General features: G+C 39.0%; 2 protein-coding genes and 1 pseudogene across 2 annotated transcripts; 2 read left to right on the top strand and 1 right to left on the bottom strand.

Annotated features, from left to right (window-relative positions):
* The first annotated feature begins 26,497 nt into the window (after positions 1-26,497).
* On the top strand, positions 26,498-27,314 carry LOC114897878 (annotated as a pseudogene).
* A 9,446-nt stretch (positions 27,315-36,760) lies between these two features.
* Positions 36,761-41,040, top strand: LOC114898835 (T-cell surface glycoprotein CD1b-2-like). The gene is made up of 6 exons (XM_029228953.1): positions 36,761-36,908; positions 37,123-37,389; positions 38,068-38,346; positions 38,564-38,842; positions 39,323-39,416; positions 40,319-41,040. Exons 1-6 carry the CDS (start codon positions 36,848-36,850, stop codon positions 40,338-40,340), a joined length of 1,002 nt encoding a protein of 333 aa, XP_029084786.1. The 5' UTR covers positions 36,761-36,847; the 3' UTR covers positions 40,341-41,040.
* Positions 41,041-64,952: 23,912 nt separating this feature from the next.
* LOC114897877 (olfactory receptor 10T2-like) lies at positions 64,953-65,892 on the bottom strand. Its single transcript, XM_029226937.1, is given in 2 exon segments — positions 64,953-65,361; positions 65,363-65,892. Coding segments are annotated over 2 exon segments (939 nt in total).
* Between the last annotated feature and the right edge of the window lie 6,197 nt (positions 65,893-72,089).

The raw sequence follows: 72,089 nt of genomic DNA, 5'->3' as shown, positions 1-72,089 counted from the left end.
AGTCTATTCTAAATTGTCTTATTGAAGGCAATGCAATAGGGGGTGGTGGTGGATAGATTTCCAAATAATAGATAATCTAATAACCAAGCTTATTTAAAGAATGCTCTCCACAGCTACTGAAGCCTGTGCACCCTAGAGCCCGTGTGCCACAACTACTGAGCCCATGCTCCGCAACTACTGAAGCCCATGTGCTCTAGGGCCCACGTGCTGCAACTACTGAAGCCCGTGTGCTCTAGGGCCTGTGTGCCGCAACTACAGGGCTCTCATGCCACAACTACTGAGCTCGCATGCAGCAACTATGAGCCTGCACGCCTAGAGCCCATGCTGTGCAACAGGAGAAGCCACAGCAATGAGAAGCCTGTGCACTGCAAAGAAGAGTAGCCCCTGCTCGTTGCAACTAAAGAAAGCCTGCCCACAGCAATGAAGACCCAATGCAGCCACAAAAAGAAAAAAAAAAAAAAAAAGAATGCTTTGCAATGCCTTTGGACAGTAGATTTACCTCTAGGATTGTTTATGACTAATACTATTTCATTTGCATTCCTTGAGAATGGGACGCACCATAAAGAAGTGAAATTTCATCTTCTATTATGCTTAAAATAATTCCCCTCTAAGTCCCTCCATCATCTGATCCCCAGTTACCTCTCTAATCTCACTTCCTACCCTCTTCCTTATGGTCACTCTACTCTAGCTACCCTGGCTTTATTGCTGTTTCATAAACATGCCATGCATACTCCCTCTGCCTGGAATACTCTTTTTCAGGTAACTTGTTCAGGGCTTTACTCAAATATTCATTTCATCAGAGAGGCCTTCTCTGATTACCTTATCTATAATAAAATAGAGCCTTTATTACTCTATCCCTGTGTTAAGTAGTATCACTTCTTGAAAATATTATATATTTGTTTACTTGCTTATTGTCTGTTTCCCAGACTAGAAAATAAGCTCCATGAGAGTATGGTCCTAATCTGTTTCCTTTGTCCCTAGAACATGGTGTATAGAAAGCACTCAATTGTAGGATGAAAGGATTTAAAAAAAAACATTTACAGAGCACTTATTATGTGTAAGCCACTGTGTGTATAATGAATAGTGTGGGATCTACAGAGACGAATAAGATAATAGTCCTTAACTTTGAACAATCTGCAGTCTAGAAAAACTATAGAATAATCTTAGGATCTTTCCTTAAATTGTAGCTAAGCCAAAGGTCATAAGTCTCAGGAGCCAAGGTCACCTGTGGTGTATTTGGAATGTAGTATCATTTGTCCCATTTGGCATACTTCTGAACTGGCCTCTGTGCTGCTCTGTTATTTCTGTGACCACTTCCCACCATGTCCTTGTGTAGAAGGATGAGCCCGCCTAGTCAAAGAGCACACAAAAGTTGTTATTGCTTTACTTCTGTCTGGCCTCCTGGCTGCCAATCTCACTCCCCTTCTAGGGCATCCAGTTCACCACCACCAGAGTGACTGTCACCAACCACAGGTCTTACCACATCTCCCATTTTAAGCCCTTCAGTTGGCAACTCCTTACTTGGCATTCCAGGCACACCCTTCTCCCCTCCCCTAATCTGACTCCTGTTTACCTCAACAGCTTTATCTTCCTCTGTGCTCTTCCTGACTTGATGATTCAGAAATATGAAATTTGCAGTTCCCTGACTATGTTACTATTTTGTTTTTCTCTGTGTTGTTCCCTTTGCCTAGAATGCCCTTTCCCTTAATCCTTGCCTTACTACAGTGGTCTTTCACAACTCAGCTAGAGGAACACATCTTCCAAGAAGCTTTAACAGTTCTCCTCTCCTGCCCAGGATGGATGAGTTTCCTTTCCTATGTCCCTCTCCTTTTCTCAGAACAAAACAACATGGCAGTACTCATTAATCTCTTTCTACTTACTAGATTGTAGGTCCTTTGAAGGTGGTCATGTGAAGGGCTTACTGCATGGTATTTAAGAGTACAGACCTTGGAGTCAGTCAGACCCAGGTTTGAATTCCAGCTCTGCTTGTTGGCCGTATGTCTTTGGGCCAGTCCCGTGATTCTTTGAGCCTGTTTCCTCTTCAGTACAATGATCTAATTGTACTCACCTTTGTATCCCCAGCTTCTGGTACCATGCTCAATGAATTCAACTTGGTTGTCTCTTTGTAGATTTCTTTTTTTTTTAATTTATCTTTTATCCAATAGCGATTTATTTATTTAAATTATTTATTTATTTTATTTTTGACTGTGTTGGGTCTTAGTTGCAGCATGCAGGATCTTTCTTTGCGGCATGCAAGCTTCTTGCTAGTTGTGGCGGTCGATTTTCTTTCTCTAGTTGTGGCGCACAGGCTCCAGGGCACCGGGCTCCATAGTTGTAGCATGCAGATTCCAGAGCACATGGGCTCTGTAGTTTGCAGCATGCAATGAAATTGAGAAATGAAATTGAGTTATTTGTAGTGAGGTGGATGGACCTAGAGTGTCATACAGAGTAAAGTAAGTCCGAAAGAGAAAAATAAATACACATGTATATGGAACCTCAACCAGGCTTCCTGGTTGAGGTGTGCGAGTTCAGTAGTTGTGGCACGTGGGCTTAGTTGCCCCATGGCATGTGGGATCTTAGTTCCCTGGCCAGGGATCAAACCCATGTCCCCTGTATTGTATGGCGGATTCTTTACCACTGGACCACCAGGGAAATCCCTGTAGATTTCTTTCTTTTTAAAAAAAATATAAATTTATTTTATTTATTTTTGTTTTTGGCTGTGTTGGGTCTTCATTGCTGTGCGTGGGCTTTCTCTAGTTGTGGTAAGCGGGGGCTACTCTTCGTTGCAGTGCGTGGGCTTCTCATTGTGGTGGCTTCTCTTGTTGTGGAGCACGGGCTCTAGGTACAGGGGCTTCAGTAGTTGTAGCACGCAGGCTCAGTAGTTGTGGCTTGCGGGCTCTAGAGCGCAGGCTCAGTCGTTGTGATGCACAGGCTTAGTTGCTCTGCGGCATGTGGAATCTTCCCAGACCAGGGCTCAAACCCGTGTCCCCTGCATTGGCAGGTGTATTCTTAACCACTGTGCCACCAGGGAGGCCCCCCTGTAGATTTCTTTATGTTCTCCCTCTCTTGTTCATACAGGTTCAAGATGGCTGACTCTTGGTTATAAGAGCAGTAGGCCTGACCTGAGCGAGTGATGGGTGATTGTGTGTATCTGAGAGAGAGAGAGAGAGAGAGAGAGAGGGAGAGAGAGAGGGTGGGAGGGAGGGAGGGAGGGAGGGAGAGGGAGAGAGAGAGGGAGAGAGAGAATATTAATGTATCAGTAGGTTATATTGCACTCAATCTTGCTCCATTTGAGAGTTAAAAGTGGAGAGTATGTGTCTAATTAGGGTCAGATGGTGGCAGTAGGAATGATGGGTAGGTTTGGTCAAGCAAAATAAGACTGGGAAAGATTAAGCTTTCAAACCATTTACCTGCTTTTATACACTTCCAGTTTAAAACCCACAAAAACAACCAAATTTGAATGTGGTTAATTAAATTGACATCTTAAACTTTAAGGTAGTTTTTATTTTGATTCATGGTATGGAAACTTTAACTTAGTCATTACTTTTGTTTCACAAAACCATGAGAGGAGGAGATTTCAGGTCTAAAAGTTGTCATTTGGTTGATGCTCTGGTAGATCCACTTTAGAGAATGGGTAATTGCATATTAAAGTCTCATTTCAGCCTAGCTTTTAAAAAACTTTTGGTTGTAGAACTTCCAGAATCTTCTTTTTATGTCCTTCAAAGCATGACATATGCAATAAAGCAAGTATTGTGCTTCTCTTAAAAGAATGTGGTTAATAAGAGTCGACAATAAAGGGAGTTGGGTCTCACGGCCCCAACGATTCCTCCAAGGTAATGCAAACACATTACATCACTGTTCTACTCCCTTATGATGCTTGAAAACTTACTGTACACATTCTTCTTAAAGATAATTCAGTGCAATTTAAAATGGTGCCTAATTTCCTCAGAAGAAAACTGCTCACTTAAAACAATTAACCACTCTAAAAGGCCCACCTCAGTTGATCTTTCTTCCTACCTGAATAAATTCTTTAAAAAAAAAATAGAAAAAAAGAGTTGGAACTTAACAGTTGAGAGTGGACCAAACATCATTTTGATTTTCTTCCTTTGTTTTGAATTCTTCAGAAGAAAAATGTTGGATTCTCCTAATAACTAATATAAGGCCTGTTATTCTTTATTTTTTTCTCAGGTCTAGATGCAGAATATTTCCAGGGTATCTGAGCATACTGAAACATTACAAGAAAGGTCAATAAGTGTTGCACAGCATCCAAACTGGAAAAAGTTCAGCAACAGGAAGGCAGTGAAAGATAAAGAAGGTACCACCAAGAAAAATGTGTCAGTGATTTCCCCTAAGATGTTCTTGTCGCAAAGAAGCAGTCCCAGGGGAATGGATTTGTATACACGTGAGTTTGGGAAGAGCTTCAGTTGGCATGCCATCCTTAGAGAATATACTTGAGGAGAAATCCATATATATATATATGTGTGTGTGTGTGTGTGTGTGTGTCCAGTGTGGCAAAGCTTCCTTTAGAGCTTTCATTTCATACAGCACTAGAGTTCTCATTAGTGAAAAAGCCTATAAATATACTGAGTTTCACAAAAAGTTCGGCCACATTCCACTCTCATTGAGCACTGGAGAAACCTCTACGTGTAATAACAGGGACTGCTTTCATTTGAGTCTCAGATCTCATTGTGTGTCAGAGGACACCTATTTTGTTTTTTAACAACTTTATTGGAGTATAATTGCTTTACATTGTTGTGTTAGTTGTTGTTGTATAACAAAGTGAATCAGCTATATGAATACATATATCCCCATATCCCCACCCTCTTGCATCTCCCTCCCACCCTCCCTATCCCACCCCTCTAGGTGGTCACAAAGCACCGAGCTGATCTCCCTGTGCTATGCGGCTGCTTCCCACTAGCTATCTATTTTACATTTGGTAGTGTATATATGTCCATGCCACTCTCTCACTTCATCCCAGCTTACCCTTCCCCCTCCCCGTGTCCTCAAGTCCATTCTCTACGTCTGCGTCTTTATTCCTGTCCTGCCCCTAGGTTCTTCAGAACCATTTTTTTTTTTTTTAGATTCCATATATATATGTGTATTTATTTTTCTCTTTCTGACTTACTTTACTCTGTATGACAGACTCTAGGTCCATCCACCTCACTACAAATAACTCAATTTCATTTCTTTCTATGGTTGGGTAATATTCCATTGTATATATGTGCCACATCTTTTTTATCCATTCATCTGTCGATGGACACTTAGGTTGCTTCCATGTCCTGGCTACTGTAAATAGTGCTGCAATGAACACTGTGGTACATGACTCTTTTTTATTTAAAATTAATTAATTTATTTTTATTTTTGGCTGCGTTGGGTCTTCGCTGCCGTGTGCAGGCTTCTCATTGCGGTGGCTTCTCTTGTTGCGGAGCACAGGCTCTAGGCGGATCAAAAAAGATCTTGCTGTGATTTATGTCAAAGAGTGTTCTTCCTATGTTTTCCTCTGAGAGTTTTATAGTGTCCAGTCTTACACTTAGGTCTCTAATCCATGTTGAGTTTATTTTTGTGTATGGTGTTAGGAAGTGTTCTAATTTCATTCTTTTACATGTAGCTGTCCAGTTTTCCCAGCATCACTTATTGAAGAGACTGTCTTTTCTCCATTGTATATCCATGCCCCCTTTGTCATAGATTAGTTGGCTGTAGGTGCGTGGGTTTATCTCTAGGCTTTCTATCCTGTTCCATTGATCTATATTTGGGTTTTTGTGCCAGTACTATATTGTCGTGATTACTGTAGGCTTGCAGTATAGTCTGAAGTCAGCAAGTCTGATTCCTCCATCTCTGTTTTTTTCCCTCAAGATTGCTTTGGCTATTCGGGGTCTTTTGTGTCTCTGTACAAATCTTAACATTTTTTTTCTAGTTCTGTGAAAAATGCCATTCTAATTTGATACGGATTGCATTGAATCTGTAGATTGCTTTGGGTAGCATAGTCATTTTCACAATATTAATTCTTCCAAGCCGAGAACATGGTATATCTCTCCATCTGTTTGTGTCATCTTTGATTTCTTTCATCAGTGTCTTATAGTTTTCTGAGTACAGGTCTTTTACCACCTTAGGTAGGTTTATTCCTAGGTATTTTGTTCTTTTTGTTGCAGTGGTGATTGGGATTGTTTCCTTAATTTCTCTTTCTGATCTTTCATTGTTAGTGTATAGGAATACAAGAGATTTCTGTGCATTAATTTTGTATCCTACAACTTTACCAAATTCATTGATTAGCTCTAGTAGTTTTCTGGTGGCATCTTTAGGATTCTCTATGTATAGTATCAGGTCATCTGCAAACAGTGACGGTTTTACTTCTTCTTTTCCAATTTGTATTCCTTTCTTTCTTTTTCTTCTCTGATTGCCGTGGCTAGGACTTCCAAAACTATGTTGAATAATAGTGGTGAGAGTGGACATCCTTGTCTTGTTCCTGATCTTAGAGGAAATGCTTTCAGTTTTTCACCACTGAGAATGATGTTTGCTGTGGGTTTGTCGTATATGGCCTTTATTATGTTGAGGTAGGTTCTCTCTATGCCCACTTTCTGGAGAGTTTTTATCATAAATCGATGTTGAATTTTGTCAGAAGCTTTTTCTGCATCTATTGAGATGATCATATGGTTTTTTTCCTTCAATTTGTTAATATGGTGTATCAGATTGATTGATTTGCATATATTGAAGAACCCCTGCATCCCTGGGATAAATCCCACTTGATTATGGTGTATAATCCTTTTAATGTGTTGTTGGATTCTGTTTACTAGTGTTTTGTTGAGGATTTTTGCATCTATATTCATCAATGATGTTGGTCTGTAATTTTCTTTTTTTGTAGTATCTTTATCTGGTTTTGGTATCAGGGTGATGGTGGCCTCATAGAATGAGCTTGGGAGTGTTCCTTCCTCTGCAGTTTTTTGGAAGAGTTTGAGAAGGATGGGTGTTAGCGCTTCTCTAAATGTTTGATAGAACTCACCTGTGAAGCCATCTGGCCCTGGACTTTTGTTTATTGGAAGATTTTTAATCACAGTTTCAATTTCACTACTTGTGATTGGTCTGTTCATGTTTTCTATTTCTTGTTCAGTCTTGGAAGGTTATACCTTTGTAAGAATTTGTCCATTTCTTCCAGGTTGTCCATTTTATTAGCATAGAGTTGCTTGTAGTAGTCTCTTAGGATGCTTTGTATTTCTGTGGTGTACGTTGTAACTTCTCCTTTTTCATTTCTAATTTTATTGATATGAGTCCTCTCCCTCTTTTCCTTGTTGAGTCTGGCTAATGGTTTATCAATTTTGTTTATCTTCTCAAAGAACCAGCTTTTAGTTTTATTGATCTTTGCTATTGTTTTCTTTGGTTTTATTTCATTTATTTCTTCTCTGATCTTTATGATTTCTTTCCTTCTACTAACTTTGGGTGTTATTTGTTCTTCTCTATTTCTTTTAGGTGTAAGGTTAGATTATTTATTTGCGATTTTTCTTGTTTCTTGAGGTAGGATTGTATTACTATAAACTTCCCTCTTAGCACTGATTTTGCTGCATCCCATAGGTTTTGGATCATTGTGATTTTGTTGTCATTTGTTTCTACGTATTTTTTTATTTCCTCTTTGATTTCTTCAGTGATCTCTTGGTTATTTAGTAACGTACTGTTTAGCCTCCATGTGTTTGTGTTTTTTACATTTTTTTCCCTGTAATTGATTTCTAATCTCATAGCGTTGTGGTCGGAAAAGATGCTTGATATGATTTCAATTTTCTTAAAATTACTGAGGCTTTATTTGTGACCCAAGATGTGATCTATCCTGGAGAATGTTCCGTGTGCACTTGAGAAGAAAGTGTAATCTGCTCTTTTTGGATGGAATGTCCTATAAATATCTATTAAATCTATCCCATCTATTGTGTCATTTAAAGCTTGTGTTTCCTTATTAATTTTCTGTCTGGATGATCTGTCCACTGGTGTAAGTGAGGTGTTAAATTCCCCCACTATTATTGTGTTACTGTTGATTTCCTCTTTTATAGCTGTTAGCACTTGCCTTATGTATTGAGGTGCTCCTGTGTTGGGTGCATATATATTTATAATTGTTATATCGTTTTCTTGGATTGATCCCTTGATCATTATGTAGTGTCCTTCCTTGTCTCTTGTAACATTCTTTATTTTAAAGTCTACTTTACCTGATATGAGTATAGCTACTCCAGCTTTCTTCTGATTTCCATTTGCATGGAATATCTTTTTCCATCCCCTCACTTTTAGTCTGTATGTGTCCCTAGGTCTGAAATGGGTCTCTTGTAGGCAGCATATATATTGTTCTTGTTTTCATATCCATTCAGCGAGGCTTTGTCTTTTGGTTGGAGCTTTGGTTGGAATATTCACATTTAAGGTAATTATCGATATGTATATTCATATTACCATTTTTTAATTGTTATGGGTTTGTTTTTGTAGGTCCTTTTCTTCTCTTGTGTTTCCCACTTAGAGAAGTTCCTTTAGTATTTGTTATAGAGCTGGTTTTGTGGTACTGAATTATCTTAGCTTTTGCTTGTCTGTAAAGGTTTTGATTTCTCTGTCGAATCTGAATGAGATCCTTGCCGGGTAGAGTAATCTTGGTTGCAGGTTCTCCCCTTTCATCACTTTAAATGTATCATGCCACTCCCCTCTTGCTTGTAAAGTGTCTGCTGAGAAATCAGCTGTTAACCTTATGGGAGTTCCCTTGTATGTTATTTGTTGTTTTTCCCTTGTTGCTTTCAATAATTTTTCTTTGCCTTCAATTTTTGTCAGTCTAATTACTATGTGTCTCAGCATGTTTCTCCTTGGGTTTATCCTGCCTGGGACTCTCTGTTCTTCCTGGACTTGGGTGGCTATTTCCTTTCCCATGTTAGGGAAATTTTCAACTGTAATCTCTCTAAATATTTTCTTGGGTCCTTTCTCTCTCTCTTCTCCTTCTGGGACCCCTATAATGCAAATTTTGTTGCGTTTAATACTGAGACCTATTAGGCTGTCTTCATTTCTTTTCATTCTTTTTTCTTAATGTGTTCTGTGGCAGTGAATTCCACCATTCTGTCTTCCAGATCACTTATCCGTTTTTCTGCCTCAGTTATTCTGCTATTGATTCCTTCTAGTGTAGTTTTCATTTCAGTTATTGTATTGTTCATCTCTGTTTGTTCTTTAATTCTTCTAAATGTTTGCTCTGTAATTATTCTAGGTCTTTGTTAAACATTTCTTGTATCTTCTGAATCTTTGTCTCTGTTCTTTTTCTGAAGTCATGGATCATCTTTACTATCATTATTCTGTATTTTTTTTGGAAGGTTTCCTATCTCCACTTCATTTAATTGTTTTTCTGGGATTTTCTCTTGTTCCTTCATCTGGCACATAGCCCTCTGCCTTTTCGTCTTGTCTATCTTTCTGTGAATGTGGATTTTGTTCCACAGGCTGCAGAATTGTAGTACTTTGTGCTTCTGCTGTCCGCCCTCTGGTGGCCGAGGCTATCTAAGAGGCTTGTGTAAGCTTCCTGATGGGAGGGACTGGTGGTGGGTAGAGCTGGGTGTTGCTCTGGTGGGCAGAGCTCAGTAAAACTTTAATCCGCTTGTCTGCTGATGGGTCAGGCTGGGTTCCCTCCCTGTTGGTTGTTTGGCCTGAGGCAGCCCAGCACTGGAGCCTACCTGGCTCTTTGGTTGGGCTAATGGTGGACTCTGGGAGAGCTCGTGCCAAGGAGTACTTCCCAGAACTTCTGCTGCCAGTGTCCTTGTCCCCACAATGAGCCACAGCCACCCCCCCACCCCCTCCACAGGAGACCCTCCAACACTAGCAGGTAGGTCTGGTTCAGTCTCCTATGGGGTCACTGCTCCTTCCCCCAGGTCCTAATGTGCACACTGCTTTGCCTGTGCCCTCCAAGAGTCGAATCTCTGTTTCCCCGAGTCCTGTCAAAGTCCTGCATTCAAATCCCGCTAGCCTTCAACGTCTGATTCTCTGGGAATTCCTCCTCCTTTTGCTAGCACCCCAGGTTGGGAAGCCTGACATGGGGCTCAGAACCTTCACTCCAGTGGGTGGACTTCTGTGGTATAAGTGTTCTCCAGTCTGTGAGTCACCCACCCAGCAGTTATGGGATTTGATTTTGTTGTGATTGCACCCCTCCTACCATCTCATTGCAGACTCTCCTTTGTCTTTGGGTGTGGGGTATCTTTTTTGGTGAGTTCCAGTGTCTGCCTGTGAATGATTTTTCAGCCGTTAGTTGTGAATCCAGTGCTCTCGCAAGAGGGAGTGAGTGCACATCCTTCTACTCCATCATCTTGAACCTAGTGGAGTTAGATATATCTTAACTTTTGTGAATTGTAACCCCAGAGAATATGTCCCATCTGTGTTCTATTTTTACAGTTGGAGCTCCTAGGCTCATGATAGAAAAATGCAGTCTTAGAGCCTACACTGACTTTTAACATAACTACATCCTTTTCTTCTTTCTTTTCCTTTTACCCAGCAGGAAATAACTGTGGGGAAAAACCAGATCAGTTATAGACAAAATAAAGAAACTCTAATTTTCTTTGCAATTTGGCTACAATTTAAACACAATAAGCAATTTTCTGGCTAGGATATGAAAGGATGTAGAAAATCTTTGTTCCCATGGTAACACCAAAAATTTAGATACTATAAAACTTGTAGTTATGTATGAAACTATTGAAGAGAAGTGGTTGTAAGAAAATCCCAGATGGACTGACTTTCAGAGACAGGACCTCTTTATACATGACTATCAAAAATGGCAGTGTCTGGAGGCAACGTTGGAGAAGAAAGCCTGCCAAGATTGAGATAGATGAAAGATTAACAATGGTGGGAACAGGTTTGAGAGACTGGAGTCTAGAAGACTCTCAAATGCAGTAATATTTACTTGGACTAACAATTTTCCCTGGCTTACCACTCCTGTTTTGCTGAGTAAAGGGCAGTGATTGTGGACCTAGTCTAGAGAATACATGAGACTAGATGATATACTCTAGTCTCATGTATTTGCAAGGTGCCTAGTAAAAAGGGCTCTTCTACCATGGGTTCAAAAGATGAAACTGAGTTCCAACTCCCATCGGATCCCAGGATTAAACATTGATAAGATCAAAGAAATTGGACGTAGACAGGAACAGCTGTGGCACTGGGAGGAAGGCTAACCAGAGGTGAAGTCAATATTAAAAATTGTTGCCTTAGGCCAAGATTAACTTGATACATGGTGATATCTGACTAAACACATTTTCACTTTAGTAGCCACATATTGGAATGAGATTGCACATTCTTAGAAATAAATATAAAGCAAAAGAGTTGTATAATTAAATCTCCACTGCTATCTATAAACAATGTCCAATATATCATAAAGCACTGTGAAATATGTGATGAAAATGGAACACATAAAAAGAGACCAAAGAAACATATCCACAGAAATGCAGATACTGGAATTAGCAGAAAAAAAAGCTTAAAACTAGTAATATAAATATATTTGGCTTGTGTCACTGGCTTGGGCTAGCTCTGTCCCTCAAGTAAAGATCACTGCTCCTCTCAAACTGACTGACTCTGTATGGCTCTTTCTCATTCTAGGTTCCAGTAACAACCCCCTCTCCTTGGTCATTAATGCATTTTGGTAGAAATAATGGCTACCAAAAAAAAAAAAAAAACCCTCACAAAAGCAAAACCTTTACAGGTAAATATTTTTAAAATTTATTTTATTTAATTTATTTTTGGCTGCATTGGGTCTTCGTTGTTGTGCACAGGCTTTCTCTAGTTGCGGCGAGTGGGGGCTACACTTCATTGCGGTGTGCGGGCTTCTCATTGCAGTGGCTTCTCTTGTTGTGGAGCAGGGGCTCTAGGCATGCGGGCTTCAGTAGTTGTGGCATGCAGGCTCAGTAGTTGTGGCTCGTGGGCTCTACAGCTCAGGCTCAGTAGTTGTGGCTCATGAGCTTAGTTGCTCCGCAGCACGTGGGATCTTCCCGAACAAGGGCTTGAACCCGTGTCCCCTGCATTGGCAGGCGTATTCTTAACCACTGCACCACAAGGGAAGCCCCCTTTACAGGTAAATTTTAACAACTGACTTCTCAATTAGTTTTTACCACATATAATTTTTTCATATGCAAAAGAATTGATCCCAATGAGTATACTTTTAATAAAAATATAAAGTTGGGAAAAAATAATTTATTTAATTGTGGTTTTAGAATAATGAAATTAAATTGGCTTAATGGAATTTACTTGGTATACTTTCTCATAGATATTTTAATTTGAAGATTTAAGTAGAGCAACTCTCAAAAGCTGGAGGAAATAGGATTTTTAGACTACAAATGCAATGTAGAGATCTCATTTAAGGCTGACTGTAACTATGGGAAAAAATATGGAGGAAGTAACTCAGAGTCAGATAAAATCCTACACTTACAGCAGTCTTATTACAAAGTTCCCCACGTTAATGTAGTTTACTTACAAGGTACCAAATTGAGTTTGCCTGCTCTTCTTAAAGTGGTGGGTTAAGATGTGTCCCAACAGATGAACAGCTCTTACTGCAGGTGACTGTCCACATCAGGCACTGGGTTTTTGATTCAGAATGGAGGGAAGCTTAGCTACATAGAATTTTCAGAAGAATTTCATTTTAGACACCTGAGAAGCTGTAACTTGATGCTTGTGAATGTCTATATTTCACCACTAGATGTCACCGGGAGATAAGCAGTTACTGACCAGACTGTAGCTTATTGGAAGTTTTCTTATGAAAAAAATTGATCGATTTTGTGAATATATTTTTTGTTTGTTTGCTCATAAAAACCTGGTAGTATCAGACACCTCTTATGACCTGCATCACATCTTCTAGCCCTCTATTTTTTCCCCAGCCATTGCTAAGGCAACTGGTTAGAGAGCCTAACTTGATCTGCACTGGGTATCTTGCATTTTTGCGCTAAGGCTTTTCTCATGGTGTGGTTGGAACACCTGTGAGCAGCTGCTTATCACGTTTGGATGCTCAAAACTGTAAGTGTGTGGGAATTAACACTCCTCGGGGCAATCCTTGACGCTTAGGGGACAGGGGTCATGGATATGTGCTCCCCTCATCTGCCTCAGGCTGATAACACTGAGCCACAGTCTGCAGGATTCATCAGAGGGTTCCAGTGGGATCAGATCCTAGTTTTCCATAGTGGTGGCCAATCTGATAACACACCATTTTACTGGCTTTCTATCCTTTCCTGTTTTACTGAGTGTCCCACTCCTAATACCTGGCATCATGCCCCTAAATAAAGTCTTACCTATAAAGCTCCCTTTGTCATTGCAGTGTACTTTGACTTTCTCTCCTTTCCTATTTTAGATCTGCTTTCCTGAAGGGACATAAGCACAATCTACTACCCTGATAAAGAATATTTTCAGCCCCCAGAAATCTCCCTCTTGGTTCCACTTCCCAGATAACATCTTTCAAGGACAACAAATACTCTGATCTCCATGTCCAGAGTTTAGTTTTGATTCTGTTTTTGAACTTCATGTTACTAGAATCATACAGTAAGACTTATTTTGTGTCTGCCTTCTCTCACTCAACATTATTTTTGTGATTTTATTCATGTTGTGACATGCAGCAGTAATTTATTATTTTTCATTGCTGTGTAGTATACCATTGTGTGAATATACCAAAATTTATTCATTCTACTCTGGATAGAAATTCAAATTATTTCCAGATTTTAGGTGTGTTGGGCAATGCAGTTTTGAACATTTTTGTACATGTTTTTTGTGAACATAAACACTCATTTCTCTTGGAATATACATGTAAATGAAATCCTGGGTCACAGGTTATATGTAATTTTTACATTCAATAAATAATGACAAACAGGTTTTCATAGTGTTTATACCAATCTACCTTCTATCTTATCCACATCCTAATTCATATTTGATATATTAACCCTTTTAACTTTAACCCTTCTGGCATGGGTGTAGAGCATCCAATTGTTATTTTGGTTCATGTTTCCCTGTTGACTAATTGTACTTAACATATTTTCATATGCCTTTGAGCTATTTATATACACTCTTTTGTGAAGTACCAGTTTAAGGTTTTAGCTATTTGTGTGTGTGTGTGTGTGTGTGTGTGTGTGTGTGTGTGTGTCTGTGGTGGGAAGGGGATTCAGTCTTAATTGTTGAATTGAAGTTCTTTATAATTTCTGTATACAAATCCTTTGTTGGATATGCATTGTGATATTTTCTACAAGTCTTGGTTTACTCTTCACTCTCTTAAAGTTGTATTTTGATGAAAAGGATTTCTTGTTAATGGGATACAATTTATTGACATTTTTCTTTATGACTTTTATTTTACTCTTGTAATTTATTTACCCCTACCCCAAGGTCATGAGATATTCTCCTTAATCTATGGTTCTCAAACTCGAGTGGACATCAGAATCATCTGGAAGGCTTTTTAAAGTGTATCTTGTTGGGACCCACCTCCAGAGTTTCTAATTCTTTAGGTCAGGGAAGAGGCCCAAGAATCTGCATTTCTTATGACTTCCAAATGATGCAGATTCTTCTGGTCTGAGGATCCCACTTTGCAAGCCTCTGTACAATTTTATCTTTGAGAAGCTTAACTACTTTACTTCTTACATTTATATCTATAATATACCTGGATTTGATTTTTGTGTGCAGTGTGAAATAGGGGTAAAATTGTATTTTTTCAATGTTAGTTAATTGCTTAGTAACGCTGATACGCAGTACCAGTTGTGTTGTAATTTCAGTGTCCATAGGTAAGTATATGGGTCTGTTTCTGGACTCATTCTGATCCTTTCTTATATAAGTCTATCCTTGCACCAATGCAATGTAGTAAAGTAATCTTATTTACTCTAGGTTTATACTAAATCTTGATACTAGAGTGACTCTTCCTACTTTTCTCTTCTTCTTTAAGCGCATCTTGTGAAAGGAGAGGAAAAATATAATGTTGATTTTTGGACTTAATAAAGAAAAGTTAGACTTATTTCTACATGTTAAAAAACAGAGATGTCTATTTAAGTGTAAACACTGGGGCAACAATTATTAATAAGAAAACAGTACAGAATTATAGACTTTTTGGAAGTTAGGGGTTACTTTCATAAGCCATAGCAACAGTCTCTGAAGTCTAGACATCTATAGGGCACCTCTGTTAAAAAAACAAATTTGAAACTCAGTAAGACTTTGAAAAGTGAAGGAGGTAAAGTGAATATTTTGAAAGTGAATATATCCTGTGTTATGGGCTGAATTGTGTCTCCCTAAAATTCATATGTTGGAGCCCTAATGCCCGGCATCTCAGAATGCAGCTGTATTTGGAGAGAGGGCCTTTGGAAAGGTAATTAAGTTAAGATGAGGCTGCTAGGGTGGCCCCTAATCTAATGTGAGTAGTATCCTTATAAGAAGAGGAAATTCATACACACAAAGAGTCAAGAGGATGTGCATGCACAGAGGAAATATGGTCTGAGGACATTGATGTGAGAAGATGGCCATCTACAAGCTGAAGAGAGAGACCTCAGGAGAAACCAAATCTGCTGACACCTTGATCTTGGACTTCTGGCCTCTAGAACACTGAGAAATACATTTTTGTTGTTTGAGTCACCCAGTCTGTGGTAGTTGTTATGGCAACACTAGCCAACTAATACATCCGGTGTTGGCAAAATTTCTTTTAGGTGATTAGCCATTAAGCAAGGTAGACAAGCATATAACAACCATAGCAGGATAATAATTAAACTTTTAGGCAGCATTTTCAGAACATATGAGGGAAAATCAAAGTCTTCTTAAAATAGTTTTCATAGAGGATGCTATTAAGGAGAATTCTTGAGTAAACATATAGCAAAGAATGGTTTCACCTACTTTCTATCTGATTATGTGTCCCTAAAAAATAAACTGGGAAAAAACGATATTAAATGTAATTGGCACGAGAAGAGGCACCTAATAGGTGTGTTGACTATTATCCTTCTTATGTAGTGATTCTGAAACAGGTAAGAACCATTAAGCAGCATGGCCAAGAAAATGTTCTCTGACTGTCCAAGATTCTCATCAGCTTCTTATGGAAGAGTTAAAGTTGATATCTAACACACAAGGTGTTATATGGGTGCTTATTATGTAGGTTCAACCTTCTTGATATCTTCATCAATTTCTGAATTAAAAATCACTTGAAATATTCTCATGGGTATATAGTCTCACTGCCTCAGTCCTATATGATTATTGAAGCCAATATTTGGGGCTCTGAGTGAGCAAGGCCACGTAAGCAGTACAAATATAGATAAAGTGGATTTAATGAGGCTCATTCCACCCCTGTACTTTCTCTCACAGTAGAATCATCAACCTGGTTCACAACACTCTAGATTTATGGTTGGTTTACATGTTTCTTTTTCTAGAGTGTGAGCTTCTGTCTTCTACACTTTCTCATCTTAGTGTTCAGCATGTCCCTTGGTATTTATTAAATATTGATTAAATTATTAAGAAAAAACTGAAATCTAAGAGAAAAGAACTTTGCTTTAAATTGATTTATATTCTAAGTTACCTACATCTTTGAGCTGCTTTCTTCACTATAAAAAATTAAGATTATTTTTCAAATCATTAATTTGTTTGGAGCTTTTGTTTTTAATGAATCTAAAGATTTATGCCTTTTATTAATTCTGGAAAATTCCCAGCCATTACTTCTTCAAATATTTCCTCTTCTCATTATGTGTTTTGTCTCCTAATGAAATTTCTATTGGGCTTATACTGGATTTCATGTTAGTCTTCATATCTCTTAACTTCTTTTTTTCATATTCAAGTCTTTAGTGCTTTAGTGCTGTATTTCATTGTAGGAAATTCTTCAGATATCCCAATCTAGATATATTTAAAAAGTGCTTTCTCTCTCTCTCTCTCTTTTTTTTTTTTTGACTGTGTTGGGTCTTTGTTGCTGTGCGTGGGCTTTCTCTAGTTGCGGCAAGCGGGGCCTACTCTTCGTTGTGGTGCGCGGGCTTCTCATTGCAGTGGCTTCTCTTGTTGCGGAACCCGGGCTCTAGGCGTGCGGGCTTCAGTAGTTGTGGCTCATGGGCTCTACAGCGCAGGCTTAGTAGTTGTGGTGCATGGGATTAGTTGCTCTGCAGCATGTGGAATCTTCCCAGACCAGGGATCGGACCTGTGTCCTCTGCATTGGTAGGCAGATCCTTAACCACTGCGCAACATGGGAAGTCCAAAATTGCTTTCTCTTTTTGTTGCTTAATCCATGCATTGAGTTTTTAATTGAAGTGTTCAGAATATTTATTTCTGGAGGCTTAATCTGCCTGGTAGTTGTTGATAATGTCTCTTTCTCTTCTGGTATTATTCCTTTTATATCTTTAAGCTTTTAAAATAGAATTTCCTCTATGTGTGATTTCTTCAGGGATTTAACCTGTTCTTTGTTTGTTTGCCTACTATCCTTCATGATGGAATATTTCTTTCTGTGTTCTCTAATTTTGAATTGTGGCCTCATGTTAGGAAAGGCTTTATGTGTGGGAATCCTTTGCAGCTTGTGTTGAAGGTGCTTCTCTCGAGATCAACTTTTCTTTGAATTTCACCAAGTGTTGCAGAAATATTACAAACTTAAAATCACCTTTTATTTTAATTTTGTTGGATTTTGTATTCTAGGATCACACAAGCAGAATATTTTTGAGCTCCTATCTCAGATTTGTGATCAGTAATTCTCAGAATGAGAAACAAACAAACAAGCCAATATTCAGTAAACACACAGGTAAGCTTTCTTCCCTGTATATTTAGGTGTAAACCTTTTCACTGAGATGAGAGCACAGGAGGAAACTCGGCTGCAAATTTCACTTTGTTTGCCTGGTCTCAAGGCCTTGTCTCCTGATCCAAGTAACCACAATAGCCAAACCCCTATGGAACCCACACGATGTCTTGTATGCCCAAGTATCATTTCCTGTTTGCACCTCTGGGTTTCCATTTTTTCTATTTTTTCTTCCCTTGTTTTATCATGAATGCAGCTGTGTATTCAAAAAAGAATTAAAAGGCATTTTTTATCTTGAATTTCTGGGTCTTTTCAAGTTGTAATGTGACATTTTGCCAAAAATAGAATCCATAACTGTGTATTCTGTATTTATACACAGGAATTCAAGAATTGTATGGTAAAACAAGGCTTTAGATTTGAAATTGAGGCAGAAAGAAAAGACTGAGATTAGATTGAATAGGTAGGGACTATGAGAAGATGGAGAGGAGATCCTGGGAGCTGAGATAAAGGCTTAGTGGAGAATGGCTGGGAAGACACGGAAGAGGGAGAAAGAAGGGGGGAGAAGCAAAGCGGGGAAGGAGGAGAAAACACAGGTGGGAAGGAACAGGAGCACAGTAAGGCACAAAAATGTTAGAGCCATTTCCAACATTTAGAAATTCTAATATGAATTTCTAATTCATATTAGAAAATACTCAGTTCTTTCCACTCAGTCATTTTACAGAGAAGGAAACTAAGGCCAGAATGCTGATATGATTTCTCCAATTCACTGTATCCAGCAGTTGTCCATCCAGGAGTTCATTTTGACTCTCAGACCAAAGATCCTTTTACTGGAAAAGATTTGCTGTGAGGGGCGAGAAGCACACAGACCGGATTCCTGAAGCCAGAAAGGCAAGCAAAAAACTTGAAGCAGAGAGGGAGAGAAAATGAGGCCAGTAAAAGGCAAATGGTTATAAGAGGCAGTGGATTTCTCTAGCAGGGAAGTTGAAGTTTCTGTTGGTGGGGAGGGGAATGTAAGAAATCTGTGTGAGACCATGTGGGGAGGGGAGCTCACATCTGTCTCCTGAGGAAGCAGGAATTCAAGAGCTGTGATGGTGTTTGGAGGAGCACAAAGTAAGAGCTGTTAGAAAGAACGTGAGAATGCTAGTGGCCTAAGCACCAATGAGTCAAGGCTTGACCAATGAGTCAAGAAGGATCCCTGGGCTGTCTGGTGACCCAGGGAAGAATGCTGGACTCCCCTAGGATAGCTAGGGTACCCTGCCATCTTGAATTCTTTTTTTTTTTTTTATTAGTTTTTATTGGAGTATAGTTGCTTTACAATGTTGTGTTAGTTTCTGCTGTACAGCAAAGTGAATCAGCTATATGTATACATATATCCATCTTAGTGTACTTTTTTTGTTTGTTTGTTTTAATTGGCTAGTGTCACTGTCTCTTGGGCAAAAGAATTCATAGGGCAAGTGCAGACCCTCTTAGGCACCTGGGGGCTTCCCTCTCCTTGCTTTTTTTTGTGTGTTTTTAGTAACTTTTCATCCAAATACAGACATCTTGTGTACAACAATAGACACTGAGGTAAAGAGTGTTTTTATCTTATTTTCTTGGCCTCAAAATGAACTTGTCTTTTTTTTTTTTTTTTTTTTTTTTGCTAAGCATCAAGTGTGTCGATTTCAGTCAATGAGTTAGGAGTTAACTGGGTTTGTGTGTTTTGTTGTTGTTTCAACAGCCTTCAGATTCCTCTGACATTACTTTGTTTGTACAGTAGGACTATTTGCTAAAGATTTTTTCTTAATGTCTGCCTCACTCTCAGGCTTCAATATTTCTTTGTGAGGTGCCTCAAGATTTATGGTCATACTGCTGCCTCTCCTGCAGCAGTAGAATGTTCCTATTACTCTATGCTTGCTCACCTGCTTGGGACGGAGAGTAGGAGCATTATCTTTATTCTGACTCAGTCTCATTATTAAGCATTGTCTTTCTGTTTTAGGGCTTGGGCATCCTAAGTGTTCCTGCCTTCCTCTCAGCAGTATGGAACCTCTAATAGTTGAGGACAGGATGTTTTAGTGTCCCTTCCCCACTTTTTCCTCTTTCTCCAATTGCTGTGTGTCTTCACCTGTGCCCTGAAGACAGTAGAGCTTTTTGCCCTCCCCCACTGACCTCCCCTCCCTCACCAGGTTAAGGTTTTTTTCTGTGTGGGAGATAGTGGAGAAAGGTCTGGTTGGGACTTCCTGCCTTTCTCAGATCTCAGGCCTGTGCCGCGAGGAAGGATTTCTCTGGCCTATATCCTTGATTCCAATCTTTCAGGAGCCCCTGGGGAGGTCCATGGAAAAATCCTAGCGATATAAGTGAATTTCCCTTATCTGTGACTCTTAGGGGTTCTATATAGTTATGCTAGACTTTAGGAATTTATTAACAATTTTAGCTGAATTATTCTTCCTGGCTTATGTAGCATCTGGCATCTGTCCCAAGTAAGCAATGTATCTCCTATTTCCTTGGAGGAATCGTTCCTTAAATTCCGGGTTAATTGGTTGCCCTGATACTTCAGTGCTGTGATGGTTTCAAGAAAAGTTGTGATTTTGGTTATCCAGCTTTTAAAATTACAAGTATTCAAGTGAAACTCTTTCCAGCTTTCTATGTTCTAATTTTAACTTTGCAAAAAATGTTTTTCCTTGAATTAGCCTGAGATAATTTTTGTTTACTTATGCACCAATAAATAACAAAATAAATAGCCTAAATACATTTATATGGGCGATAAATAGAATAAAAAAATATTTAAGAGACTTTAAACAGTTATAAACACCGTGAAAGAGGAAGGTCAGCGTGTCCAGCAGAGGCCAGTGTATGATAAGGCAGGCATGGAACGTTCAAGCAGGACCAATGAGAAGAGAATCTTGGATAAATAACCCCAGAATACTCTATTAACTTCACTTCCCACATATTCTCACTGCTTTCTTATTATAAATGTTGACCTAAAACAAATAGACGACCAGATATTTCTCCAGCAAAATTGGGTTTATTCAGGATGAGCAGAGAATTGCAGTTTGGCATCTGCAATCATGGCGAGCCACGTAAAAGCTTGAGAGCCCCCACCTGGGGCCTCTGACACTATTTAATTGAGGGTTTTATTTATTAACTTCTTACATTAGTAAGAGTACATTTACAGCAGGACCCTTTGTAAACTTCATGCTTATTAGCATATATTTTAATTCTAAGTAAAACTCTGAAGTTTCTCATTTCATCAAGTAAGGTCACAAGTAATGGTTTCTGATTTTTTAAATCAACTTTATTGGAGTAGAATTGCTTTACAATGGTGTGTTAGTTTCTGCTTTATAACAAAGTGAATCAGTTATACATATACACAAATCCCCATATCTCTTCCCTCTTGCGTCTCCCTCCCTCCCACCCTCCCTATCCCACCCCTCTAGGTGGTCACAAAGCACTGAGCTGATCTCCCTGTGCTATGCGGCTGCTTCCCACTAGCTATCGGTTTTACAATTGGTAGTGTATACATGTCCATGCCACTCTCTCACTTTGTCCCAGCTTACCCTTCACCCTCCCCGTAACCTCACATCCATTCTCTAGTAGGTCTGTGTCTTTATTCCTGTCTTACCCCTAGGTTCTTCATGACTTTTTTTTTTTTTTTAGATTCCATATATATGTGTTAGCATACGGTATTTGTTTTTGTTTTTCTGACTTACTTCACTCTGTATGAGAGACTCTAGGTCCATCCACCTCACTACAAATAACTCAATTTTGTTTCTTTTTATGGTTGAGTAATATTCCATTGTATATATGTGCCACATCTTCTTTATCCATTCGTCTGTTTATGGACACTTAGGTTGCTTCCATGTCCTGGCTATTGTAAATAGAGCTGCAATAACATTGTGGTACATGACTCTTTTTGGATTATTGTTTTCTCAGGGTATATGCCCAGTAGTGGGATTGCTGGGTCGGATGGTAGTTCTATTTTTAGTTTTTTAAGGAACCTCCATACTGTTCTCCATAGTGGCTGTACCAATTCACATTCCCACCAGCAGTGCAAGAGTGTTCCCTTTTCTCCACACCCTCTCCAGCATTTATTGTTTGTAGATTTTTTGATGATGGCCATTCTGACTGGTGTGAGTTGATACCTCATTGTAGTTTTGATTTGCATTTCTCTAATGATTAGTGATGTTGAGCATCCTTTCATGTGTTTGTTGGCAATCCCAACTAATTTTAGGAGGCACTATTTTCATTACACCAAACCAGCAAGAATTTTTCCAGGAAAAAACACAAACCAAATATTAAAATAGTAACCATTAGCTAATCTCATTTATGTATATTTACTCAGAAATTATCTATAACTGACTCAAATAAAATACTTGCAAATATAAACAAACACCACATAAAGTGGGATTTATCCAGAGAATGCAAGGTTTGTCTACCAATAAAAATCACTTGATAGAATCCCTTACTTTAACAGATTAAGGAAATAAAACCATAAAATCATCTCTAGAATTATAGAAAAAGCATTTGATATATTTAAATATCCATTCTGATAAAACATTACTAACTCAGAACAAAAGGAAACTTCCACTGTATGGTCAAATGTAACTACACACAGCCTGCTTGAGATAAATTTAATTGTGAATGTTTAAAAACATTCCAGTGAAAATCAAATACAAGTTGTCTGCCTACTATAATCTTCACCATTCAATAGAATACTGAGTCCTAGTTAATCTAGTAAAAGGCAAGAAATATAAGGAGGGATTAAAAGAGAAATGAAAGAAAAGATATTATTTGAAGGTCATGTGATTGTATATAAGAAAAAAATAAGTAAAATGTTGGGAATAAAAAGAGAGCTCAGGAATTATCTAGATAAAAATTAACATAAATAAAAACTGAAAGGATTTCAAGAGAATAGGTATTCTTTCAGATGGTATGATTTCTACCTATAAAACTAATAGAATAAAAAGGGAACCATTAGAACTAACATGAAAGTTTAGCAACTAATGCAGACACAAAATAAATATTAAAAAATCAACAAACTTTTTTTGCTAACAAACTAAGATACCATTTATAATAGCATCAAAAACTATAAAATAGCTAAAAATTAGCGCAAGAGAGAATATACAAGTATTCTGCAGGGAGATTTTAATAACTATTAAGATCATGAAAGTATTTCTGATTAATAGGAGTTGTATGGAAGAAATTATTATACGAAATTACTGTTCTCTTTATTCTATAACTTCAGTAAATTCCTAGTTAAAATTCTAGCTGAATTCTTCTAGGTACTTATTAAACCTTTTTTTTTATATTGTATGGAAGAATAAATGACTACATAGATCTAAACTATTTTTGAAAGAGAAGAGTAAAGGCTTATTCACAATGGAATAAAGTCTTAAATGCAAAAAGCAATACTAGAAAGTTAGCAGCATATATTATGGAAGAATATTGTTATGATCTATTAGTGCAGATAATTATTTCTTAAATTAAATTTCCAAACTGGAAAATCTAGAGCCTTGGGAGAATTGGCCTATGGTGGGTTGTCCCACCCCCGCCTCCCCATCCCATGTATACATGCACAGTTCCAGTTAACCAGTGGGCCCTCGAGGGGGCCTAAATGCTGATGTCTTTCCCTCCTAGCCTTAACCCCTAAGGGCTTAGTCTCTCCCAGAGCCTGTAACTAAGTTAAGTCCTGCTGGGCAGGGGTCCTGGGTTCTCCACCTCTTGGGGGACAGGAATGAGCATGCCCAGTTTGGGTGGGGAGAGCATAGATGTTCCACTGTTTTGCATATTGTTACTTCTGTATCACAAGCTGTGTAAAATTGATGTTTTTTTGAAAAAAAAAGATTAATTTAAATGTAAAAACTGTTGAATTTTACTTTCTAAAATTAAGGCTTTCTCTTCAATAAAGTATACACCCAGCAAAATTTGTGGGTGAAAAACTGAAGGAAGTATTTGAAATTTTTAAAACAAAATGTTTACATGTATTTTGTACATATATACAAAGAGTAATATGGGAAGCTCTTTAAAAGAGTGCTGAGTGAACTACATTAACAAATAAAGAACACATATAATACTATTTGTTGAAATTAAAGTTACACTTAAACTCATTGATAGAGAAATGAAAATTAAAACAAGATCTCATTTTATACCACTAAATTTACAAAATTAAAAAGCTGCAGGAGCCCGGTGTTTGCAGGGTTGTGAAATAGATGGAAATCCCCATACATTGATGGTGATGATATAATTCTGAAGAGTTTGCGGTAGCAACTTGTCTAATGACGTACATATTGACCCTGCAACCCCACTTCTGAATATGTGTAATGGGAAATGTTTACCCAGCTCCAAGAGAGAACATATGTAGAGATGGTTATCACAGAGTTTTTATGGTAGTGAGGGGTTGGAAGCATGCTCGATGTTCATCTCTATGGAAACACCTAAGAAAAGTGCAGTATATCCACACTATGAGATTTTATGTAACAGGTATTGATAGAAACAAAAACTTGACACAGAATAACAGGGGAAGGTCTTTAAAAGAGTGCTGAATGAAATAATATTAATAGTATAGTATAATACCATCTGTGGAAATTAAAGCTGTAGACATCAAACAATACCACATTTTATAAGAACACCTAGCAGGATAATATATTTATACTTTAGAATGTGGGGAAGAGAAGGATATGGGGATAAGTAAATAAATATTTCACAAAGGAAGTCTGCTTGAACAAATGGTGTCCACGAGCCATAATGGAGGAGAATGATTAAGTCAACAATCTGCGCTTAAGATTCCAAAGGCAAAACACAGCATAACAAAATAAAAATTGGAAAATGTTTAATGAGTGAATTGGGATGATGGGTTGCACCGTGAGTAGTTCCTTCTCAGGGAAAAAATATAAAAAATGTAATATCATATAAAATACTTGTTTGTCTAAGAACAGAATAAAAATATCTGCAACATTAAAACACTGAAAACGTTGAGTTTTTGTAATCATCAAAGGCTACAGGATTGGGATAAGTTTCTATACTTTACCACTGGGTGGCAGTAGAGATTAAAACAGCATCTTTTCAGCATCTTCATTATTATTCAAAAATTAGAAGTGTTATGGCCCCCAAATCATCAAACAGCTTACAAATCCATGCTTAAATTCACAATAACATGTTATCTCTAAAACTAATTGAAAACCACTTACAAAAACATGCATGTAATATTAAAGATATATCAATGAAAATTTAGGAATTGAATCCAAAGGAAGATATGGCCAGTAAGTAAGATGAAATCAAGAATGGAGTAAATTAAAAAACAAAGTGTCACGACACCCTATACACCCTATACATGTGGGTCATGAATTATTGGAGGACTTATAAAGTGATTAAGACAGGATCAATTACACATTCACAGTGTCTAGAAGAAACAGACAAATAAGTTGTTCAGGGAAAGTATCACTCTTCCTGGTCCTGAGGCCACAAGGAAAATTCTCCCATCAGTTCTTATAAACTATTTGGTGCAGTAAAAAATGTTCTCAAGAAGTATTCTTTCAGTAAATTTTATGAGGTTCACAGGCCCATTTTAAGTCTCTTAAAGTAAGGTGATCATGCCAGCCTAAAACAAAAAGTGGGGAAAGTAACCCTACGCAACACGCAGCATCTGGTCCACCTGTGCAGCTCTCTGATGTTCTGGCAAACTCAATGGCAGATCTTATATAATCTACAGGAGTGAGTAGACTCTAAGTCTCCCATAAATATTGTTTATGTTGAACTAACTTGAGTTTTTTTTAGCAGCAGAGACTTTCAGGTTATGTACATACACCGTATATATGACAGTTTTATATTATCTGTTAAATGCAGAGCAGTAACTTTAATAATCAGTGGAGTTGTAGGTGGAATTTGCAATTGCAAATTTCTTGTGGCTTTTGGAGACCTACTCATGGACTGTTGTTTGAATCTTAGGTTTGCTCCCAGGAGGCTGATAATATCTGCAGTGAGGACCAAGATTCTTCCTGAGATATAATTTGGTTCTGCTCTAATACAGAGGCGCTTGTTGGCCTACCTACAACTCCATCCATCCTCAATGCACAACCTATTCTACTTCAGAGAGAATGCCAGATATAACTTTAGAAGGGAAATATTTAAAATGATTATGAGCCCTAATTTGGGTATAAAGTGTCAGAGAAACACTCATGGGCTTTGAACAATGTTATTTCCAGGAGACCTATTCAAGTTACCAACTATACATTTATGTACCTAAATAGACAGATGAGTTACCAAATGGGGTTATATAGCACAGACAACTGGTTGTCTCCCAGAATCTATTTTGCACTTCCTCTAGAATATATTAACAACCAATTATTAGCTAGGCAGAATAAAACTACATCTCTTAGGGACCCTCTTAGCTGGTTGTGGTTATGTGACTGAGGTCTGATCAATGCAGTGTACAGCTCCTGCAAAGTGGATCTGAGCGGTGTGGGGTGGGGGTGAGTATGTTTGGCTTATTCCCTTTTCCTTACTGTCGGCTAAAAGGTGGATTTGATGGAAGGACCTCTTGCAACCAACTCAGAGAACAGGATGACCTTTGGAATGAGGACCAAGCATGGCAAAGACCAAAAGAAAACAAAAAAAGCAAAGACAAAACCCCCCAAACAAAAGAGGAAACTGGAACCAAATCCCGGACACAGTGAGATGCCATAACAACCCTGAATTAGCTACTTCTGTCTTTTCACAAGAGAGAGAAATATAACTACATGTTTTTAAAGATATTGTTCGTTTGAATTTTCTGTCACTTGCAGCCACATTTGATCCTAACTAATCCAGGATGTTAGTTGAATATCAATTGATAACTTTGGCTTTCCTTTTGCCACTGTGGCCGTGAGTACGCTCAGGCTTCAGAAGAGGCTTGCTTCCAGTGTCCTCTGCGGCAGCAAAAGGAAGGTCTGGTTGGACGCCGTTGAGACTACTGAAATCTTCAATGCCAACTCCCGTCAGCAGATCTGGAAGCTGATCAAAGATGGGCTGATTGGGCTTCCCTGGTGGCGCAGTGGTTGAGAGTCCGCCTGCCGATGCAGGGGACACGGGTTCGTGCCCCGGTCCGGGAAGATCCCACATGCCGCGGAGCAGCTGGGCCCGTGAGCCATGGCCGCCGGGCCTGCACGTCCGGAGCCTGTACTCCGCAGCGGGAGAGGCCACAACAGTGACAGGCCCGTGTACCGCAAAAAAAAAAAAAAAAAAATATATATATATATATATGGGCTGATCATCCAGAAGCCTATGACTGTCCATTCCCAGGCTTGAAGCCGGAAAAATACCTCGGCCTGCTTATGGACATAGGTAAGTGAAAGTGTACTGCCAATGCTCGAATGCCCAAGAAGGTAACCTAGATGAGGAGAAGGATAAGAATTCCACGCCGGTTGCTCAGAAGATACTGTGAATCTAAGAAGATTGACCACCACATGTATCACAGCCTGTACCTGAAAGTGAAGGGTAATGTGTTCAAAAACAAGCAGGTTCTCACGGAACATATCCACAAGCTTGCAAGAAGCTTCAGACCGACTAGGCTGAGGCCCGCAGGTCTAAGACCAGGGAAGCACGAGAGCAACGTGAAGACGGGTTCCAAGCCAAGAAGGGGGAAATCATAAAGGCTTTGTCCAAGGAGGAAGAGACCAAGAAATAGGTTCTCCCCCTCTTGTCTGTACATAGTGGCCTCAGCAATTACATAGATCACTCATTCAATAAAATGAGACTTTATCTACCTAAAGATGTGTTGATAGCTTTGGTTCATTTATTTTCTGCTAAGGCTAAATCAAAAATTTCACAGTAACACCCATGTTATCTGTATCTAGTTTTATTTAGTTATTTATTTATCTATTTATTTATTTATTTTTGCGGTACGCGGGCTTCTCACTGCTGTGGCCTCTCCCGTTGCCGAGCACAGGCTCTGGACGTGCAGGCTCAGCAGCCATGGCTCACGGGCCCAGCCGCTCCGCGGCATGTGGAATCTTCCCAGACCGGGGCACGAACCCACGTCCCTTGCATCGGCAGGCAGACTCCCAACCACTGCGCCACCAGGGAAGCCCCTCTAGTTTTATTTTTATCTGTATATTTTCTAAGGGAAAGGAGAAAATGCAACCAGTCATTCCAAAATTTATACAAAAAGAAACATGTTAAAAATCAGAGTGAACTTCTGGGGAAATAGTAAAGGGAAATATTTCATAATTCATCTCATTGAAATAAACCCAAAATAGAAAAAGGAACTTCCTCTGTACTGAGCCTAGAGAAGAGCTGTAACTTAAAACAAAACCAAGGAAAGTCTATAACTTATAAACAAGGTTGGAATAAATTTTTAGCATACATTTTCACTCATTTTAAATAAAATGGAAGGTCGATGGATGTCCGTAGTTTAGGATAATAAGTTTAATTCATAAGAGAATTAATAAAGGCTGCTGGGGCCTTTGTTAGAATACAGGTTTGGAGGGGAAAAATGTTATGGAAATGGAGAACAAATTAATCTGTGAGAAACCTTTGTCTTTAGAAATTAGGGAATGCCCACATGAGTCTCTGGCCTCGTGAGTGTGTAGTGACCCATATGGTTCAACATGGAGCTTTTTTAAAAATTTTTAATTAAAAATTTTTTTTATTGGAGTATAGTTGATTTACAATGTTGTGTTAGTTTCAGGTGTACAGCAAGGCGACTCCGTTTTATATATATTATATATATATATATACACTCTTTTTTAGATTCTTTTGCCATATAGATCATTAAAGAGTATTGAATATAGTTCCCTATGCTATACAGTAGGTCCTTATTAGTTATCTATTTTATATATAGCAGTGTGTCTATGTCAGTTTCAATCTCCCAATTTATCCCCCTCACCCTTACTGCCTGGTAACCATAAGTTTGTTTTCTACATTTGTGACTCTATTTCCATCCTGTAAATAAGTTCATTTGTACCATTTTTTTAGGTTCCACATATAAGCGATATCATATGATATTTGTCTTTCTCTGTCTGACTTACTTCACTCAGTATGACAGTCTCTAAGTCCATCCACGTTGCTGCAAATGGCATTATTCCATTCCTTTTTATGGCTGACTAATATTTCGTTGTGTATATGTACCACGTCTTCTTTATCCATTCTCTACATGGAGCTTTTTGTATGCCATGTAGTTGCCTTTTTATTGTTGTGGCCTGAGCAGGTTGTTGTAGGACTTTGCTTCTCGTGTCCATTTGAGGGTTTACTGTGGCAAGTTGCTGCTACTTAGGATGGCTTTGTCCAAGTCAAGTGGCTATTTTTATACAGATGAGTGTCATAGGTCAGTTTCTAAGAAAACATACTCAGGTGGATGTCTGCATGCAGAAGGCTTGCTGGGGGTGCTTTCAGGAACAGCAGGACTGAGGAGAGGGGGAGGTTGAACTGTGATGCAGTTTCAGTAGAGGATTTAGTCAAACTCACAGAGAGTTCTGGAGCTAGGATGACCCTTCAGAGACTTCCTAAAACTAGGTAATGGGACTTAACTTTTTACTCACATATTTGGTATGTGCTCTCAGGGAAGGGATGTCCCCTTGGACAGAGCAACTCTCCCACTGAAGGCAATGCCTGGAGAGGGACATGTCTGTGAGCTGTCAGCAGCCAACACTCCCTCAGGCTGAGGGAAACACTTATGTTTGTCCTGAAGGGGGTACACTGGTGGCTCCACAGCATCCACTAGAGCAAGAGTGCACTTCTACGGAAGTAGAGATTTACTTGCCAAGGCTTAAGTAAACACACAGGCCTCACAAACAAAGTTAGTGTTGAAAACACAGGCCACAAAGCAAATCTTAGGAAATGTGCATGAGATTCTATGAGCAATGACCTTCAATTAGGCTGCCTCAGGAGGAATGGCTGAGGCAAATTATCTGTTAAAGGAATCAGAGACTGTTAGATATAGATTATTTTAAAGCATTAGGCAACAAAACAATTAGTCCCAGTTTTTGCCTTGGTTTTCAGTCTGGACTAGGTGTGCAGCTTTGATAAGATGCCCCAAATTTGGTTCCTCTCCTATATTATTTTGAACTAGCTTAGTGGTCAAGGAGACCTGTGAAGAAATTCACCTTGAATTCACATGTTTTATACACATGCTCAGGGGTCACTTCCCACTACAGAGTCTCAACTTGCCTGTACCAGTGTTGTTGTTGCCTAGATTTCTGAGACATAAATTGAGGCTCCACACATGAAAGGATGGTAGGTTTTATTAATGAACAATTTTAAAAAAAGTAGAGGCCTTCTGCTTCTAGAAATGATGGACTATCTAATTTGAACCAACTCTCTTGTCAAGGACAAGTAGAAAACATGAGAAAATTTAAAATAAAATCTGCCTGAAGACATTGAGAACCAACAAAGGAGAAATAAATTACTGGGTCAATATCTAGGAGAAGACAGAAATTCACAGAATGAGCCCTGTAGTTGGGGCTGCTTTTCCAGTAAGAGCATCTGCTGATTCCATGAGAGGCAGATAAAAACACTGAGAAGTTCAGCAAAGCTTTCACCAGACTTGCAAATCGTCAAAGATATCACTGGTGCCTGAACTTTAGGTTACCATCTTAAAGGGCTGCATCTGAAGTAAGTGTGAAGCAGAAGGACAGTAACTTCGCATTCTATATACTTTGATCTGTGCACATTCTTTTTAAAATTTTGGTATTAAAAGATATAGTAAAAGCCTATCTATAAATAGTTTTAAAATACCATACAAAAATGGTACTATTACTTTTCAGTCTCCAACAAAACATTGGAGTGTATTGAAAATATAAATATGAAATTAAAACCATTGTTAAATATAAGAGAAGAAGTGCTTATGCCATCAAGGGATTAGGAATTCAATTTGTGGTAATCTTCAATATTCTTTGGAAAATTTGAAGATATTAATAAAATTATGGGTTCTAGAAAACAAGCCAAATGTATACTTCCAAAAATATCCTTTAAGTTGATGGACTTGGTACTAGTTTGCCATGGTATTTTAGTAAAATTAATACCATAAGCAGAATGATATTAGAATCCCAATCCAATGTACTTAATTCCTTCCAAGCTTCAAAGGATTAAGGCATTCTTTAAAGAAAAATGAAGTAATATGTCAATAAGAAGATATTATGGATGTTAACAAATTATAATTTTTAAATTTTGACTCCAAATCTTACAATATAAAGTCAGTCTTTACTTTGCATAATAGTGTGGGATGCTAAAAAATGATCATGCAAAGTGAAACCAAGCAAAAGACCTAAATAATCAATGGGAAAATTATGATCATTCCATCACCTTTAAAAATTTTTGTCGAAACATTAAAAAACCCTCTTACTGTTGGTTATAAACACACAGTTGACCCTTGAGCAATGTGAGGGTCACAGTCATAAAATCTGTGTGTAACTGTACAGCTGGCCCTCTGTGTCTGTGTTTCCATATCTGTGGATTCAACCAACTGTGGATTGTGTAGTACTGTATTTATTGAAAAAAATCTATGTAAAAGTGGACTCACGTAGTTTAAACCTATGTTGTTTGGGGGTCAACTGTATAGGGATATTGAAAAAAATAGTAACACTCATATTAATTTAGCATGTTCTCACTGAAAATGATAAAAATGTCCAGAATTTAAATGTTTTATTTTCTTGTAAATATTTACCAAGAGCGGTTTGAACTGTGCTTGCTTTATTCTCATTCTATAACTTATAGATATGGAGTATCTTTTCTATGCTTTGGTGAGTTTTCATAATTCTTTCTAAGATTGGGCCAGCTTCCAATTTACACTTTGAGTTTTTGATACATTGAGAGTTCTTTAAATGTGAAGTTTTCTGTAGGCGTCACTTCATCTGGGACACCTTCATCCTTCTCATTTATATTGATAAGTTTGCCTTCACTAAGTTCCTCTAGGTCCATATCGATAATTTCTCAACCAGTGGCTGTGTCAACATTCCCCACGTCTGCTATTTCTTCTATGACTTTATTTACACTCAATTCAAATCTCACTTCCAGCATTTTCATTTTCAGCTTTCTTGGCCGATTCCCTCTTTCTATTATTCTTCATTTAAATGTCACACGGATTTATTATTGGGATACAAGGAGATAATGCAAGTACAGTTGGCCCTGGAACAATGTGGGGTTAGGGGGACCAACTCTTTGCGCAATTGAAAATCCACATGTAACTTTACGGTTGGCCCTCCGAGCCCACAGTTCTGCATGTGCAGACTCACCCAACCTCTGCTCGTGTAGTACTGTGACTGTATTTACTGAAAAAAAAAAATTCACGTATGAGTGGACTCATGCAGTTCAAACCATATTGTTCAAGGGTCAACTGTACACATTTTGCTGTCCATGCATGGAACAGAATTAACAGCCACCGACAGACTGTGAAAGAAGTGTTGTGATTGGTCACTGATGTCATTGGTTACTGATTGCACTTTTATTATTTCCATAGTCGTTCATAGAATGAAGAGTTACTAGTAAAGTTTGTGCTTTGTTCAATTACTAATCTTTAGTATACTGTGGCAACTGAAATTGAGCCATGTTGTTGGGGGATTGGTATTATTTAAATAAACCATGGTAACTGAAATTTGTGTATACTGAAATTGTGCAAAGCAAGGACTGCCTATATTAGAAAAAAGAAGATTGTATTGGTCATGGATCCCTAGAATTCAGGTTTGTGTCTTCTTCTGCGAAGCGACCAGCTTGAAACCAATTTTTTTTTCAGTTGTAAGATACTTAATATTTATTTATTTTGTACATCTTTACTGGAGTATAATTGCTTTACAATGGTGCATTAGTTTCTGCTTTATAACAAAGTGAATCAGTTATACATATACATATGTTCCCATATCTCTTCCCTCTTGCGTCTCCCTCCCTCCCACCCTCCCTATCCCAACCCTCCAGGCGGTCACAAAGCACCGAGCTGATCTCCCTGTGCTATGCGGCTGCTTCCCACTAGCTATCTACCTTACGTTTGGTAGTGTATATATGTCCATGCCACTCTCTCGCTTTGTCACAGCTTACCCTTCCCCCTCCCCATATGCTCAAGTCCATTCTCTAGTAGGTCTGCGTCTTTATTCCTGTCTTACCCCTAGGTTCTTCATGACTTTTTTTTTCTTAAATGCCATATATATGTGTTAGCATATGGTATTTGTCTCTCTTTCTGACTTACTTCACTCTGTGTGACAGACTCTAGGTCTATCCACCTCATTACAAACAGCTCAATTTCATTTCTTTTTATGGCTGAGTAATATTCCATTGTATATATGTGCCACATCTTCTTTGTCCATTCATCCGATGATGGACACTTAGGTTGTTTCCATCTCTGGGCTATTGTAAATAGAGCAGCAATGAACATTTTGGTACATGACTCTTTTTGAATTTTGGTTTTCTCAGGGTATATGCGCAGTAGTGGGGTTGCTGGGTCATATGGTAGTTCTATTTGTAGTTTTTTAAGGAACCTCCATACCGTTCTCCATAGTGGCTGAACCAATTCACATTCCCACCAGCAGTGCAAGAGTGTTCCCTTTTCTCCACACCCTCTCCAGCATTTATTGTTTCTAGATTTTTTTATGATGGCCATTCTGACTGGTGTGAGATGATATCTCATTGTAGTTTTGATTTTCATTTCTCTAATGATTAATGATGTTGAGCATTCTCTCATGTGTTTGTTGGCAGTCTGTATATCTTCTTTGGAGAAATGTCTATTTAGGTCTTCTGCCCATTTTTGGATTGGGTTGTTTGTTTTTTTGTTATTGAGCTGCATGAGCTGCTTATAAATTTTGGAGATTAATCCTTTGTCAGTTGCTTCAGTTGCAAATATCTTCTCCCATTCTGAGGGTTGTTCTCCCATTCTTTTGGTCTTGTTTATGGTTTCCTTTGCTGTGCAAAAGCTTTGAAGTTTCATTAGGTCCCATTTGTTTATTTTTGTTTTTATTTCCATTTCTCTAGGAGGTGGGTCAAAAAGGATCTTGCTGTGATTTATGTCAGATACTTAATATTTAAAAGACACAACAGAAGTGACAATAAATTTCAATTTTTAAAAAGCTGGCAAACAAGGATATATTGTACAACACAGAGAATATAGCCAATATTTTATAATAACTATAAATGGAGTGTAACCTATAAAAATTGTGAATCACTATGCTGTATGCCTGTAATTTATATAAAATTGTACATTAACTATACTTCAATTTAAAAAAAGCTGACAAAATTCTATAAATAATACATTATCCAGAGAAATAATTTAAAAATGATCATTTTATTTAGAGAACATGGAAAGATAATCCAGTCTGTTGTCCAGCATAAGTTGATCAGAATTGTTTTTCTTTTTTACTGATTGCTGAGAAAAAAACTTTATGTATTCTATGGGTTTGGGCAAATATAGAGTGGCATATATCCATTATTATAATATCATATAGAGTATTTTCAACATCCTAAAAATCCTCTGTGCCCTACCTCTTCATGCCTCCTCTCCTGGAACCACTTTTTTGATATTAATTTCTTGGATTGGGCATTCCAAATTAATTAGAATATTTTCAATGCCAAACTCATGTGAGGCAAACCTGTGATTAAGAAATTTCATAAGAATAATTTAAAAAATTCCTAGGCAGAGCATAAGGCAACCATAACGTTCCTTGTTATTTCCCTGTTCAGTTGGATGGATTTTTTTTTCTGGTCCAGTTTCACTGAGGGTGTAGTAGAAAGTCTCATAACAACCTGCATTTTTTTTTTTTTGGTGGGGGGAGTGATCTCAAGACATTACCTCTTCACCCGTGTGGCTACTGTAGACAAGAGCCTTGGGAACCAACCCTCGACAATGCCCTGGGAAGCTTCTATTTCCCACTCTTGTTTTCAATGTCTTATTTGATTTGCTTCTTGAAGACTTTCTTATCATCTTGTAAGGTCAGCATATACATGACAGCATAAACATGTATAAATAATTTATAAAACTATAAATTAAAACTAAAAAAATTTATAAAACTATAAAACTATAGTTTTAAAACTTAAAAATAATTTATAAAACTATAAAACTATAAAAAAAGTAAGAAATGCATACCTTTCCCCAATGCTCTTCTTTCTGAAAAGGCTCTGAATACTGCAATTAGTTTTTGAGTCATCTCACATCTCAGACCTTTCTCCCACCCCCCAAATCCAAACTATAAAACTTACCTGGTATATCTCTGTTTTGTGGTAGTTTTTTCTTGTTCATTTCTTGGCTTCTATTTTGCAAAAAAAAAAAAAAAAAAAGCATCTTGCCTGTTGTTCATATATTTACACAAAGAAATCTAACGGTCTAATGATAAGGCAATGCTTTATGTTTCAAAATTTAGCCAAGGTGGTAAGCAGCACTTAGAATGAATGGATAAATTAGGGAGGAGTGGTGACAAAATAGAGATGAGACCTTGGGGACTCAGATTAAGGGTGAATAGAGAGCATTATGGAGCCATAGAAAAGTAAGAAATGAGGCCCAGCAGGCACAGAAAGAAAAGACTATGTAAATAAAAACGAATGTGAACACAGACCGAGTCAAAGAATGTTAAAGTTGAAGCAGAATTGGAGAATGTCAAGTTCTTTTAGTCCAATCATTTTACAGTGGGAGAAATTGAGACCCAGGGCAGTGATCAATGCATTCTAGTAAGTGATTTACCCTAGATCTCAGGGTGGGACCCTTCCTACTGCTGTAGGTGTGAGATGGGGGAGGACACAAGACAGAGGCAGGGACTGCTGCTGGGAGCCAGAAAGTGGAGAGAATAGCTTGAAGACGAGCTAATGGGGAAATGAAAGGCCAAGTAAAAGGCGTGTTGTGGAAGGCAGTGGGGTTTCTGGAATAGGGAAGTGTGCAGAGGGTGAGATTTCTGCTGGCAGAGAGGGGATGAGGGGGTAGAGTGTGACACTGGGGCAGGGACAGGACACTGGAGTGCTGAGGACAGTGCTCTCTAGCAGGAAAACCACCCACTGAGGTGAGCTTGTGGGAGGGCCAGGTAAGAGCCCAGGGAAAGGCAAGCATGAGGATGCCTGTGGCCTGAGCACCAATGGGGTGAGAAGAGGGAGCTTGGGGAAGGCTGGTGACAGAGGAAGAGCACTGGGCTCCCCCAGAACAGCCAGGACCCTCAGCCAGGCTGGATTATAATCAGAGGATGTCCCACCCATCTCAGATTATTCTTTGGGGGTCCTGTGTGTCTAGAGGGCCTATATAACCATCTCCTTCTCTCTCTATTGCATTTCATACAGATTTCAGACTCTTGCATTTACGTTCATAAGTGTTCACTGGTACAAATTGTCTTGTCAGTTTCCCTTTTTCACAGATCCCACTCCTTTCACCTCCCCCACCCTTTTTCTTGTGGAATGATATATCTATATGAGCCTTTTTATATAAAATTGACATACATAGTAGGAGTTTGGATTATTTTTCATGAAAGTAATTGAAATATTTTAAGCATCAGCTTGACATGATCAGGTGTACATTTTTATAGCAATTCAGAACCAGAGTGCTGAACAGATAGGGAGAGGGTTTGGATTGTGTTGCACGAATAAGGGCTTGCGGCAGTGACCTGGGTCACATAGGATGAAAGCATTTGGCATTTGGGTCCCAGAATCAAATACGATAAAGCAGTGATTTAAATGCTTTGCATGCATGTAAATGATTGTCGACACACACCCACACTCAGAAACCATAATGTGGGTTAGAGAGACTAGGTAAGAGGGATGAGATAAGAAAGAGGGGCCATTGAGAACGTTGGGAAGAGGTAATGGCAAAGTGCCAGAGGAAAGGGGCAGTGAGGAGGGAGGTCCAGTTGGGTGTATAAACCAAAGGAATTCTTCTAGATTAAAAGAGACTGGAAGCAGAGCAATTGTTTAATATTACCCTCTTATTTAACAGATGTGGAAATAAAGGATTGGGGAGGTGAGATAACCTTTTAACATCACACCGGAGCTTTGCCGAAGTAATAAATATGAAGAAAGCTGAGGTCAAGGAGAACAGCTGGAAGCCAGAGACTTTAAAAAAAATCTGCAAGTCAAGGGCTGGAGCGGAAATGAGAGGCAGAGTGGGAGGACAGAGCTGTAGAAGACACAGTATTTCTGTGACGTGCAGTGTGGGTGAGGAAGAGATTTGTCAGTTGGAAGAGAGAGGAAGTCACTATAGAGTACTGAGAAAAAGGTTTGCTGAAATTAGAGATCAAACAGCAGCTCTGAGGGTCAGAAGTTCCCAGTGAAATGCTGCTTCTGCCACTTCTATTGCTAGCAGTTATCGTCCCAGGTGGTGACAATGAGGATGGTAAGAGGAACTCTGGAAGCTCCCAGAACAGGTGCAGGGGGTCTGGATGAAAGCATGCCCTCTCCCCCCATTCTGGAGGTTGGGGATGGAGCTAGAAGCCTAGGGGCAGGAAAATGTCTTAGACTCTGTGTTGTTGTTCAGACTCTGGGTTCTTTATCATTTCATCCTGATTCTTTCTTTCTCCTCACTCTTCTTATCCTTCCACCACCCACAGCCTTCCAGGGGCCAACCTCTTACCATGTTATCCAGATTTTGACCTTTGCCAACAGCACCTGGGTACAACGTCAAGCCTCAGGCTGGTTGGATGATTTTCAGATTCATGGCTGGGACAGTGACTCGGGCACTGCCATTTTCCTGAAGCCCTGGTCCAAGGGCAACTTCAGTGATGAGGAGCTTACTGAGTTGGAGGACCTATTCCAAGCCTACTTCATTGGATTCACCAAGGAAGTGCAGGACTATGTCAGTAAAGCCCAGATTGAATGTGAGCACAGTCCTCTCCTCCGGGGAGATTCCCAATGGTTTTGCTCTCTCCTGGTTAAGGCTATTACTCTCTTGGATCTTGGTCCTGTCCTCCCACTTTACCCAACTGCATGCACACACTTCTCCAGAGTAGTCTCCAACTCTGACTCCACACCTCCAACAAGTATCCCAGATTCTTCCTGTTTCTTGCACCCCTGTGTGATAAATGAAGGTCCCCCTTTGTAACCATCTCCTGGTTTGTTTGTGCATAACTGGCTTCTCTCTAACCCCAAGGACAAAGCCCTCGCTTCTCCACTCTGTGCCCGAGTGAACTGAAGTGTGACTTCCTCCTCCTCCAATCCATCTCCTCAAGCATCTCCTGCTGATCCCTTCTCTCAGTGTAACTCTCCCCTTCACCCTGGAATGCTGTACCCCTGAGTCCATCACAGGCTGCTCCCCTTCTCCCCTCAGGCCCACCCTACAGCCTTACAGCAGACCATCCCCACCATTTATGACATGCATACCTTTCCCCAATGCTCTTCTTTCTGAAAAGGCTCTGAATACTGCAATTAGTTTTTGAGTCATCTCACATCTCAGACCTTTCTCCCACCCCCCAAATCCAAAGCCCCACGTCCTTTCCCCATAACTTTCTTTCTTGTTTGCTTTTTAGTAACTTTGTCCCTGTTTTCCTTGTATCCAGACCCCTTTGTGATCCAGTGCACAGGAGGCTGTGAGTTGCGTTCTGGGAAGTCCACAGGAAGCTTTTTGAGGGGAGCTTTAGGAGGACTGGATTTCGCGAGCATTAAGAATCATTCATGTGCACCTGCCCCAGAGGGCGGCAGCAGGGCGCAGCAGTTCTGTGCACTCTTCTCTCAGTACAAAGGCATCTGGGGTATCATAGAGACGCTCCTCTCAGAAACCTGCCCTCGGTTTCTCCTTGGTGTCCTCGATGCAGGGAAGGCCGAACTACAGAGGCAAGGTTAGTTCTTTTCTCTTCATAAGACTTTTCTATTTCATGTCCTGCCACTTTTGAATTCAAGAGTAGGAGGTACCTAAGGAGAGAGGGGCTTAATCAATAAATGATTTGATTCCCATAAGAGTAGAAGAGGTCACTGTCCAAACTTGTGGGTTTCTGAATGCCTATGCTCTAGATTAGAATCACAATCTGACAGTCTCCCTGCCTCTTCCTGCCCCAGTGAAGCTCGAGGTCTGGCTGTCCAGTGACCCCAGTCCTGGGCCTGGCCGTCTGTTGCTGGTATGCCATGTCTCAGGATTCTACCCGAAACCTGTGTGGGTGATGTGGATGAGGGGCGAGCAGAAGCAGTCTGGCACTCAGCAAGGTGATACTGTGCCCAATGCTGATGGGACATGGTATCTCCGAGTAACCCTGGATGTGACGGCTGGGGAGGAGACTGGCCTGAGTTGCCGAGTGAAGCACAGCAGTCTAGGAGACCAGGACATCATCGTCTACTGGGGTGAGTAAGGACTGGGGCCCAGCTGGGAATGGGAGGAGATGGTCCTCAAGCACAGAGGAAGGGACTGGGAAAATGGAGGGATTTGATGGATGAGATAGGGAGGGACGTGGGGGGAGAAAGGAATGGAGTGAGGGAAGGAGAGAGAGAGAGAGACAGAGAGTCAGAGAGAGAAAAAGAGACAGAGAGATAGAGGTTGAGATTTATTCCTGGGACTACAGTTCCAAGAGGAATGAAAGTAGATGATCTAAGGTATAGAAGAGATAAGAATGAAGGACGTACAGACTGGGTGGGATGGGGTAAGAGGGAGAGACAAAGGGTGGCTGTGGATATATGATATCCAGGAATATGAGGGAGAGAATCACAGATGCCTATGCGTCAGAGGCTGATAGCGGTGGTGCTGACACTCAGGTGGGTAACAAAGCCAGGAGAACTAGAGAATGGGTTTGAAGTGACATCCCTGTGTCCTCTCCCAATTGCCAGGTCACCCCACCTCCGTCAGCTTGATATTTTTGGCAATATTAGTGCCCTCCTTGGTCCTTTTGATATGTCTTGCATTATGGTTTTCGAGGCGCTGGTGAGTTTTCCTTTTTAATCTTTCTTTTTTGTCCATCCTCTCACTCTTTCCCTCCATTTTATCTATTACATATTTTAGCCTCAGTATTTCCAGCAGACCCTTTCCCATTTCTTCCCCACTCCCATCTTTAGGTAAATCTATTTTTAAAAAATATTTATTTATTTATTTGGTTGTGCCGGGTCTTAGTTGCAGCAGGCGGACCCCTTAGTTGCAGCACGTGGATTCCTTAATTGAGGCAGGTGGGCTCCCCAGTTATGGCTCATGGGCTCCTTAGTTGTGACATACAAACTCTTAGTTGCGGCATGCGTGTGGGATCCAGTTCCCTGACCAAGGATTGACCCAGGACTGCTGCATTGGGAGCACAGAGTCTTATCCACTGTGCCACCAGGGAAGTCCTGATAAATCTATTTTTTAAAAATTGTGGTAAAATATACATGACTTAAAAACTTACTGCATTAGCCATTTTTAAACATACAGTTTAGTAATATTAAGTACATTCACATTTTGTGCAACCCATCTCTAGAACTTTTTTTATCTTGTAAACTAAAACTCTGCCCATTAAACCACATTCCCCATTCCTTGCTCCCCTAGTCCCTGGCAACCACCATGCTACTTTCTGTCTATATGAATCTGATTACTCTAGGTACCTCATATAAATGGAATCATCACTATTTGTCTTTTTGTGACTGGTTATTCCACTTAGCATAATGTCCTTATAATTCATTCATGTGGTGGTATGTATTAGAATTTCTTTCCTTTTTAAGGCTGTTTTGTTTATCCGTTCATCTGTCGATGGACATTTGGGTTGATTCTACCTTTTGGCTATTGTGAATAATGCTGCTATGAACATGGTGTACAAATATCTCTTATGCAGAACAATTTTTTGCTTGTGATCTTAACAGGTCCTTTCAGAATATCTCATGAGCCCTCACCATGTCTCCATTTCCATTTGGGATCAGTAACCAGGAGTCCAGGAACTCTGTCAGCCCAGGAGTCAATCTCATCGTATTTCATCAAATAATCATCAGATTTGGACAAATCAGAGTGCCCATAGTTTGTAAGATAAATCACAGTTTATACACTAGCAGAAAAATAATTAAAAATCGTTATTATGAGACAATATCAATAGTAGGATCCACTCAGATTTCATAGATGTGAGGTGAGAAAGAATATACCTTGGAATAAGTGAAATGATGTCCATGACTTAACAGTGACATCCCTTTGGCTTCTTATTTGAACTCTTTTGTTGTGATTCTGCTGAAATATCATTTGTTAAAGTGAGCTAACTATAATTATGCTGAGATAATCGTATTTGCAGAGATGCTGAACTATTTTAACATAGTACCTCTGTCTCTGCTTGGATGATTTTCTAACCATGAGGGCCAGCTGAGCAGCTTCTTTCTCCAGGAAGCCTTCTTTAATGCTACAGTGAAAGTAACCCTCCCTTGTGTGCTGTCATGCTGAGATCCTCATTACTCTGTACCCACAACATTGCAGTTCTTGTTGTTTTTCTTTTCTTTCTACTTATAAGTTCCTTGAGAGAAAGGTTTGCTCTAGATGGATCCCAGGCAAGATCTCTCACTTGCATATGTGTTTGTTTAATAAAATAATCTAAGTTGCTATAACTGCCACGTTAATGGTCTTTTTTTTTTTTCAAAATTATCTCCTTCCTTTTTTTCCTCTTTAGTTGATATTCTAGATTTTCCTCTTATTGAGATATTCTCACATAGCAAAAAATATCACGCTCTCCTTGTTTCTGCCCTGAGCTCCTCTGGAGAAAACCACTTCTGCCCATATTATAACTATAGTTTACATATAAAGATTAATCAGAAAAGGATCCTGTTTCTCATTTTCCAGTGCGAATGCATGAGAGGCAGGATGGGTGAGGAGTAATAGTGCAGATGGGTTGTTAAATATTCAAGCAAAGAGTCAAGAGGGCTTTTCTTGCTCTCAGGGACTTTGATATCTGTGGTTTATCAAGTCAGTTACATTGTTGACTTTATGTTTATTGATCCTTTTGCTTATTCCACAGTTTTCTAGAAACCTCATTAAAAAAATCCAAACTCATTTAATTAAAAGAATAGGAAGGGGGAAGAGGGGAGAATTTGGGTATATATATATATATATATTTATACACATATATATATATAAATTTTATTTTACTGTTTGTGTTTAATGCAAATCAATTCCATAACATGAGAAGTTACTCTGAACCAAAGCATAAATACACAAACACAATATACAATCCAAAATAGATGTACAGCATTCAGGTATGAAACTTAAGAGAAGGTTCGTTCACACACATAGTAGCTTGAGATCTGTTGGATATGGTTGTTCCAGTGTAGATTTCTAAAGATGGAAAAAAATGACTTTGGTTATCAAGACTATTGTGGCCATATTAGATTTTGGAACATCTAAGCATCAGTGTATGATCATGCGAACAAAAGACTTAGGGAGTGTCTATTTTTAAAAAGGTTTCCGTGCATCGAGGCAGTTGTGAAAAGATTTACTTTCCAAAATCAAGCCCACTTTAGGCTTAGGACCAGGTTCTAACTATCTAAAAATATTGATTGATAACAGAAAGTGTTCCAAATGTGGCTATTCTGATTCAGTTTTAAAAAAAGTATTTACAGAAAAGAGTATAAAAGTTTTTCTGAATTTAATGTAAGCAAGCTTCCAGTCTTCCCTTGCCAAATATATGTGATTTATAGTTTAGCTCCTTCACATATTTGCTTTTTTAATTTCAAGATTTGTCAATCTTACCTTCAAAACAGATCATTTTTTAAACTGTAAAAAGTATTCGACATTATGCAGAAATAAAAAGCATTTTGAAATTAGTTGAGATCAATATAATTCTACTCTTTGTTATCTGTTTAGCTAAATGAATCTAGTGCTCTTTTTGAATAAGAATAGTTGATAAGTATAGAAGCAAAATGTACTCATTATGCTTGGATTTGGGGTAGATTCCAATCCATCATTGCCCTGGTACATATCAATGACTATATAAAAATTCAAATGCAATGTCAAACCCAGTCCCCAAGGGAAAGATTTCAGTTCCCAAGAGAACAGCGATAGCTTAACATAAAACTTTCTCTAGGGTACATCAGCATTAAATTAGTACTGCTGAAACAACACATTGAGGATTTACAGTAGCACCTGGAAATTCCTTCTAATGTACATATAAATAGAATCACAGAAGCTTTCTGTTTTACCTCATTGTTTTATGGCCTTATAAATTTAATGAGCCAAATGAAAACTGAATCTCTGTTCTACATCTCATTCTTTATCTCTAAGTAAGATAAAATCTGTTCTTTCAAGGTAGAGTTTTATGTGTCCATACTTCTGAAGCCACATTTAAGGAAATCATCTCTTAACTAATTTTGGATGTTGTCTCTCTTCATCTTGTACAGGAAACTCCAGCAGATTTAATATTAGCATTCATCATCTAGTCAAACCCTTCACATGCTCTTCAAACCAATCAAATTTGGGATCCTCAGCAGTTTCTGTCAATAAAATAAGGTGTGGAACTAGCAGATTAATTCAATGAAGACCTGTTTTTTTCTTTCCTTTGTCACACTGGATGTCTGGATGCCATCTGAATTGGGTTTAGAGGATGGAGAAGTATAGATGTTTCTTGGCCTGAGTCTCTTAACAATAGAGATGTAGAAGGGAGAGCGAGATCACCAAGAGACTGGCTGTTGACTGCAGAGCCTAGTCATTTGCCTTGGTGGTGGCATTCGCTGGATTGGGGGCAGCTGAGGTATGCTGGGAGGAGTTTCTTGAAGGTGTTACAACAGTTGTTTGATTTGAATAAATCTGCGTAGGTAAGAGCAGTGTCAGAAGCAGCAGCCCCAGTCCGAGCCTGGCCACCATTGCTCTGCCCATGTCCGCTCCGCCGGTGTGCAGCGCATCTCACTGGATGCGGGGTGCGTGGAGGACTGCTGGCTCTGGGCGGGCGCAGGCAAGGTCTGGGTATATTTTTTGAAGGACTTAGGAAGGGAGATCAGAGCAAGCGGAATTTTTCGGAAGCCAGGGGTACTGGAAGCAGTTCTCCCACCTGGACATTTTAGAACAACATGGCCTTTAGGATTTGGGCAGGGTAGGAAATGACTGAAGACATAGTTTTTTCTCTCTGCATTAGCACAGCTGTTTATTTCTCCAGGATGCATTAAACTCCAACTCATCTTATAGAGCCAACATGCTGTCCTATGCTTCACTGCACCCTCAGCTACAGGCCAGGGCCCTGATTAGAGTGTTTCATGGAGTGTTGACTATGGACCACCAGCAGGAGTAGTACCTGTGAGCTTGTTAGATGAAGACATTTTCAGGCCCCACTCTAGACTTACTGAGTCAGAAAATCCTGGAATGGGAACTAGAATGCTGTGTTTTAATTAGCCTTTTAGGTTATTCAGATGAACATTTAATTTTAAGAAACTCTTGTCTAAAGATTTCTCAGGCTTTGGACTGTTGACACTTTGGGCTGCATAATTCTTTGTTATGGAGGGTTGTTCAATGCACTGCAGGATTTTTAGCAGCATCCCTGGCCACTACTCACTGGGTGCCAGTAGTACCTCCCCAGTTACAATAACCAAATATATCTTCAGACATTTCCAAATGTCCCTCGGGGGCAAAATTGACCCCAGATGAGAACCAAGGTCTAAGATAATGAACAGAATTTCACCTCCTCCCTCAGCACTTAGTTGGAATAATTGGTGATCCCACTTAAATAAAGCAATAGTTTATATTTGGTGGTTGAGGAAGGAGGGACTCTGTCTTGGGGGTATGATGCCTTCAAAACTCCAAGTTGCTATAGAATTTTGTTCCATAGGTAAAGCTGGCCCAGGAATGAAGTTCACAAATAGAACAGAATGATGACAGAGCCAAAGACCACATGTGGAGACTGACCTACCTCTGGATATTTTAGTTATATGAGCACAACAGATTTCATTTTTGCAGTACGTGGGCCTCTCACTGTTGTGGCCTCTCCCGTTGCGGAGCACAGGCTCCGGACGCGCAGGCTCAGCGGCCACGGCTCACGGGCCCAGCCGCTCCGCGGCATGTGGGATCTTCCCGGACCGGGACACAAACCCGTGTCCCCTGCATCGGCAGGCGGACCCTCAACCACTGTGCCACCAGGGAAGCCCTCATTTTTCCTTTTAAAAGAACTGAGTTAGAATATTTACTTGCTTAAAAATTCTGATATTACTATGCTTTCTGATGTCTTGTAACAGTTTTTCCACATTCTTACTATGCCTTTCCTTGTTTTCTTTACTCTTCTTATTCTCCTCCTTCCCCCAAGTCATCATCCCACAAAGGTGGTTTCTTGGACTTGTGATTTTCCTCTGTGTCCTTACCTTGGAAAACCTTAATTTACCCATGACTTTAACTATGACCTCTGGATGACTGACTTTCAAAAACAGATCTTCAGTCTCAGAATATAAGGGCTTTTCAAATCTTTTTATATGAGAGTTTGTGTGCATGTGTATGTGTTTGTGTGGTTTTTGCTAATCTATAGAAATATGTTAATAGATATTTTGTCCTTGTTTCCAGTATCCGTGTTAAATTAACTTATTAAGTTTAATATTTTATCTGTAGGTCCTTTTGGATTTTCTATGCATACTCTCATGACAGCTCTAAGTATGAAAATTCCAGTTGTTTCTTTTCAATCCTCATGATCTCTTTTATTGCATTTTCTTGCTCAGTGGCACTTGTTGTGAACAGCAGTACACTGTTGAATAGAATTGACATCTGACATTCTCATCTTTTTACTTGTATTGGATAAGAATTATTCAAGAGAATATTAGCTATGATAATTGCTGCAAGTGTTTCATGTACACTTTTTATTAGATTAAGAACACTTTCAAAGTTGCTAAATGTTTTTTATTATCATTATTATTATGGATGGCTACTGAATTTCATTAGGGCTTATCATGAAATGACAAAATCTTTTACATATTTTTTTTTCCTTTTAATGTTGTGAGTCACACTTATTGAATCTCAAATGGTAAAACAAAATTGTGTTTCTGCAACTTATCTGTCTTGTTCATAAAGTATTATGTGGATTCAGTTTGCTAATATTTTGTTTATAATGTTTTTTAGTTCTTATAATTTCTTTGGTATTTTGAGGGATTTAACCTCCTAAAACAAGTCAAGAAATCTTTCCTCTGTTTTTGTTCTCTGGGAGAGTTTCTGTTATATGTTTATTTTTAAAATAAATATTTGGTAAAATTCAGTAGTGAAGACATGCGTTGGGAAGTTTTTGCAGGGGAGGGAGTTTTAAATTTCACAGATAATTTTTAAAAATAAAAATAATGGGGCTTCCCTGGTGGTGCAGTGGTTATGAATCTGCCTGCCAATGCAGGAGATACAGGTACGAGCCCTGGTCCAGGAAGATCCCACATGCTGCGGAGCAACTAATCTCATACGCCACAACTACTGAGCCTGTTCTCTAGAGCCCACGAGCCACAACTACTGAGCCCGTGTGCCACAACTACTGAAGCCCACATGCCTAGAGCCCATGCTCCCAAGAAGAAGCCACCACAATGAGAAGCCTGTGCATCACAATGAAGAGTAGCCCCCTCTCGTGGCAACCAGAGAAAAGCCCACATGCAGCAACGAAGACCCAATGCAGCCAAAAAAATAAAAATAAATAAAATAAAATAAATAAATTTATTAAAAAAAATAAATATAACTCTTTTCAAATTGTCTATTTCTTTGTGTCCTCTTTGGTAAGTTGTGTTTTTAAAGGATTTGTCCAAGTTGTTCAGAGTTCTAATTTACTGTTGGCTTGTGCATAATATCTTCTTTTTATCATGTTAATGTCTATAGGGTTCATAATTATGTACCCTGCCTTTTTAAACCAGATCTTAGAAATCGGTTCTCTCTCTTTTCTTTGTTTTCTCTCTCTGATCTTGACAGGAGATTATCAATTTTATAAATTTTTTCAAAAACTATGTTTTGAGTTGTTGGTTATTTCTATGATTGTATCATTTTCTTTATTATCTCCTTCCTTCTACTCTCTTTGCATTTATTCTGTTGTGATATAAGGACTCTGATCACCCAGTTCCAATGTGTGAGGGAGGGGGTTCCCTCACACAACCAAGAATCAACACTTTGGACCAGCTTGGGTGTCCTATAATTCAATTCAATTCTGACACTATCTACCTGGATATAACATCAGATTCCACAGTTTAAGGGTTCAGACCTACAAGACTGTAGGGGGCAACCTGACTTGCCAGTCACAAATAGATTGGAGGTTCCCTTGACCTCCTTCTTAGATTTGATTAATTTTCTAGAGTGGCTTACAGAATTTAGAGAAACATTTACTTATTAGATCACCTATTATAAAAGGATAGTTAAGAGCCAGATGGATGAGATGCAAAGGGCAAGAAATGGGGTAAGTTGGTGGCACTTCCATGCCACTCTAATCCTGCTGTTCTCCTGACCTCAATGTGTTCACCAAACTGAAAGCTCTTCAAGCACCATTCTTTTGGGTTATTTTTGGAGACTTCATTACATAGGTAAATTGATCAAATCATTGGCTATAGGGTTCAATTCAACTGCTAGTCCCTCTTACCTCCCTGGATGTCAGAGGGTGGGACTGGAAGTTCCAACCCTCCAATCACATGATTGTCTCCACTGACAACCAGCACCCATCCTTAGGTTATATAGGGGGGTTCCAAAGTCACTTCATTAACTAACAAAAGATATCTTGATTGCTTTCAAAAGTTAGGAAATTCCAAATGTTTTAGGAACTCTCTGCCAGTAGTGGCAGCTCCAAAGGTCAAGAACTACTGAAAAGAAGGTCATATACCAGTAGTGTTACAGAACACAAGTTTGTGTACCTGATGCACAGTGAGGCCAAACAAACTGAAATGTCAGAGTTTGGAGCAGAGAAAGATTTATGTAGGGCCAAGCAAGGAAAATGGGTGGCTCATGCTCAAAAATCCCGAACTACCTGATGGTTTTTTGGGGAAAGTTTTTACAGGCAAAATTTGGGGTGCAGGGTGTGTGACTTTCTTCTGTTCAGTGGTGAGGTAACAGGGCAGTGTTCCAGAAATCTGTGCTCAGTCTGAAGTTGCGATCCTCCACATGGAGGGGGTCTTGCAGAAGAACTTAAAGATATTTTTATGTATATTTCTTGAGGAGGAACCAGGACACTTTCCCAAGGCTGCCCTATTTTTTCTTGCTTGCTCCTCCTTTGTTTCTGCATTCTGTCCTTTCCCTGATTAACAACTGTTTGAATCTGCTTTCTGGAATTCATTGAGGGTCAAGGAGCTGAGTGAAACATAATTTCTACAAACAAGAATTGGGGGCCAGAAAGGCTTTCATGCCCAGGAGGCCCAGGGTCCTGCTCAGTTTCAATCCCCCCTTTTCTTTGATACTTCTCAATCTTGAGGAGAACATGTGTTGGATAAGAAAGGGAATAACATATTGGGTATAGAGGTTAATCATAAACTCAGCAGAGAAACTCAGGTGTAGGGGGACTTGGTTTCAATCCCACCTTGTCTTTCAACCTTCCCCAAATCTTTCAGAGAACATGAGGACAACCACTCTGGGTACTTCCTGCTGAAATGGGGCATAGTCCTGCCTCAGTTTTGGGAAGGTACACCAAATTATAAATATCCCTAAGTTCCAAGTCCTGGATCTGAGTCTGCTATGATTAAGACCTCAATCCATTGGTCTGCCAGTTTGGTGCAACAGATCCAATTCAAACTAACTTTAAGAGAGAAAACAGATCTCATTCCATGAGGAAATCAGGAGAATAAACCTGAAACCTAGTCTGGACCCAGCACCTTGGGGAGACTTGTAGCCAGATAGCCAGTCTTTTATTTAAGTAGGGTTTAACTTCTGGTGTTGTATTAACATATACACAATAGGAGCTATTGGCCACTACACAGACTCCTTTTTTTCTGCCAACATCTGATCTACAGAATCTTATTGTCTAAAAATTTAATTGTTACAAGAGGAAACCTTGAAAATGTAAGGCTGCAGCTTCTAGCTGCCAGCAGACATTGCTTTGAGAATGGCTAGTGGTGTCCCCTAGTCTGACACAGCTCAGAAAATTCAGCAACCCAGGAACATATCTGAGGTCACATCTACAATGGCCACCTAGCATTACCTTGGATGTCTGAACCATGGTTGCTCTATTTTGACTTTCAAATGTACTTTTATCCTCAATGGCCAAAGTGGGTGTACAATGCATGTCTGAAAGTTCACAAAACAGGCCACTTTGGTCAGTAAAGTTTAAGTTACACCATGTATAAGCCAGAATGACTTCCCCACACTTCAATGTGTGCAGATTCTTCCATCATTTTAACTTTGATTGTAAATCTTTCAGTAGAAAACTTTGATGATCAAAATGTCCATTCCTCAATGCTGGGGTGAGTCAGCTGCTTGCACCAGCAAGCAGCTGGGGTGCTAGGCCTCCTTTATATTTGCCTAGTTTTTCACATTGGGGGAAAACTGATCAGATATTGTGAACAAGCTCAGAGGTACGTTAATAGGGAATCATTTTAGAGGATATATATATATATATATATATATATATATATATATATATATAATCTATTACACCCATTTGTCACACAAGCATTTGTACATGTGCTTTTAGCAATAGACTTAAAGCAAGCAGTGTCATATATCATGAGTAGTTATACTCTGTGATAACTCTACTAGGTAATTTTCTTGTCCTCCTGAATACTAAGGCAAAAGTGTGCTTAACACAATAGCTTTAACAGAACTAGAATTTAATATCTATTGAAACATAATATTTTTCTCCCTAATTACCCTCATCTCCATCAAACACAGCCGAATCAAGACTAATTTGTTTCCAAAATAAGTCCAGTCTATTGACCACATAGGCTCCTCCACACTGGCTTTGGTGGAACTCCTCAGGAGTCTCAGACTGAATGCCCACAAAGGCCTCTCAAGGCCAGGAAATCCATGACAAAGGCCTGCCATCAGATTCTGCCTCAGTGGACTTCTCTTTTCTAGAGGTCTCCAAAATATTAAAATTCTTGCACATGCCAGGAGATAGTTTTTCCCATTCACTTGATAAGCCTCCTCAGAACCTGAGACTCTCCTATTTCTGGAGAGACCAGGCAGAGAGAAAAGAATAGCATTTCGATTCTAAACATAGAGGTGTAATTTACCCAATTGCTCTTAAGTCATAGTAGCTTGAGGGGAAGGGCTTCCCTATATCTGGAAAACATAGATCAAAACCAGTAATATTCCAGACAAAACCCCATAAACATTATAACTATATTCACCAGTTCACTCAGTAACTAATCCTTTTGTTAACTTTTTATGAAGCCACCAGGTTTTCTATCAGGATTCTTTAATTTCTTACCCAGTTCAGTGGTATAATCTGAAATTTATCAGAGACTTGTACTTGTCAAAATTTCCTTCCTATGAATCTTCTTGAAGATAAAGCACTTTGGCAAAAGCATCAGAATACAACAATAACTGTCTTTAAATGACAGAAAGATATAAAAGTCATGGTTAAACACCTGATTATGATGTAATCAGTAAAGAAACTTGGTTACAATAACCAGAATTATGACTGGTAACATTTTATCAGGACATACCAGATTTTTAGGAATTTCATGTAATTTTTAGAATATCTGTATTAATAACATTTATCCATACAGTATAACCTAAGAAGGCTTATCATTCATTTGACAATGCTTTCCCTGTAATTTAACATACCAGGTAATCGTAGTTAATGTAATATTTGTCTGAGACGCCTCAGGGTTACTTTGAAACATCTCAAAGGTAGCTGGAGGTCAAACTTTTAGAATCTGGCAGACAATGCTTATTCACTTAACCAAAGCGAAAAGATTTCAAAAGCAAACACAGATCCCTTAAAGGCAAAGAAACTCACACAATTTGTTATCAAAAGCAGCATTCCAAGAAAACTTTGTTCTCTTAACAGAGAAACCAAATCCAAACCAAATCCAAATAGCCCACTCCCAACAAAATCCATTTACCCAACTATATTTAATCCAATCTTAGAGAATCCTGAGATTCACCGCTCTTCTCAGTATTCCCTTTCACAAACATTCTACAAATTTCTGTATCCATATCACTTTGTCCCTTATTTTCTTTCTTTTTTTTTTTTAGTGGGAGGAAATATACTTTAATATTCTTTTCATTTTAAAAAATTATTTCCATAGCAAAACACTGAAATCAACCCGGGTGCCCATCAACAGGAGAATGAATGAATAAACTGTAGAATAGCCACAGAACATACTCTCATAAGGTAGCCAAAATGAACTACTATAGTGACATGTAACAATATGGCTAAATTTTAGTTATATTGTATTAAATGAAAAATAAGTTAAAAAGGATTGTGTTTAGCATGAATCCCTTTTTTACACTTAACAACCTTAAAAACATTAGGGTTCTCCAGAGAACCAGGACCAGTAGGATGTTTATATATATACAGGAGGCGATTTCTTATAAGGAATTGGGTCCCGTGGTTACGAAGTCTGGTAAGTCCAGAATCTGCATGCTGGGCTGCAGGTTGGAGACCGAGGAGAGTGGATATTCCAGTCTGAGTCTGAAGGTGGTCTGCTGAAGAACTCCCCCTTGCTTGGGGAGGCCGGTCTTTTTTCTTCTATCCAGACCTTCAGCTGAATTGGACGAGGCCCACTCACATTGTGGAGGGCAATCTGCTTCACTCAAAGTCCATCAATGTAAATGTTAATCTCATCCCAAAACATCCTCAAAGAAACACCCAGAATAACGTTTGAACAAATAGCTAATCGCCAAATTTGGCTGTGGCCCAGCCAAATTGATACATAAAGTTAACCATCACAATGTGTGTGTATATGTATATATATAAAACACACACATACGTATATAAAGGCAAGGAAAACATACAAAGAAAAGCAAGGTAGTGATAAATACTAATTCAGGATGATAGGCAGCTCAGCTGGGAAGAGGCAGGGTGATGAACTGGGGAGAAGACCATGCAGGTGTGGTCAGGGTCCTACCTTTTGTTGCTGGTGGTGTGTTCATGAGTGACTACATTACTTAAAATAGTAAGATAAAATAAGCAGGCCATGCTAGACCAACAATGAGTATGTATGTCAGGAAGAAAGGATTAATCAATCCTATTCTGTACACCCAAGGTCACAAACTTTTTTCTATTTTTTTTCTAAATTTTCTACAGTGAGTGTGTATCTCTCTCTCTCTCTCTCTCTCTCTTTTATTTTTGACAGATGAAACCCTAATACGTAGCTTTAAAAAAAATCCTGTGACATACAGAAGTGTTTATTGCCTAAATATCTAAAATTTGGTATTTGAAATTCTACCGTTCGTTTTTTTTTTAACAGCTTTATTGGAGTATAATTGTTTTACAATGGTGTGTTAGTTTCTGCTTTATAAAAAAGTGAATCAGTTATACATATACATATGTTCCCATATCTCTTCCCTCTTGCATTTCCCTCCCTCCCACCCTCCCTATCCCAACCCTCCAGGCGGTCACAAAGCACCGAGCTGATCTCCCTGTGCTATGCGGTTGCTTCCCACTAGCTATCTACCTTACCTTTGGTAGTGTATATATGTCCATGCCACTCTCTCGCTTTGTCACAGCTTACCCTTCCCCCTCCCCATATGCTCAAGTCCATTCTCTAGTAGGTCTGTGTCTTTATTCCTGTCTTACTCCTAGGTTCTTCATGACTTTTTTTTTCCTTAAATTCCATATATATGTGTTAGCATACGGTATTTGTCTTTCTCTTTCTGACTTACTTCACTCTGTATGACAGACTCTAGGTCTATCCACCTCATTACAAACAGCTCAATTTCATTTCTTTTTATGGATGAGTAATATTCCATTGTATATATGTGCCACATCTTCTTCATCCATTCATCCGATGATGGACACTTAGGTTGTTGCCATCTCCTGGCTATTGTAAATACAGCAGCAATGAACATTTTGGTACATGACTATTTTTGAATTATGGTTATCTCAGGGTATATGCGCAGTAGTGGGGTTGCTGGGTCATATGGTAGCTCCATTTGTAGCTTTTTAAGGAACCTCCATACTGTTCTCCACAGTGGCTGTATCAATTTACATTCCCACCAGCAGTGCAAGAGTGTTCCCTTTTCTCCACAACCTCTCCAGCATTTATTGTTTCCAGATTTTTTCATGATGGCCATTCTGACTGGTGTGAGATGATATCTCATTGTAGTTTTGATTTACATTTCTCTAATGATCAATGATGTTGAGCATTCCTTCATGTGTTTGTTGGCAATCTGTATATCTTCTTTGGAGAAATGTCTATTTAGGTCTTCTGCCCATTTTTGGATTGGGTTGTTTGTTTTTTTGTTATTGAGCTGCATGAGCTGCTTATAAATTTTGGAGATTAATCCTTTGTCAGTTGCTTCATTTGCAAATATTTTCTCCCATTCTGAGGGTTGTCTTTTGGTCTTGTTTATGATTTCCTTTGCTGTACAAAAGCTTTGAAGTTTCATTAGGTCCCATTTGTTTATTTTTGTTTTTATTTCCATTTCTCTAGGAGGTGGGTCAAAAAGGATCTTGTTATGATTTATGTCATAGAGTGTTCTGCCTATGGTTTCCTCTAAGAGTTTGAGAGTTTCTGGTCTTAGATTTAGGTCTTTAATCCATTTTGAACTTATTTTTGTGTATGGTGTTAGGGAGTGATCTAATCTCATACTTTTACACGCACCTCTCCAGTTTTCCTAGCACCAGTTATTGAAGAGGCTGACCTTTCTCCACTGTACATTCCTGCCTCCTTTATCAAAGATAAGGTGACCATATGTGCGTGGGTTTATCTCTGGGCTTTCTATCCTGTTCCATTGATCTATCTTTCTGTTTTTGTGCCAGTACCATACTGTCTTGATTACTGTGGCTTTGTAGTATAGTCTGAAGTCAGGGAGCCTGATTCCTCCAGCTCTGTTTTTTGTTCTCAAGATTGCTTTGGCTATTCGGGGTCTTTGGTGTTTCCATACAAATTGTGAGATTTTTTGTTCTAGTTCTGTGAAAAATGCCAGTGGTAGTTTGATAGGGATTGCATTGAATCTCTAGATTGCTTTGGGTAGTAGAATCATTTTCACAATGTTGATTCTTCCAATCCAAGAACATGGTATATCTCTCCATCTATTTGTATCATCTTTAATTTCCTTCATCAGTGTCTTATAATTATTTGCATACAGGTCTTTTTTCTCCTTAGGTAGGTTTATTTCTAGATATTTTATTCTTTTTGTTGCAATGGTAAATGGGAGTGTTTCCTTGAATTCACTTTCAGATATTTCATCATTAGTGTATAGGAATGCAAGAGATTTCTGTGCAGTAATTTTGTATCCTGCTACTTTACCAAATTCATTGATTAGCTCTAGTAGTTTTCTGGTAGCATCTTTAGGATTCTCTATGTATAGTATCATGTCATCTACAAACAGTGACAGCTTTACTTCTTCTTTTCCGATTTGGATTCCTTTTATTTCCTTTTCTTCTCTGATTGCTGTGGCTAAAACTTCCAAAACTATGTTGAATAAGAGTGGTGAGAGTGGGCATCCTTGTCTTGTTCCTGATCTTAGTGGAAATGCTTTCAGTTTTTCACCATTGAGGACGATGTTGGCCTTTATTATGTTGAGGAAAGTTCTCTCTATGCCTAATTTCTGTAGCGTTTTTATCATAAATGGGTGTTGAATTTTGTCTAAGGCTTTGTCTGCATCTATTGAGATGATCATATGGTTTTTCTCCTTCAATTTGTTAATATGGTGTATCACGTTGAGTGATTTGTGTATATTGAAGAATCCTTGCATTCCTGGAATAAATGCCACCTGATCATGGTGTATGATCCTCTTAATGTGCTGTTGGATTCTGTTTGCTAGTATTTTGCTGAGGATTTTTGCATCTATGTTCATCAGTGATATTGGCCTGTAGTTTTCTTTCTTTGTGACATCCTTGTCTGGTTTTGGTATCAAGGTGATGGTGGCCTCACAGAAGGAATTTGGGAGTGTTCCTCCCTCTGATATATTTTGGAAGAGTTTGAGAAGGGTAGGTGTTAGCTCTTCTCTAAATGTTTGATAGAATTTGCATTCTATCTGTGAAGCCATCTGGTCCTGGGCTTTTGTTTGTTGGAAGATTTTTAATCAGAGTTTCAATTTCAGTGCTTGTGATTGGTCTGTTCATATTTTCTATTTCTTCCTGATTCAGTCTTGGCAGGTTGTGCAGTTCTAAGAATTTGTCCGTTTCTTCCAGATTGTCCATTTTATTGGCATAGAGTTGCTTCTAGTAATCTCTCATGATCTTTTTCATTTCTGCAGTGTCAGTTGTTACTTCTCCTTTTTCATTTCTAATTCTATTGATTTGAGTCTTCTCCTTTTTTTTCTTGATGAGTCTGGCTAGTGGTTTATCTATTTTGTTTATCTTCTCAAAGAACCAGCTTTTAGTGTTATTGATCTTTGCTATTATTTCCTTCATTTCTTTTTCATTTATTTCTGATCTGATTTTTATGATTTCTTTCCTTCTGCTAGCTTTGGGGTTTTTTTTGTCCTTCTTTCTCTAATTGCTTTAGGTGCAAGGTTAGGTTGTTTATTTGAGATGTTTCCTGCTTCTTAAGATGGGCTTGTATTTCTATAAACTTCCCCCTTAGAACTGCTTTTGCTGCATCCCATAGGTTTTGGGTCATTGTGTCTCCATTGTCACTTGTTTCTAGGTATTTTTTAATTTCCTCTTTGATTTCTTCAGTGATCACTTCGTTATTAAGTAGTGTATTGTTTAGCCTCCATGTGTTTGTATTTTCTACAGATCTTTTCCTGTAATTGATATCTAGTCTCATAGTGTTGTGGTCAGAAAAGATACTTGATACAATTTCAATTTTGTTAAATTTACCAAGGCTTGATTTGTGACCCAAGATACGATCTATCCTGGAGAATGTTCCATGAGCACTTGAGAAAAATGTGTATTTTGTTGTTTTTGGAGGGAATGTCCTATAAATATCAATTAAGTCCATCTTGTTTAATGTATCATTTAAAGCTTGTGTTTCCTTATTTATTTTCATTTTGGATGATCTGTCCATGGGTGAAAGTGGGGTGTTAAAGTCCCCTACTATGAATGTGTTACTGTCGATTTCCCCTTTTATGGCTGTTAGTATTTGCCTCATGTATTGAGGTGCTCCTATGTTGGGCGCATAAATACTTACAATTGTTATATATTGTTCTTGGATCGATCCTTTGATCATTATGTAGTGTCCTTCTTTGTCTCTTCTAGTAGTCTTTATTTTAAAGTCTATTTTTTCTGATATGAGAATTGCTACTCCAGCTTTCTTTTGGTTTCCATTTTCATGAAATACCTTTTTCCATCCCCTTACTTTCAGTCTGTATGTATCTCTAGGTCTGAAGTGGGTCTCTTGTAGACAGCAAATATGTGGGTCTTGTTTTTGTATCCATTCAGCCAATTTGTGTCTTTTGGTGGGAGCATTTAATCCATTTACATTTAAGGTAATTTTTGATATGTATGTTCCTATTCCCATTTTCTTAATTGCTTTGGGTTCGTTATTGTAGGTCTTTTCCTTCTCTTGTGTTTCTTGCCTAGAGAAGTTCTTTTAGCATTTGTTGTAAAGCTTGTTTGGTGGTACTGATCTCTCTCAGCTTTTGCTTGTCTGTAAAGGTTTTAATTTCTCCATCAAATTTGAATGAGATCCTTGCTGGGTAGAGTAATCTTGGTTGCAGGTTTTTCTCCTTCATCACTTTAAATATGTCCTGCCACTCCCTTCTGGCTTGCAGAGTTTCTGCTGAAAGATCAGCTGTTAACCTTATGGGGATTCCCTTGTGTGTTATTTGTTGTTTTTCCCTTGCTGCTTTTAATACGTTTTCTTTGTATTTAATTTTTGACAGTTTGATTAATATGTGTCTTGGCGTTTGGATTTATCCTGTATGGGACTCTCTGTGCTTCCTGGACTTGATTAACTATTTCCTTTCCCATATTAGGGAAGTTTTCAACTATAATCTCTTCAAATATTTTCTCAATCCCTTTCTTTTTCTCTTCTTCTTCTGGAACCCCTATAATTCGAATATTAGTGCATTTAATGTTGTCCCAGAGGTCTCTGAGACTGTCCTCAGTTCTTTTCATTCTTTTTTCTTTATTCTGCTCTGCAGTAGTTATTTCCACTATTTTATCTTCCAGGTCACTTATCCATTCTTCTGCCTCAGTTATTCTGCTATTGATCCCATCTAGAGTATTTTTAATTTCATTTATTGTGTTGTTCATTGTTGCTTGTTTCATCTTTAGTTCTTCTAGGTCCTTGTTAAATGTTTCTTGCATTTTGTCTATTCTGTTTCTAAGATTTTGGATCATCTTTACTATCATTATTCTGAATTCTTTTTCAGATAGACTGCCTATTTCCTCTTCATTTGTTAGGTCTGGTGGGTTTTTATCTTGCTCCTTCATCTGCTGTGTGTTTTTCTGTCTTCTCATTTTGCTTATCTTACTGTGTTTGGGGTCTCCTTTTTGCAGGCTGCAGGTTTGTAGTTTCTGTTGTTTTTGGTGGCTGTCCCCAGTGGCTAAAGTTGGTTCAGTGGGTTGTGTAGGCTTCCTGGTGGAGGGAACTAGTGCCTGTTTTCTGGTGGATGAGGCTGGATCTTGTCTTTCTGGTGGGCAGGTCCATGTCTGGTGGTGTGTTTTGGGGTGTCTGTTGACTTATGATTTTAGGCAGCCTCTCTGCTAATGGGTGGGTTTGTGTTCCTGTCTTGCTAGTTGTTTGGCATAGGATGTCCAGCACTGTAGCTTGCTAGTCATTGAGTGAAGCTGGGTGCTGGTGTTGAGATGGAGATCTCTGGGAGATTTTCACCATTTGATATTATGTGGAGCTGGGAGGTCTCTTGTGGACCAGTGTCCTGAAGTTGGCTGTCCCACCTCAGAGGCACAGCACTGACTCCTGGCTGCAGCACCAAGAGCCTTTCATGCACATGGCTGAAATCCTCTTCTTGTCTTGTCCAATTCATCAGGTTCCCTTTCAGTGTATCTCATGGGTTATTGCTGCATGTTCTTCTAAGTGTCCAAGATGCTTTCTGGTCTCTGCTTATGAACTCGTACCCAGCTCACTTTAAGTGTGGTCTGCCATCTATTTTTGCCAGAAGAATTGATGCTCTTCTTATTTGGGGTGTGATGTGAGTGTCCCTCGTTTTCTTCTCTGGTCTGAGTGCCCAGTGTCCAGTCTTTGTGTTCTCTTTGTGACTCCAGCTATCTTTTGATTTTCATTTGCATGGCATATCTTTTTACATTCCTTCACTTTCAGTCTGTATGTGTCCATTGGTCTGAAGTGTGTCTCTTGTAGAAAGAATATATACAGGTCTTGTTTTTGTATCCATTCAGCTCGTCTATGTCTTTTGTTTGGCACTTTAAATCCATTTTCTTTTAAGGTAGTTGTCGATATGATATTTCTATTACCATTTTCTTAATTGTTTTGGGTTTGTTATTGTAGGTATTTTTCTTTTCTTGTATTTCCTGCCTAAAGAAGTTCCTTTAGCCTTTGTTTTAAAGCTGGTTTGGTGGTGCTGAATTCTCTTAGCTTTTGCTTGTCTGTAAAGGTTTTAATTTCTCCATTGAATCTGAATGAAATCCTTGCTGGGTAGGGTAATCTTGGTTGTAGGCTTTTCCCTTTCATCACTTTAAATATATCCTGCCCCAGTCTTTCCTGGTGGTGCAGTGGTTGAGAGTCCACCTGCCGATGTAGGGGACATGGGTTCGTGCCCCGGTCTAGGAAGATCCCACATGCCGCAGAGTGGCTAGGCCCATGAGCCATGGTCACTGAGCCTGCGGATCTGGAGCTTGTGCTCTGCAATGGGAGAGGCCACAACAGTGAGAGTCCCGCATACCACACACACACACACACACACACACACACACACATAAAATATATATATACATACATATATATACTGCCCCTCCCTTCTGGCCTGCAGAATTTCTACTGAAAGATCAGCTGTTAACCTTATGGGGATTCCCTTGTATGTTATTTAATGTTTTTCCCTTATTGCTTTTAATATTTTTTGTTTGTATTTAATTTTTGATAGTTTGATTGATATGTGTCTTGGCATGTTTCTCATTGGATTTATCCTGTACGGGAGTCTCTGGTCTTCCTGGACTTGACTATTTCCTTTCCAATATTAGGGAAGTTTTCAACTATAATCTCTTCAAATTTTTTCTCAGTCCCTTTCTTTTTCTCTTCTTCTCTGGGACCTCTGTAATTCGAATGTTGTTGCATTTAATGTTGTTCCAGAAGACTCTGAGACTGTCCTCATTTCTTTTCATTCTTTTTACTTTATTCTGCTCTATGGTAGTTATTTCCACTATTATATTTTCCAGGTCACTTATCCATTTTCTTCCTCAGTTTTTCTGCTATTGATTCCTCCTAGAGAATATTTAATTTCATTTATTGGGTTGATCATCATTGTTTGTTTGCTCTTTACTTCTTCTAGGTCCTTATTAAAAGTTTCTTTTATTTTCTCCATTCTACTTCCAAGATTTTGGATCATCTTTACTACCATTACTCTGAATTCTTTTAGGTAGACTGCCTATTTCCTCTTCATTTGTTTGTTCTGGTATTTTTTTGCCTTACTCCTTAATCTGCTGTGTGTTTGTCTGTCTTTTCATTTTGCTTAACTTATTGTGTTTGGGGTCTCCTTTTTGCTGGCTGCATGTTTGTAGTCACCATTGTTTTTGGTGTCTGTCTCCAGTGGCTAAGGTTGGTTCAGTTGGTTGTGTAGGCTTCCCGGTGGAGGGAGCTAGTGCCTGTTTTCTGGTGGATGAGGCTGGATCTTGTCTTTCTGGTGGGCAGGACCACGTCCATTGATGTGGTTTGGGGTGTCTGTGGAGTTATTATGATTTTAGGAAGCCTCTCTGCTAATGGGTCATGTTGTGTTCCTGTCATGCTAGTTGTTTGGCATGGGGTGTCCAGCACTTGAGCTTGCTAGTCGTTGAGTAGAGCTGCATCTTATTGTTGAGATGGAGATCTCTAGGAGAGCTTTTCAGTTGATGTTATGTGGAGCTGGGAGGTTTCTGGTGGACCAGTGTCCTGAACTCGGCTCTCCCACCTCAAAGGCACAGGCCTGGCACCTGGCTGGAGCCCTAGACACTGTCAGCCACATGGCTTAGAAGAAAAGGGAGAAAAAGAAAGAAAGAAAGAAAGAATCAAGTAAAATAAAATAAAAGAGTCATTAAAATGAAATATAAAAGAAAATTATTAAAAATAAAAAAAATTTTAAAAGTAATAAAAAAAAGGAAAGAAAGAAGAGAGTAAGAAAACCAAAAATCAAATCCCTCAATGATAACAAACATCAAAAACTATACTAAAAAACAAAAAACAAAAAAACGGACAGACAGAACTCTAGGACAAATGGTAAAAGCAAAGCTATACAAACAAAATTGCACAAACAGGCATACACATACACACTCACAAAAAGAGAAAAAGGAAAAAAATTCTATATATATTAAAAAAAAAAAGGAAGAGAGCAACCAAATCAATAAACAAATCTACCAATGAAAATGAACTGTAAATACTTATCTATGATAAACATAAAACCAGAAACAAATTAGATGCAGAAAGCAAACCCCAAGTCTACAGTTGCTCCCAAAGTCCACCACCTCAATTTTGGGATGATTCGTTATCTATTCAGGTATTCCAGAGATGCCGGGTACATCAAGTTGATTGTGGAGATTTAATCCACTGCTCCTGAGGCTGCTGGGAGGAATTTCCCTTTCTCTTCTGTGTTTGCACAGCTCCTGGGGTTCAGCTGTGGATTTGGCTCCACCTCTGTGTGTAGGTCGCCTGAAGGGCATCTGTTCTTCACTCAGACAGGCCGGGGTTAAAGGAGCCGCTGATTAGGGGTCTCTGGCTCACTCAGGACTGGGGGACGGAGGGGTATGGAATGCGGGGCAAGCCTGCAGCGGCAGAGGCCGACATGACTTTGCACTAGTCTGAGGCGTGCTGTGTGTTCTCTGGCGGAAGTTGTCCCTGTATCACGGGACCCTGACAGTGGTGGGCTGCACAGACTCCCGGGAGGGGAGGTGTGAATAGTGACCTGTGCTTGCACACAGGCTTCTTGGTGGCTGCAGCAGCAGCGTTAGCGTTTCATGCCTGTCTCTCGGGTCCGTGCTGTTAGCCATGCCCCGCTCCTGTCTCTGGAGCTCGGTTAGGCGGTGCTCTGAATGCCCTCTCCTCACTCACCCAGAAACAATGGTCTCTTGTCTTTTGGGCAGGTCCAGAGTTTTTCCCGGACTCCCTCCCGGCTAGCTGTGGCTCACTAGCCTCCTTCAGGCTGTGTTCATGCCGCCAACCCCAGTCCTCTCCCTGTGCTCTGACCGAAGCCCAAGCCTCAGCTCCCAGCCCTGCCCGCCCCGGCGGGTGAGCAGACAAGCCTCTCAAGCTGGTGAGTGCTGGTCGGCACCGATCCTCCGTGCGGGAATCTCTCTGCTTTATCCTCCGTGCGGGAATCTCTCCGCTTTGCCCTCCGCACCCTTGTTGCTATGCTCTCCTCCGCGGCTTCGAGGCTCCCCTACTCCGCCACCCGCAGTCTCCACCCGCGAAGGGGCTCCTAGTGTGTGGAAACCTTTTCTCCTTCACAGCTCCCTCCCACTGGTGCAGGTCCTGTCCCTATTCTTTTGTCTCTGTTTTTTCTTTTTTCTTTTACCCTACCCAGGTACATGGGGGAGTTTCTTGCCTTTTGGGAAGTCTTAGGTTTTCTGCCAGTGTTCAGTAGGAGTTGTTCCACATGTAGATGTATTTGTGGGGAGGAAGGTGATCTCCATATCTTACTCCTCCGCCATCTTGAACGTCTCCTCAAGAATTAATATTTAAATGCAGTTATTTTTGCTGGAAGAAGGAAGAATCCTGGCTCCCAGCTAGTTCATTGTCTGGGCTTCACAAACTGAGTTCTAGGTTCATTTGAAACAGGATTATTATGACAGAGTAAGTGGTGCTTACTTATTATTTATCTAGTTATAATTTTATGCTATATAAGCCATGATATCACTGCTGTTGTATTATTTTTTTCTTAACAGATTCATTTATTACATTTTACTAATTACTTAAGTAATTTAATAATTGTAAATTTTATAAAAGTACCATATTAACATAAACTTACAATTCTCTAAATATTAGAATAAAACATGAAATAATTATTTGCCTCTTTTCTAGGGTAGGAACAGCCTTCTCAACGTTCAGTGTATATTACTCTAGAGGTTTCAGGGAAATACACATAAGGATAGAATAATTGTTAGTGCATCTTTCAGGAATATCGAGTTTTACTTGGAGTTTTTAGATTACAGTCTTGAATCTTTGTGCTCTCAGCATTTAAGCAATCTCCTTTTATCTTGTAAGTAAATGTATTTTTCCATAACATTCAAGAAGAAAAATATCTTTAGGCACGGTGAGTGGCAGGAAAGTTTGGTAGTTTTATGTTCAAACTGCATCGAACTTTATAGCTATTGTATAAAGTTGTGACATAAGCAACTGGAGTTTTGTATAACTTTGTGTAGGATGCAGATGAAAGTAAAACTTTTTAGCTTTTAAAAAGGATAGAAAAGACCCTGGGGATGAGAAGTCATATTTTAGTGCTTAATATAAATGGATAAAAGAGATTGAAATAGCTATGCTGATGTAGTCTACTGAGATTATAGATGGATCACATAATTAATTGAATAGTAGATAAAACTCCTAAGACTCAGATGTGGGGAGTAGTGGTTAATAGCTACTGCCCACTATCATACAGGGTGAAGTGAGTCAGAAAGAGAAAAACAAATACTGTATGCTAACACATATATATGGAATCTAAAAAAAATGGTTCTGATGAACCTAGGGGCAGGACAGGAATAAACATGCAGATGTAGAGAATGGACTTGACGTGGGGAGGGGGAAGGGTAAGCTGGGATGAAGTGAAAGAGTAGCACTGACATGTATACACTACCAAATGTAAAATAGATAGCTAGTGGGAAGCAGCCGCATAGCACAGGGAGATCAGCTCAGTGGTCTGTGATCACCTAGAGGGGTGGGATAGGAAGGGTTGGGGGGGAGATGCAAGAGGGTGGGGATATATGTACACATATAGCTGATTCACTTTTTTATACACCAGAAACTAGCACACAATGGTAAAGCAATTATACTCCAATAAAGATGTTTAAAAAAACATAGCTACTGCCCACATCAGAGATGCTGAAGGGGGAAGCCAGGGCTACGCTAGAGGCAAGGTTGCCATATGTAAGAGGATGGGGTAAACTAGAGAAGAAAACATTACATATAGCCTACATTCTTATTTGCAAATATCAGATCTTTCAACATCAAATATAGATATCTAATTACTGGCAAATGATTTTGAGGAGTTTGCTTCTGAAACTTTCTTGAGTCTCTTGACTAATCCCTCCACACTGACCTTGCTTTGGAGAAAGTTTTCAGTGGGAAATGAATGCCTATCAAAAATTTCACCTTTGTTAATTATAAAATTTACTATCTTAACCATTTTTATGTGTGCAGTTCAGTAGTATTAAGTATATTCACATTGTTGTAAAACAGATATATAGAACTTTTTCATCTTGCAAATCTGAAACTCTGTAACCATCAAACAACAATTCCCCTTTCCTAAGTGAAATAAGCCAGTCATAAAAAGATGAGCTAGATATACTGTAAGGCATTTCCTCATTTAATCCTTATAAAAACCATGTTTTACTTAGTCTCATTTCACAGAATTTAAATTATTGTACATCCTCACACAAGAAATATGTTAGGAAACTTATTTTATTTATTTATTTATTTATTTTGCGGCACGCGGGCCTCCCACTGTTGTGGAATCTCCTGTTGCGGAGCACAGGCTCCAGACGCGCAGGCTCAGCGGCCATGGCTCACGGGCCTAGCCGCTCCGCGGCATGTGTGATCTTTCTGGACTGGGGCACGAACCCGTGTCGCCTGCATCGGCAGGCGGACTCTCAACCACTGCACCACCAGGGAAGCCCCAGGAAACTTATTTTTAAATCTATCTTATGGGGTTCCCTGGTGGTGCAGTGGTTAACAATCCACCTGACAATGCAGGGGAAACAAGTTTGAGCCCTGGTCTGGGAAGATCCCACATGCTGTGGAGCAAGTAAGCCCGTGTGCCACAACTACCAATCCTGCACTCTAGAGCCCGCAAGCCAGAACTACTGAGCCCGTGTGTGCCACAGCTACTGAAGCCCGTGTGCCTCAGCTACTGAAGCCCGTGCACCTAGAGCCTGTGCTCGGCACAAGAGAAGCCACTGCAATGAGAAGTCCGCGCACTGCAACAAAGAGTAGCCCCTGCTCACCGCAACTAGAGAAAGCCCGTGTGGAGCAACGAAGACCCAACACAGCCAAAAATAAATAAATAAAATAAATTTATTTATTTTTTTAAAAACTATGTTATGTGACCCCCCACCCACCCAAGCAAGAGCTCCTAAACTACATGTTGCTCAAGTGGAAGGCTGAGAAATGAACACTTATGAAATTAGTTTCTTATAAAATTATGTTGTTTTATTGAAACATATCTTTAACAAAACTCACAGCAAAAACAAAACTCAGCCAAATAAATATAATATATACTATAGGTGACTAAAATTTGGTTATTTCTTATAGTGAGACATGAAAGAATGAGGCAACCATACTTTCATTACTCTTTTCCTACAGTACCTAGTTTAATGCTTTGCACATAGTAGCAGATGCATAAACAGAACTCTTGGATGGTCAACTTACTTTCACACTGCAACTGGCATTAAGTACAATCCTAGTTTATGAAATGAAGAAAGGAAAATGAAGGGAAGTGGAAAAAAACTAATAATTTTTCATGCCTTCTATCAGAAGAGGACCAAATTGCTTTACATCTATTAATTCCTTTAGTTCTTACAGTGCCCAACTGAGAAGGTGTTAAAGGTCTAATGATACATAGAGAATAACTGACCATGAGAGAGGTTAAGTCTGGCCCATGGCATTTGGCTGGAAAATGATCCAAATCAATATTCAAACTTAGGTCTTTGTGATTCCAGAGTCCATGTTTTCTCCTCTACCATCAGCCTCATGGAACTTTGATTCTCTCCTCATTTATCCATAATCAAATTATTCTTTTTGTCTATAAATAATGTATTTACTGTAAATATTGATTTGAAACCTCAAAAGATATATAGAAGCACTCAGAGACTTAAACAACATCCCCTACTGTTTCCTTCACTGTAGGAAGAATATTAACAGGCTGGACATTCTTAGAAAAATAATGCAGCATTCGTAGTGTTGATCTGAGAAAACTGATATTTTCAATGCACAAAAATAGCATGGCTTGAGTCCTTGAAATTTGCCACACTCACATAACTTTCTGGAGACCAAATGGTACAACCTCTACAGTGAATATAGGCTAAACACAAAGAAGGACTTTCCAATAAATATGATCAATGTAACCCGAGGTCCTTTTTTCTTGTTTTATTTTTTTGACAAAAGAGTGTAGGTATATTTATTGCAGTTCTACCCCAGGCACTTTCATGAATATAACTTCCGTGACTTATCAACTCACTCATGCAGTTTTGGGAAATGAGTACCTACTGAGAACATTTCTCATAGTCGTCTTCACTTCTTTGTTCCTCAGTGTGTAGACAAGGGGCTTGAGTAGGGGGGTGATCACCATATAGGTCACTGCCCCAAGTCGGTCCTTATTTGAGAAGTACAGGGATGTGGGCCTCAAGTAGGTAAAGGAAGCACAGCCATAGTGAACAATGACCACTGTGAGGTGGGAGACACAGGTGGCAAAGGCCTTATGCTGTCCCTCCACTGAAGAGATCTTGAGGATGGTGGAAACAATGAAGACATAGGAGATGAAGATCAACACAAAGGGAACCAGCAATACCAGAATGCTGAGTAAGAACATAACCATCTCCTTTAGGTTGATGTCTGTGCAGCCCAGTTTTATGACAGGGGAAATGTCAGAAGTGGTTGATCCGATTGGAGGCACAGAAGGGTACAGTAAACACCAGGATGTTGACAACCACAGAGATCAGAAAACTACAGAAGCTTGAGGCTAAAGCCAGCAGTATGCGGGTGGATGGCTGAGGATGACTGTGTAGTTGAGAAGGGTTGCAGACGGCAACATAGTGATTGTAGCCCATCACAGCAATTAGAAAAGAGTTGGTACAAGCCAAGCCCACAAAGAAATAGAGCTGGGCAGCACACCCAGGGAAAAAAGTAGTTCTAGTTGTGGAAAGCAGATTGGTCAGCATTTTTGGTATGATGACCAAGGTTTAGCAGGTTTCAGAGCAGGAGAGGACAAAGAGAAAGAAATACATAGGGGTGTGCAAAGCCTGATCCAGAAGAATGACAGTCATGACGGTGGCACTGGCCATCGGAGTGGTCAGGTAGACCAGGAGGAAGATAAAGAAGAGAAGGATCTGCAGATCCCCTAGGTTTGAGAAGCCTATAAGGATGAACTCGGTGATCATGCTCTGGTTCTACCTCTTCATTGGTCGCTGGGAATCAGACTCAGACATCCTGAAACTGACAACAGAAAGAATTTGACAAAAGTGAATGCCCCCAGAGAAATCATGTTTGTGTTTCTGTACAAAGTTGATAATACTGGTCTGAAAAAATGAGTAAAAAACAAGTCAAGCATTTTGATCAGGGGTGAGTGGAAAGCAGGGGGCATGAAGACTAGGGACATAAGAAAATTCCCAATTCAACAATACCTGAAGAAATTTATTTTTATAAGTTGTTTCCATTTCTCTGTCTTCTTATTTGCATAGAAGTTTCATACCTAGTGTGTTAAATCAAGAGGTGATTCTAGAGTTCATCTCATCTAATCGTGCCATTTTATGGAAACCGAGTTTCAAAAAGATTAAACCATTTGCTTAACCCACATGAGAGTGACAGTCTTGAGAAATCGCCTATCTTCAAAGTCATTTTATGAAAATCTGAACTGGAAAAACAAAAACAATTGAAAAGTCATCTATCCAGCCCCTCATATACGTGACACAAATACTGCTTGCTTATATATAATGAAATGTTGAGCTTTATTTGCCCATGATCAATTGTGAAGCCTTTGGCATGGACTTAGAATGATACCGCATATTGGGGTTTCCCTTGTCATGAGTGCATGGGAATTTGGGAGTAAGAATCTAACTAAAGCTCAAATCATGCTCAGAGCATGCCAGGTCTTGGGCTGACATATTCGCTCCCTTGACCTCTGCCTCAATGTCTGCTGCCTCCATGGTGTTCTCAGAACAAGTCTCACCATTATCTGTGGGGAGACCTGTAGTTTGATTCAGAGATAACATAATTCTAAAACCTTTACACTAGCCTTAGAAAATCATACAATCTTTATATTAGAACAAAGCTCAGGAGTCTTCTTACTTAATCTGCACCTAATTCTGTGAACCTTTTGATATAAATCTGTAAAGTATTGTCCAGTCACCGTAGTTAAGTTCCAGTTATAAGGAGCCCATTGCCTCACAAAGCAGGCTGCTCTCTTCCTAGATGGCTTAACTGGCTAGGGCTTTCTTATTCTGAGATGACCTATGCCTTCCCGAAACCTCCGCTCTTTGTTCTTGACTTGTTCTCTGCAGATATTCACAAGAAAATTCATTCTTTTTTTTTTTTTAATAAATGACAGCCTTCTAGTTATTGGAATAAAATGATCATATCCCTTTATGGGTCTTATTTTCCTCCTAATGTTCCTAGTTCTCTCAATTATTTCTCCATGATTATCTGGAATTCTCTGTTCTAATCACTATCTCAGGTCATTAGATCATACTTCCACTCTTCACAGTCGTCACACATCACAAATTTCTATCTCTTTATCTTTACCAGTAACATTGCATTTCCTTTCCTACTATCCTTTACCCCTCACAATTAATATCTATTCATCCTTCAAAACCCCAGATTAATATTTATCTCTGAAAAAGCTTCCCTGAGTAGTTCTGAGACTTTGAATACTGTGTGCATTTACTTCTCTGTCAGTTTGTTCTGAGATAATTTGCTGGAATGCAAGCATAGTAAGGACAGAAGGATGTAGGCTCTGGACCTAGACTGCCTAGGCTAGGACAATGCCTCTGTCACCGACTAGCTTTGTGATTTTGTGGAAAACTCTTCTATGTGCCTCAGGTTTTTACCTGAAATGGCAATAATGATAATAATAGCAGAAACAAAACATTTTTGTGAGTACCAAATGCTCACAGTTGTGTTTCTGAATCATATTAATATTCAATAAGTGTTAGTTCTTAGTATCTAGTTCAACCCCTTCATGTTACAAAGAAACTGAGGCCCAAAAAAGTAAAATGTAAAGATCTAGGTTATATAGCTACTTAACAGCAGAGGTGAGACTGTATCCCCAATATCCTAAACTACCAACTGCAGGACTGTGTCTTCTAATTAACCAGGGTCCTGTTTTTAATATTTTCAATATTTCTTTTGTACTATGTGTTACACACCAGTGGCTTAGGAAATTGATCAATGCCTTCTTTATTCCCTATGATCCTCACACAGGCAGTATGCTTCACACTTTCATCTACTCCTAACTCTTATTCTTCCACCTTTAATCCAGCAGATACATTTTTTTTCCCTTCTGCTAAAATACATATCTGTTCTATTCAGGCATTTCCTTATTACTTTTCCTACTTTAAGTCATTTTAGGAATATTTTTGTTTTACACTTTTTAATCTTTTTCTAACTTTACTCTCTCTCCATATCAGATGATTGGACTTCGTTCAGCTAGATCTCTGCCTTCACCATATGGTCTCTGTCCCTATGTTTTCCCCCAGATCCTGATGCTATGACCCACTTCACCTGTGCATGGTTTCCACCAGTCCTTCTGCCTTTGAATCTTTCTTTGGTACCCAACATATTTGTACAGTTTGATTGAGAGTTGATATTGCTAAAAGAAAAGAGTTGTCCTACAACTATAATAGAAAGGAAGCACTGACATTTCTTTTCTTTTCTTTTTTTTTTTTTTTTTGCGGTACGCGGGCCTCTCACTGTTGTGGCCTCTTCCATTGCGGCGCACAGGCTCCGGACGCGCAGGCTCAGCAGCCATGGCTCACGCGCCCAGCCGCTCCGCGGCATGTGGGATTCCCGGACCGGGGCACGAACCCGTGTCCCCTGCATCGGCAGGCAGACTCTCAACCACTGCGCCACCAGGGAAGCCCCGACATTTCTTTATTGATGGATTTTATTTACTTTTTAATACAACAGGTTCTTATTAGTTATCCATTTTATACATATTAGTGTATACATGCCAATCCCAATCTCCCAATTAATCACACTACCCCCCCGCCCCCCACCACCACTTTACACCCTTGGTATTCATACGTTTGTTCTCTACATCTGTGTCTCCATTTCTGCCCTGCAAACTGGTTCATCTGTGCCATTTTTCTAGGTTTCACATATATGCGTTAATATGCAATATTTGTTTTTCTCTTTCTGACTTATTTCACTCTGTATGAGTCTGTAGATTCATCCACGTCTCTGCAAATGACCCAATTTCGTTCCTTTTTATGGCTGAATAATATTCCATTGTATATATGTACCCCATCTTTATCCATTTGTCTGTCGATGGGCATTTAGGTTGCTTCCATGACCTGGCTATTGTAAATAGTGCTGCAATGAACATTGGGGTGCATGTATCTTTTTGAATTATGGTTTTCTCAGGGTATATGCCCAGTAGTGGGATTGCTGGGTCATATGGTAATTCTATTTTTAGTTTTTTAAGGAACCTCCATACTGTTCTCCATAGTGGCTGTATCAATTTACATTCCCACCAACAGTGCAAGGGGGTTCCCTTTTCTCCATACCCTCTCCAGCATTTGTTGTTTGTAGATTTTCTAATGATGCCCATGCTAACTGGTGTGAGGTGATACCTCATTGTAGTTTTGATTTGTATTTCTCTAAGATGTTGAGCAGCTTTTCATAGGAAGCACTTACATTTATAAGCAGAGTTCTGACACAGTGTCAGGTTTCTTTATCCCATCAAAATATAAAGAAAAAGAGACGTGGACAAATTTGGAAGAACATCAGGCAGTATTTTTTTCCAGAGTTGATTAGGGAAAATCTAGGAGGTAAGATTAGCTTTTAAAGATGAAAGAAAGCTCAGCTTGCTAGCTGGGCTAGAGCTAAGTGGACAGATGCAGCCTTAGCTGCTCTATGTTCCTGATGGCAGTTGCTTCAGCAAATCCCTGGCTCTTACAGAGTTGGGTACTCCAGAGGATTGAGGCCTTGGAGTGAGGTACTCCTTTGGATTCTAGGCATTAACAAAACTTGTAAAAAATAAATCAAATAAATTATTTACTTTACTCGATCTATGTAGGAGATAGTTTGAATGCTATCATTTTTTAATATGTAATTTATTTTGACTCAAGTTTTCATTTGCCAAATGAAGTAATAAACTGTCACTCCCTTAATCATTAATTAGCTTTATAGATTCTGGATATAGATGAACTCTTTCAAAGAATTAAGTACATGCCATTTTTGAAAAATTTCACATAGTCTCCTCCTTCTCCTTCAAGTCTGCCAGTTGAATAAGCCAGATACAATTTTCTCTATCTCTCCTCCTTTTTTGTATCTTAGTTATGCCTGCATTCTAAGGGGGCACAAATTCCAACTTTTTCTACACTTCATTGTCTTCTAGATTCATCTCTTTAAATATATTTATCTATGTATAATTCACTAATTCATTAATTAAATCAATATGCATTAAACACTGATGATGTTCCAGGCACTTGGTAATTGTTTTGTCAGGGAGGGTTTCACAAAGATGAGGGTGGCATAGTTCATGACAAAGGTAGTTTCTGGACCACATAGACCTGAGGCTCCTGAGTTGCATGTGAAGATGCCTATTGCTGGGGTCTGCTCAGGATACTCTGAATATGAAATATTTGAGGTGGAGCCTGTGAATATTTTGCAATTGGTTTAGGTGATTTCCTTACTCTTAGCAAGTTTAAAACTACTGTCTTCTGTCTGAAAAGAATTTAGTGTTTAGAAGGGAAAATGGAGGAAAAATAGAAGAATTACAAAAGGCAAAGAGGGCTAAGATAGGGCATTTACAAGGCACTGCAGCATTACTAAGTGGGAGCATTTTTTTCACATCCAGTATCAAGAACAGTGTATCTCAGACTCCTCAAATTTCCCTTAGACATCTATTCCTTCCAAAAATATTTCTCTCCCTGAAGAATTCAGGAGTTTTGTGCTATGTAAAGAGAGAAGAAATCATGGATTTCTTGTTTTAATTTCTAATTATAAGAAATATAAGTTTCTGAATTGATATATGTATGATATTAGCTAATACAAACAAGAAGTCTTGTTCCAGTGTTTATCTGACTTCTGAGGAGGAAGAGACAGATATGAAAGAGTAAAGTTTCTTTAAATTGATAGGTCATTTTAGGGAGAGAAGGCTGGAGGACTGTAACAGCAAGCTTTCCTTTCTACCCATTTTTACACTGCAAATCTAATATTTAATAACAACTTTCTGAATATTCACTGTGCAGCTATCATTATCCATTCATTAGCTCATATAATCTCTATAATAACCTCATCAGGTAAAACAATGTTATTTCCATTTTACAGAAAGAACCCAAGGAGAGCACAGTAGTCCTACTGAGCTGAAGAGAGTGAAATTGGAGTTTGAGGAGGAAAAAGCAGCTATAACTTGTGGAGCAAAATACCAGAGAGTTGGGTCAATTTTGAGGAAGAGTTACAGAAATATGCATATGGTACCTTTTCATAATGAGCTGCATGCTAAAATTCTGAAGCACAATGTGAAACTCTACAAGACTAAACAAAGACGTACTGGAAGTCTAAGTCACACACTTCCTACAACTCACTTGTGGTTGGGAGATGTCTGAGATCCAACTAGCTAGAGTCAAGAAATATCATGGAATACTTGGGACAGTCAACAAAAAAGTCAAAAACACTAACCTTAGTCATAAGGATAAATTAGATATCAGAGAAGGACACACTCTAACTGCTTTAACAAAACTTAAAAGCAAGTCTCAGTCTACATATATGTGATCAATTGATTTTCAACAAAGATGTAAGGTAATTCAATGAGGAAAGAAAAATCTTTTAAATGAATGATGCCAGAAAATAGATATACCTATGTAAAGAAATAATTGTAAAATTTTCATAACACCATATATAAGAAATAGAATGGATTATATACCTAAGTATAAACATTAAAATAATGAAACTTCTGGGAGAAATTGTGACAATAATGTAGGAAAAGTTTTCTTAGAAAGAACACAGAAGTGCAAACCAAAACAGAAAAATCAAAAATAGATTACATTTTATTAAAATATTAAAACTAAAATATTTTACTTTTAGAAGGACACCATTCAGAACATGAAATGTCCAGCCACAGACTGGGAGAGAATATTTACAACACTTATATCAGACAGAGGACTCCTTGTATACAGAATATGTAAGAAACTGTAACAGGTTAATAATAAGAAGAACAATGACTCAATAAAAATGGTCAATAACACAAAAAAAGACACGGATCAATGAAACAGAACAGAGAGCCCAGGAATAAGCCCACACAACTAAGGTCAATTAATGTTCAATAAAGGAGGCAAGAATATACAATGGAGAAAAGACAGTCTCTTCAGTAAGTAGTGCAGGGAAAACTGGATGGCTACATGTAAAAGAATGAAATTAGAACATTCTCTGACACCGT

The sequence above is a fragment of the Monodon monoceros genome, unplaced genomic scaffold, assembly GCF_005190385.1.
Source record: "Monodon monoceros isolate NGI ecotype Baffin Bay Population unplaced genomic scaffold, NGI_Narwhal_1 Super_Scaffold_18, whole genome shotgun sequence".
Taxonomy (NCBI): domain Eukaryota; kingdom Metazoa; phylum Chordata; class Mammalia; order Artiodactyla; family Monodontidae; genus Monodon; species Monodon monoceros.
This window is presented reverse-complemented; position numbering and strand designations above follow the sequence as displayed.

Coding starts and splice junctions, on each gene's coding strand:
- LOC114898835 (XM_029228953.1), top strand. CDS start 36,848: ATGCTGCTTCTGCCACTTCTATTGCTAGCAGTTATCGTCCCAGGTGGT. Junction 38,843..39,322: donor GGACATCATCGTCTACTGGG/GTGAGTAAGGAC, acceptor CCCAATTGCCAG/GTCACCCCACCTCCGTCAGC. Junction 39,417..40,318: donor TTATGGTTTTCGAGGCGCTG/GTGAGTTTTCCT, acceptor TGATCTTAACAG/GTCCTTTCAGAATATCTCAT.